Source organism: Xenopus laevis, chromosome 4S, assembly GCF_017654675.1.
Source record: "Xenopus laevis strain J_2021 chromosome 4S, Xenopus_laevis_v10.1, whole genome shotgun sequence".
In the NCBI taxonomy this organism is placed as follows: domain Eukaryota; kingdom Metazoa; phylum Chordata; class Amphibia; order Anura; family Pipidae; genus Xenopus; species Xenopus laevis.
The window spans coordinates 84,734,532-84,806,620 of record NC_054378.1 but is presented as its reverse complement, the minus strand read 5'-3'; positions in this window follow the sequence as shown (position 1 = coordinate 84,806,620).

Below are 72,089 nucleotides of genomic sequence, written 5' to 3'. Positions count from 1 at the left end.
AAAATGCAGTCTTGCCATGGGATTTGCAGAAAATAGAAATGGCAATATTTCAAAAAGGCAGCAAATAAGAAAATCATAGAAGCAGTAAAATACACATTTCGTTATCTGATTATGTTCTATACAGTGAGCAGTGGAAAAACAACTGTTAACTGTTAAATGTATTTATCCAGTACTGTGAAGTACAGTTCTACTTGTTTTGTCAAGAGCATTTTTCAGAAAATACACGTGCATTGAATATTGATTGAACACCTGCATGGAGACTAATTGGACTAATTTTTTTTTCAATCCTATACAAAGCAGTGACTGTGTACCATAGGATAACAAGGGTGATGCAAACATCTGGAGAAACAAATTCCTTTAGAAATGAGACAGAAGAGTATCAGATTGAGTTAAAAAGAAAAGGGGTGTTCTGATGTAGTACAAAGGTGTGATGTCATGTAAGGATGCTTTAGAACTATGAAGCAGAATACAGTGGTTGAGGATTAGATTTTAGAGTTGATGCTTGTCTAACTCATAATCATAAAGTTACTTCTGAGGCTTCTTTTTACTCTGTGAGGTGTCTCCATTCATCCTAGTTCAAAACAATACACTACTTAAGTTAAAACCTTTACTCATGATCCTAGTACTGGTGAGGATTGCAGATCCTCGTCTATTTCTTCTTCCTCATGAGAAACAGGCTGTCACCTTCAGACCTGATGAGATCTACCTGAACTATCTCATATCTTCCTTTTTGATTCTTGAACTAGTTTATAGGCAAATTCTTTGGTCTTTAAAACTGAATGGTCATAGTGCCATGATAACCTTGTTGCAGAGGAAACTGGTTCTTTCCCTAAGCGCTCAATGATCCAGCCATATCACAGAAACGATTGGAGCAAGAGCTGTTAATATTTCCATGTACTCTTTGGACCTCTATGAACTTTTTCCTTTTCTATCTTTTAAAGGATGGAAAAAAAGGTATTCCCATTCAAAGAACAAGAGCAAACCTCCACTTTTTTTTTTTATCAGAGTGCACCTGCCCGGTAGGATAATTAATCCAAGATTAGAGGCAATACAGGTGCTCCTGTCAATGTAAATAGTGGTTCTTGCTTTGGCAGCTCAGCATACAGGAGGAGCACACATGTTCTTACCATGTTCCAGATCCCTCTTAATCCGTGCTAAGGGCATGCATGTCTAAAAGAGCTATGCCTTGCACTGGATACACAATTTAAGGCACAGCCAGCAAAAGGAAAAATAACTGCTCTGGACCAGCACCAGGAGCAAATTCCAAAGTGCATTGTATGGCTGCATAGGGCTTGGATTGGTTACTGAACCCCAATTCTTCAAAATCATTTTACTATTAGTTTTGAATGAAATTAAAATCAGTTGACATATTGGTATTTTTTGTGAAACTTTGAGAAACAGGCAAATTAATTGAAATAATGGTATTAATTTCATTGAAATGCATATTGCATATTCGAATAAGGAAACTATTTAAAACATACTGTAGGTTATTGTTCCTAGAATTCTTTAATTCTTACATTTCTTCACAGATCGTATAGACAACTGCAAACTGGATTCTTGTCCTGCATGTAAGGCTCATTACTAGTTTTCCAACAACCTTCCACTACCTTTAGATATATTTGGAAACCAAATCTTTTTCTGATCATATAAAGTATGATTTAAATGAAAGGAAAAGATGACACATGTCATTGTGGCTCCCTTCTCTGAATTAACAATGTTGTACAGTCTATCATCATCCTATTGCAGCTTGTCTTTGTTAAAAGAAAATATCAATTTCTTTTAAGAGCACTGCAAGTGACAGGGCACCTCATGTTATTACAGGCAAATATTATTTTCCTACTTTTTTTTGAAACATGTATTTATTTTTTTGGCTAAATTATGCTAGGTAAAAACTACAGAAATGTAATAATACATCCAGGTTTAAAACAAACACCATTTTGGGTTTTGTTCCAGTTGAAAGTACATTACTTATTTTACAGGACTGCCTTTCAGACTGATTAGACAATAATCCCCTGTCAGAATGATGTTTTCCAATTCAGTCCAACAGGTTTTGGACTACAACTCCCAGCATCTATTTGGCAAATACAATGGTTTAATGATATATTACTAACCTCTAAAGATGTTTGTGTTGTACATTAAAACTAGTGATGAGTAAAACTGCCCTGTTTCACTTCTCTTAAAAATGCACTAAGCCGTGTAAAAACACAAAATGTTGCTAATATATTGCCTAATGCACTGGAGATTGGAGTCAAAAGTTGTTTTTTTCGCATCAAACTAGTGATGGACGAATCTGTGATGCTTCACTTCGCTGAAAAATTTGTGAATTTACTTAAAATTCTCGAAACGGAGAAAAATTTGCGAAACGCATTGAAGTCAATGGACGTCGAAATTATTTTGACGAGAAACAATTTTGACACGAGTGACAATTTTCATACGCACGACTATTTTGTCCTAATGCATTTAAGTCAATGGGTGTCCGAATAATTTTATGTGCACGACTATTCTGACAAGCAATACATTTTTTTGTTGCAGTGGATTTTTCACCGTCAAATTTTTGCCACAGTTTCGTAGTGAATTAGTGTCTGGCGAAGTTATTCGCCCATCACTACATCGAGCGCTTTGGAGTTTTTTGCTTTTTTTACAGTGCAAAAAATTCAAGTTTACCAGTGGTCATACTTAAACAGTGGCCATAAGGACAAATTTTAATAGAAATGGGTTAAGTGTGTTTGGGGGAGGGGGGAGGTACTAAACATGGTGTACGTCATATTTGGGTCTACTTGAAATCTTAGCAATAAAAGAGAAAAAACCTTCACAAAGCTGCATATAATATAAAAAAACAAAATCAGTAATATCATAAACACATTAGAAACATGCAGTCTCTTTATTAAACATAGGACATAAACTTGCCGCTCTGAAGTGGGACATCCCTGTCATTAATTAAATCAATTCACTTACTTCTTCCAGCCCAAATGCAGCCATTAAATAGTCTAACTCAGAAGTGTTACTCTGCAGTATTGATTGTTTTTCAGTAAAAATATCAATAGCTTTATATAGATCAGAATCTTAAAGTTTCTAAATTATTGACAAGGAAACAGTTGCACAGAGCAGATTATATCAGAGAAAAAACAGTCTCACAAAAATCTAGGGAGCATAGACTGATCACTGCCACACCAGTACAATTAATATTACTATATTGTGTGCCACTGTTTCAGTTGTTATTTGCACAAAATGATTTTTTTTAACTTTAGTATTTGCTTACAAAATAACCCACAAATATATAGTAAAAAGAGAATTAACCATTTCAGGCAGACACTTTTTACACTTCAAATTTTACAAATCATGTGAAACATTTTGTCTTCTTTCACTTTATATACCTAGGAAAATTATATATAATTTTTGTTTTTCTGGAAAAACTAACATTGCTAAGTCAGAATGAATATAAGACTATAAGACTACAAGAATTCAATTTCTTGCCATAATATGACTATGAATATATGAATATGTTTGGTATTTATTAAGCACAAAAAAAACATCAAAACTGAAACTTCAGCATCTAAAAGCTTGCGGGTTCATGTACTTTAGAAGTCAGTGGGAGTTTTCCTAGGCAAAATTCAAGCCATTTTTTTAAAGCTTGAAAACTCACAAATTCAAGGTATTTGAGTTTTTTAATGATAGTATTCAATAGAGTATTTTTATGTTCTGATTTTATAATAATTATTAAGCAAACATAAATTTTTTATTCGACGCAGAATGTTGTAAATACCTAAAAGTTTTAATATACATATATATTTATAATTTATTCATATATATATATATATATATATATATATATATATATATATAGAAGAGTAATTAAAAAATAATGTATATATTATACATGTCAAAATGCAACTGATTTAGAAATCCCCAAAGTGTTCCAAATACGTATAGTTTTATTGAGATTCCTGATTGATTTTAAAAACCCATAACAGTACAATTCCCACATGCCTCTATGAATAAGTTGGCCCCAGAAAATTTTTTTTTTTTTTGGGGGGAAATTAAACTTTCTGACAAATTCAAAATAGGTAAATATGACTTTTTACTGCAAATATTTTCTTTTTTATAACAGAATTACTGAAAATCACCTCAAAGGTTGCACTTTATAGTATCTACAGGCACTTAGTTCCAAAGATAAAACATTATGGATATTAATGCCAGGAATCTTCTGAATAGTTTAATGTCCAATATTCAAATTACTGCTAATTTATGGGGCATACAGAGTCATCAATGTACACTTTACAAGTACATTAGAGGACATTATAGACAAATGGCAGGGGACCTTTTTACCCATAAAGTGGATCACCGTACCAGAGGCCACCCCTTTAGACTAGAAGAAAAGAACTTTCATTTGAAGCAACGTAGGGGGTTCTTCAGTCAGGACAGTGAGGTTGTGGAATGCACTGCCGGGTGATGTTGTGATGGCTGATTCAGTTAATGCCTTTAAGAATGGCTTGGATGGTTTTTTGGACAGACATAATATCAAAGGCTATTCTGATACTAAGCTCTATAGTTAGTATAGGTATGGGTATATAGAATTTAATTAAAAGTAGGGATGGGTGTATGTATGGATGCTGGGTTTTCATTTGGAGGGGTTGAACTTGATGGACTTTGTCTTTTTTCAACCCAATTTAACTATGTAACTATGTAACTATCAGAATTAAAATTCTATGTATGAATTTTTATGGATAACAAGCAACACCTGAATTTTAGGTGTCAATATAATCCATTCTGTCGGCTGACCCCCAAAAAAGCTAACACTTTTTGGCAAAGTAAATATGATGATAAATTCAAAACAGGTAGATATGCCTTTGTAATCCAAACTACCAAACTGCAAATGTTTATTAAGGAAGCCTGAGAGAGAGAGGGTCTTTGGAGCTTGAGAAAAAGTGAGAGTGCATGAGCCTGAGTTTGAGAGAGAGTGCCAAGGGGCCTGTGACCTGTGACCTGTGACCGTGCCCAAAAAAAGGCCTTGGAGCCTTGGGATGGTCAGGAAGACTACATTTTAAGCTGTGAGAGAGACTATTATATTTTGTGCTGTTCTATGAAGACAAGCATCCCGTTGATGTGTTATCATATGAATAAAGTGAAGTCAAAGTTCTATTTATTTTGCATATTTATTTGTGCATATATATGACACACTGACACATATGGGAAGATTTATCAAGGGTTGAAATTCAAAGTAAAATTTTTTTTTGAATTTGTGAGTTTAGGCTGTATTCGAATCATTCGAATCAAAGTTTTAGTGCATTCGATCAAATTTGAATGAAGTATTTGCTCCTAGATGGTGAATGGTCGAAGTTGAAGTTTTAAAGAGACAGTACATGATCAATTTCGATGTTCGAATAGTCAAATTTTTTAATTCAAGTCGAATTTTGGCCTATTCGATAGTCGAAGTACACAAAAATAGCTCGAAATTTGCATTTTTTAACTTCAATTTTCACTTTGAACCTTGATAAATCTGCCCCATAGGTTTCAAAAATTCAAAAAGTAGCAAAATTTGAATTTCAAGCTATTTTTGTGTACTTCGAGTATCGAATAGGCCAAAATTCGATTCGAATTTTAAAAAATTTAACTATTCCAATATTGAAATTTATCATGTACTCTGTACTCTCTTTGAAACTTCAACCATTCGCCATCTAAAACGAGTTGACTTGCTGTTTTAGCCTATGGGGACCTCCTAGAACCTTATTGGAGTCATTTGGTGGCAAACACTTTGATTTGAATTCGATCGAATGCGCTAAAACTTCAATACAAACAATTTGAATACAGCCTATTCACCCGAAGTTAAAAAGTTAAAAACATTTTTTAAATAAATTTCAATTGATATTTTTTTTTCAAATTTCTAAGTTATGGGAATTAAAAAAAAACCTCCCATTACTTCGAACTTCATCCCTTGATAAATCTGCCCCATACACTTCATAAAACAATCTGGTTTCAACAATGTTTAACACAGTGACACAGTCTGGTCTCAACAATATACAGTAGTATAGCACAGTGGTCCTGGAATTCATGATACACAGGCCCCAAGATTCCAAGACAGAGTGGGTTCAACAATGTATGATACAGTGGCATAATATAATCTCCCTAGTATATATATATGGCACAATGACCCCTCTGCATACTCACCTCAGGCTCTAGCAACAGCACACCTTCCAGATATAGGCAGTTATCCCATGCACCCTCTGCCTGATCTCTGTATGTATGCCCTCTCTCAAACTTACTGGACAAAGGAAGTGTGATAAAAAAAAAATCTAAATTTGCTGATCTAATCACACTCCATCCTCTGACCAGTAGCAGAAAAGACACCCACAGCAGCACTTTAGTATTCAAAAATTCAAAACTGTAGCATTTTGGTCAGAGGAATCTATTATTATTATAATTTATTATTCATTAATATATTTATTCATTATATTACTATAGCACACAAAAGAAGGCAGGTAATAATGCACTTGGTGGGACCAACCCCCCATCTCATACTGAAATTATGTGATGATGATGTGATGAAATGATGAAACACTCATGTGTATTTTGTTTTTTGGATATAGAATAAAAAAAGAAAAAAGTGGAGGAATGATATTTAACTGCGCTCCTCACTAATTGTAATATAAAAATGCATATAAATATATATCTAAGTATCATGCATAGTGGCAATATTAAATGTAATTCTGTACAAATATGTTTATTATCAGTGTATGTAAATATTAAGCCATTTACCCAACATAATTTGTGATTTGATTATGTATGCATGCTCAAATCCAATGAAAGAATAATCTCTAACTCTTTGCCCATGGTTTTGAGAAATCAAAGCCCTGTATGCCAAACTGAGTATCTTAGAAGTCTTTAGTTGATAAAAACTATTGCTCAAAACTTAGTTTTCCAATTCCTACACAAAAGCTAAACCCTATTGGCAGAAACATTAAAATCTATTGTTAAACGTCTGCTTTTAACTTTCCTGTGGAGTATGGAATCAATTAATTAGTCTAGGCAGATAATTACTCACTATATTTTTAGGCCATCAAAGGATCGATAAAGACAAATGTCTTATTACATATATCATCTTTTGATCCTTCATGTTTATTGTAGAGCATTTATTGACTATTACATTTTCAGCTGCAACATGTAACCATTCTACAATATTTTTCTAAAGACCAGCTTTTCACCAATAGTTATTGTATTAAAACAAAGAATTGTCATCTTTGCAGCCTATTAAATAAGACTGTAAAATATCCAGTAAATATAAGCTTCAAAGCTTGTGTCCAGTTTGAGTTTAGTTGCACAGTAAATACCTCTTAAAACAAATGTAATGCATTTCCAAAATGTACAGAAGTAGAGTTAATAACTCTAATATAGTAAAAAAATTTAAAAAAATTGCATGTTTGAGAAATGGAATCTATACTCACAATATAAAATTGGCTGTGAGCAATAGCCTAAAACTTTAGAAAGTTTGAAAATGGATACTGTGTGCTAAGTGATTCATGCACAAGAGAATTGAAGAGTCAGTTAGCAATGCCCAGGCTAACGAACTGCATAAAAGGCTTTCCCTCCATTAAATGCCTCTTCGCAATTGTCAATATTCTTAAAAAGTGTAATGATTTCTTATCAGTGCTTGATTGAACCGTAAAACTACCTTTTGAAATATTGACATTTCCACAATTTTGAACACGGTAAGTTTTCTTGTTTATATGCAATCTGACGGGCCATTACTTTTTATAGCTCAATCACAACTGCCAGATAATATGATTGTAAAAGTAAAAACACATTGTAAAACTCCAACAGGTTTCATGCAAAATGCCTTTTTTCGCATACAATTTTCATATTAATGCACTCATTGTACAAACTTGGGTATAGATATTATTTATAGTTCATTCATTAAACCCAATAGGGGAATTTTGCCTTCAATAAGGATTAATTATATATTAGTTGGATCAAGTACAGGTATGGCAGTTGTTATCCAGAATACTTAGGACCTGGGGTGTTCCTGGAAAATTTGGATCACCATACCTTAAACCTACCAAACAATATTTAAACATTAATTAAACCCAGTAGATTTGTTTTGCCTCTGGTATGAACTATATAATCTATCTATCTATCTATTTATATCCAGGTGTGGGACCTGTTATCCAGAATCCTCGGGACATAGGGCTTTCCAGATAACGGAGCTTTTTGTAATTTGGATATTCATATCTATAATTCAGAGCTTTCTGTATAACTGGTTTCCATATAACAGATCTCATATATATAAGTATATAAATACTTGATAATAAAATTTTATACTTGATAATAAAAGTGTGTGTGTATATATAACACGAAACACGAATTTCAAAACTGGCACACTCGTATAAAAATCTTCACCTGTTTATTTTAACACATCATATTAGAGTCCAACATTTTGGTCCTCATAAGGTATTTACTTGCCTCATGCCATACACATTCCACTGCCAAAAATGAGAGTTTAACTCTCACATAAGGCACTATGGGCGAAGACAATCAAATCACTCCTTTATGTCCCTGTGGCAAACTATGCATCCAGAACTGCTTTTCTAGCACAGATACAGCCTAAAAGTTTAAAGTGACATACTGTATCCAAACTTGCAGACAGCCTGTTTCTATCTTGTTGGATTTCATCAGTGGAAAATATTGGAATATGGCTTTTTTAATGGGTAGCGCTTGTGGAGAAGCGAAGCAGAGAACCGAACCTGGTTATTGTGAGATGGGCTAAGAGAAGGGCTAAAAGAAGCCAAAAAGCCCTTCACTTGTAACACATGCAGCATAAAGCCTTCTGAAAACAGAAGGTATTTACTTGCCTCATGCCATATACATAGCACTGCCTTAATAACAAAAATCTCTTTGGCCAACTGTTTTGGTATTAATGCAGTGCTATGTATATGGCAAGTAAATACCTTCTGTTTCCAGAAAGCTTTAAACTACATGTCTTGCATGTGAGGGTTTTTTTGGATTCTTTTAGCCTATCTCACCCTAACCAGATGAGGTTCTCTGCTTTTATATATATATATAAATATATACAATGTGTTTTATCAAAATATTCCTCATACTATATATATATATATGTTAATTCTCGTTCATGCTTTACTTCTTATCCGCAGTCACAATCCAGCCATATTGCAGAACACAGAACAATGATTGTACATTAAAAAAATGGTGACATTATATATTTATGCCTACAGTTATTGCAGAGATTAATTCTTTTACAAGTTAAAAAGCTATACTAAGAAACACAGGCAGTGCCAAATGTTACACTATGGGGGTGATTTATCATTGTTCAAATTTAATTTTCTTTTACCCTTCTCAGTTAAGGAGACTCCCAACACACTAAACCTAATTTTCCAGTTTGCTGCCCAGTTTTCTAGTTTAATCCCAAAATTGGAGTGCTGTCACAGGTCTGTATCACCGAGTTGGTGTCAGATGCCTTCAGGTGTCGGGCTGAATACTGCCCAAAAAGCCCAAAAATGTATATCACAAAGCAAGAGACCTGCGGCACAACTGTTGCAATTGATTAAGTGATTAGTATTTATTCATCTCATAAACAAAACTCATCTCTAGTTTAGTCGAATCACACACAGCAAATCACTCCGCACAGCATAATGAGGACCCAGCTGAGAGAAGTTCCTAATGTAGCCGTAGTCTGCCTAAAGAGTAGTCGATGCATTGGTTTATGTCAAGGTATGGTTAGTGAGTGTATGTGTGCGTATATACAGTATATATATATATATATATATATATATATATATATATATATATATATATATATATATATATATATATACAAACACATCTTAGAGGCTATATACCTCTGCAATAATCAGAATTAATAATTCCTTATTGGAATAGCTGTACAGACCACCTGTTTTCACACAGCAATAATTGAATGATCAGTGGCAGGATGAAAAAAAATGCACAGAAAGAGGAACTTTTCAACATTTTATAATATTACACACTGTACATGTCATAGATATTAGCATAGAATTTCATCGTTTGTATGTTTACTGTAAATAGTTATTTATGAACCATAAAGCATTAGAATATTGAATATTGTGCCACTCTGCATAAAACCTTTATCTTGAACCATATGTTTCTGTTTTAAACACAAGGTTTTTAACTAAATCTGAAATATAATAAGAGCAATTGAAGAAATCAAACTGAAACTACATTTCCTGTATTTGCTATATACAAGACTTCTTTTTATTCTTTTTGCTTGAGGGACTTTACATGAAAAATTAAATGTAATTTATTTTTGAAGTTAAAGTTAATAATTCTCTTTGCATGAAAAATAAATGCTCCCATTAGAATTGCAGATTTCTTGGTGATATATCTGTACAAAATGATTTATTCTAATTTAATAATGACATCGATTTTAAATCTTGCGTGTACACTGCTTCTCGTTAAAGCTGTAAAATATTTGTTGCCAGTCAGGAATTCTCTAGATCATTATTGTTCAAAAAGGAAAACCCATTTTGACAGATGAACTCAATTCATTCTGAACAAATCACTGATACTCTATATAATAAGGCCTCCAAAGAGGATGAGAATAGGCTCATTACTATGGCAACCCAAATCAAAACATTGTTTTAGTAGAGATTTTCTTGTTTTACAATGCAATGATGATTGTTTATGATACCATTGGAACCTTATTCTACAAGGGTTCAGGAAAAGAACTGACAGGAGAACAGCTTTTTATAGTCATTCCTCGATGACATATCTTCAAGCCATTTGTTATTTAACAAACAATGAAATGCAGAAATGCAAAAAGAAGCGTGACTGATAAAAAAGAAAATATACCGTAGACTAGAAAAAAGTTTCCCACTTACATGTGCAGTGCTAATAAAGGTTCCACATACAGCAGGGATATTTTGCAGCAAATTGATTATTACTGTACAATTCATTCATTAACCGGATATCCAGGGGTCAGCATGCAGCTCTTGGCTTATTTTTCTGCAGTTCCTCTGCATTCACTGGTTGTGTTTGTTGTTGTTGGGTGTGGACTATGTTTGACATTGCTACTCAGTAATTAGTCAGTGGAGGTCATTTAAAAAGTTTGTGCAGCGCACACATATAGTTATTTTGTGCACGTTTTCCTCAAGTGCCTGCATTTTGTGCTACTTTGCCAGTCTTTCCCTTTTTTCGATTGTCAGTGAAATGCGCATTGTGCACAAATGGAATGGGAGTTTGTGTGTGCGTTCCTTGTGCGGAAATATATTTATTTTTAATAACATATATATATACAGTATATACATATATATTAAATATAAATAATATTAGGGGGCTGATTCACTAAATTCGAGTGAAGGATTCGAAGTAAAAAAACTTTGAATTTCGAAGGTTTTTTTGGGCTACTTCGACCATCGAATGGGCTACTTCGACCTTCGACTACGACTACGACTTCGAATCGAAGGATTCGAAGTAAAAATCGTTCGACTATTCGACCATTCGATATACTGTCTCTTTAAAAAAAACTTCGACCCCCTAGTTCGGCAGATAAAAGCTACCGAAGTCAATGTTAGCCTATGGGGAAGGTCCCCATAGGCTTGCCTAAGTTTTTTTGATCGAAGGATATTCCTTCGATCGTTGGATTAAAATCCTTCGAATCGTTCGATTCGAAGGATTTAATCGTTCGATCTAAGGAATAATCCTTCAATCGTTCAATCGAATTTTCTGCGCTAAATCCTTCGACTTCGTTATTCGAAGTCGAAGGATTTCAATTCCTAGTCGAATATCGAGGGTTAATTAACCCTCGATATTCGACCCATAGTGAATCAGCCCCTAAATGCTATTTATATTACATATAAATACATTTATATTTAATTTTACAAAAATAAATTGGCAATTTGTTAAATCTCTTTAGCAAATATTTTTTTTTGCCACCAAGTTGTAGCATACAGGCGAAGGCAGAGTGTGCACATAAATGTTTTCGCAATTTTATTTTATGCCATATTTAAAAGGGTCTTAAGAACCATTGTAGCATAAATTAAAATTTAAAATTATACTTGTATGAAATTCCCAATGAAGTGCCAGTGAAGTCCCAGTGCTCTTTCGTGATTAAACCCCCTGGGGTATAATTATCAAAGAGTGAAGTTAAAGATCGCCACAGTCTGCTAGACTAAAATTCCGCCACTCTCTATTCATTCCTATGGGATTTTGAAAGTCTTATTTATCAAAGGATGAACTTTCACTTTCACCCATTGCTAAATACGCCTTTAAAAATCCTTTAGTTATGAATGGAGAGTGGCGGAATTTCACTCAAGGGCTGTGGCGACCTCTAACTTCACTCTTTGATAAATATACCCCCATGTCTTTTCACAGAACCCTTATCCCCTGAATCAGTTTTTGTTCATGGTAGAGTTAATTGTCATCAATTTTCTTTTCAAACATTATAACCCAAAAGGGATATAGGAAATTCCCTTGTACATGTAGTACATGCTGAATAGAACCTCAAAACAACAGGCAGGCAAAAGGAGAATGGCTCTCCCTGACACCTCTACTCTACTGAAGGATTCAACGGCATGTACAGATACTGTTTGAGCTCCATGTTTCTTTGGTGCAACCAGTGCCTGTGGAGAAACCATATTTTAGTAAATGGAGAAATGGTCAAATCTGCCCATGCTGCCTACTTTTGACTTCAACATATGCTGCAGTTTTTACCGCTGCTGCTCTCCAAGTGTTGGCATAGAATACCACCTTTTGCTGCTGCATCACTCAGGGTGCTTTTCGTTTATAATCTTTGTTTACTGTAACATGAGTTCAGTACATAGAGTTGTGCTGAATATACTTTTTGCTTAATGTTTGATGAAAACAATATTTTTTGTTATTTTTTGAGATGAACAGGGCTATTCCATGTTTGGTTCTTGTGATGACGACAGAAAACCCCTCTGTAAAATGGACTTCTATTTCTCTGTACACTGGTAATGTAATTATCTGCCTCACAATGACCAACATGGAGTAGCTTCAGTTTCCCTGTTTTCCCCGTTTAGATCAAGAAATAACATACTATAGATTTTTTGTGATACTGGTACAGCAACATTCCATGAACAACATTCAGATATCCTGAAAACATTATACAGTAAGAGGCAGAAACTACTGACACCACAGATAAATTAGATACAGCGAGAGGCACTTTTTACCAAGTAGTTCAAATATGGAATCTTAGCCTATGGTCTAGTACACGCAACAGAATGATCCTGTACGGAATCCTCCACTGGCTGTTCTTCAAGTAATACTCATGCAGTGAGCGAATTTCAGTCATGCTTGTGAACAATAGTAATAGGTTTCTCTCCTTAAACATGACATACTGGAAATGCAAGACCAGTCAGAGCAACCATAGACCTGCATTCGTATCGTTGAGGACATATGACATTCCTTTTAATAAAGTAAATACAAGAAATAATTTTATTACATGTTAAAAGAAAACTGATGACTTGAAAACTGCCCTAGGCATGACAATAACTTTTTCAATGGTATTCCAGAGAAAGAGGAATGGCAGGACATGGAACTGATTTGTAGAGGTGCAAATAAATAATCTGTACAGTTCACCATTGAAAAAAGTTTACAGGATGGCTCATGTACCAATGAAACATGCAAATTGCATGCTGCTTTGTAAGCAATATGTCTGTCTGCTATTTTGCTTGTCATGACTACGAGACAACAGGTACCATTGAAGCAATTTAGCAGTCGAGTCTCCCACAGTTATGAATTCAATTCTAACAACAGTAGATCTCCAATGTTAATAAACATGCCCCAATGTCCTTCATATTATCTGGATAACAGCCCTGTGGACAAGAGGAATCCCCAAAGTGTGCAGGAAGTACCAGTACTATTAAATCATTTCATGAGGCATGTGTATTACTTCTAAGCTTTTTATTTTGAAGTGTTTTATTAATACTCTTATATACTGTACAGTACACTGATTTTGACTAGTTCACCTTTGTTTTGCCCTTGATTGTGTAACAATGGAATTGGAATTATACATCAAAAACTGGACATCATGTACAGTTTTAAAAGCCTTTTACATGGTGAGAGCAACCTGCAATCAGACACAGGAATTATGGGTAAAAATGTATAAATAATTGTTTACCCATAATTCATGTGAAATCCCACTACAAGTCACAGAATTACTGTATGTATTACGTTATATACTTGGAATATATTCCAGTTTTAGTATAGTTATAATTGGTGCAATCATTATACTGCATGCACTACTGAATAGTAATGGGCGAATTTGCAGCAAATTTGCGCGATTCGCCACCGGCGAATAAATTTGCAAAACGGCCGTGAAAATTCTCTGGCGTAAAAAAAAAATGGTCGCCGGTTTCGCAAATTTTTCGGCAAATCGAAATTGCGCAAATTCGCCCATCACTACTACTGAAGGATTCTTGACCTATAACTAAGGACTTCTGTGCTCTCTAATGGTATCACTTTTATTTCAAAAGAAAAGTTTTGCAATACAGAATAATATGGTTAAATGTAATAAAAGTCAAAAAGGAAAAACATTCTACACTGTGTAAAAAAACCTTTTTCTTTGTAGATATATTCAAATTACAAAACAAATAGAACATATATCTAATGAATATTTGCTAAAAGAACATTTTTACATTTATTGTCTACAATTTTTATTATAGTCCCCAGCAGATTTAAAACATTCTTATATTTTCATCAATGTATGATATAAAAAAAAGATTGTCCAACTGCTTTTGACACATCAGTTGTAGAATTGCAATACTTATTATTGAGAGGGTGGGGTGGAATGATGGAAATTGTGTTTCTGCAGCAGCAGGACTGGATTGACTGTGTAAGGGCATAACAATGTTTACATTATTTGTACAGTTGGGTTAACAGTCATGTGTCAACAGTATGATAATGAAGGCAGGAGCTGTGCAGAAACTATTTGATCAAAGGGTGCACTGGATTAGAAAAAAAACTTGTTCATTTTATTTTTCAGTAGCACTAAAAAAAAGTTTAGGCTATGACTGCTCTCATATAAATTTGTTATTTTCCTAGTATATATTTCTAAGCTGCAGTTTACTGCTTCAGATTCTGACAAGGTCAATTTAGATTTCTATCCACTAGAGAAAATGAGTACCGATTGCAATAGAGTTGTATGAAAAATGTGTAAGTTGTCAGGGAACCACTGAGATCTTTGGATTCAAAGTGTTACAAGTCATTATTAAGTGTGATGCATTCCTATTAGCTAATGTCACCGACCCTGCTTTATGATACTACTGTACTAACTGCTATGTGCAGACCACTGAGATATGACAGATGCAGCAAATAATGGCTTGCCATGAATTCTCAAATATAGCTTATGTAAATATGAGCAGAGTAAAAGGCTTTGCTGTTTTCGCATCTAACGAATCTTGTTTCATTCCCACTCTGTAGAACGGCAAAGCCAATTTTTCCTTCAATTATGGAACTGAATTTGTTTCATTGTTTGTGGAATTTTCTTCTTTCTGTTCATGAAGTTTCACACCTTAAAAGAGAGTGTGAATCGGGTTACAGATGGCATAATTTGTCTGCTAACCAGAAGTTAAACAGTATGGATAAGCAGACATTATACCATAGATAAGGCTGTACAGATGTGATTCATATGATCCAAAGCAAGATATAGTAACTTGCCAAAGAGACAAGCCCATTTAATTTTATACATTAGGGCTTTAGCACACGGGCAGATTTGGGGAGATTTAGTCGCCTGGCGACTAATCGCCTCTTCTTCGGGGCTACAATCTCCCTGAACTGCCTTCCCCCTGCCTTCCGCCTGCTAAAATTAAAAATCGCAACAGATAGTTTATATTAAATTAAGTGTCATATTAAAAATCTTACCAAACTAGAATATATATTTAAGTAAATATTGCCATTTTACATCTCTTGCCTTGAGACCGCATTTTATGATATTCTCTGTGCTGCACAGAGATCACCTAAACAGATATACTGCACCTCCAACTGTAACATGAAGATGTGTGATAGCAAAAGACAAAACTTTGTCTGTGAATTGGCTCATGTGAACCAATGGTTCCTTTGGTTTGTTTGTGTGCGCTGTGAATCCTAGGATCCCAGGGGGAGGCCTCTAATTCCTAAAACTTTTCATTGTCCTAAAAATTTTCTAGTTAGGATTACCCTGTATCACATACTACTAAAATTATATTGTTGTGAAAATAGTTTATTTACATAAAGCTGTGTTTTACATATGAGCTGTTTTATGCAATTTATTTTTATAGACCTACATTGTTCGGGGGTATAGATTTCCTTTAAAACAATTGAAAATGTGTGTATATTGAAATTAATGTATATTGGCTCAGAATTACACTTTGTTTCCATAAAATTTTTATTGTGTAGACATCACATTTAATTGCACAGTAAGCAATCTTTTCTGCAAGGTGTAATTAAAGGGGTAGTCCACCTTTAAATTAACTTTTAGGGGGTTATTTACTAAAACTCTACTTTTTCTCACTTTATTTAAAAAAAATCAAACAAGCGCCTGAATGCCCTTAATTTACCAATAATTATTCTCGATAAGATTGGTGCGACAAAAAGTTGCAACAAAATCAAGCATCAATTCGAATCGTGCAACTTTTTTGAATTGTAGATTAGAAAACTCAAATTTATCAAGTTGTTGCCTAGAAAAATAGAATTTAGCCCTTTAAAACTCAACTATAAAAAATCGAGGCTTGAGAAATAGGCTACTTATGTTATCAAATGTCCTGTTTTTAGTAAATTTCAATCCGGAAACCAGTTATTCAGAAAGCTCAGAATTATGGGAAGGCTGTCTCCCACGGACTTCATTATAATCAGATAATCCAAATGTTTAAAAATGATTTCCACTGTGAAAAGCTACAAGATGGTAGGTGGCAGAGAGTTTATAGCATTCAAGATACAAAACTTCAGCAAATTTCAGTGTCTAACAGAATCACATTAGGAATATGAGTGAAATTCAATTGTGACAGATTAAGTGACCACACTGTCAAGAAATATCCCAGTACAGATAATGCAGCACCTTACAAAATGTTGCTAAGTTGTAAAATATTTGCGAAAACACATTGGATTTAAAAAAAAAATTGGAACTGAATCCTGAACTGTGTGGTAATACAGTCTACTGAATTTGAGTGACCAGTGTTGTCTGCTATGTTTCTTGGCATAACTACATCTACAGTATTATTAACTCATATGCAATTTGCCATATAACTCTGTGTATTCTACGATATTTCTACAATATTGCAAATATCCACGTACTATAGCAGAGAACTGTACTAAAAGATATCCATAATGCTCAAGTGATTGGGATACTTTCTTCATTGAAGAAAAACAATTTAGTATGATGCGCTGCTAAAAAAAATCTTAGGGAGAGATTTATCAAAATGTGAAAATTCTTCTCAATTTTCTTTGCTAAATCTCGCTTGTGAGAAATAGTGTAGAAGATGTCTTCACTTTTTTTGTTCTAGCACATGTTGCTTGAGTTTTCTCAAATGGGAAATACCTGAGAAGATGCCAAGATTCTCATGAACTTTAATGGTTAATCAACCAGAGAATTCTTGATTAAATTGAATGCAAAAAAGATGATGTGCACATTGCTTTTTGTGGATCTAAGCAGGCTTCAGTTCCCTTAATAGTTTAGTCATATATATGCCACAAAGAAGGCATAAGAAAAACGGTAAAATAAAAAAAAAATCTGCAGAAATTATTTTTACGAAGAAGAATATTAGCTCTTTAATTTCAGGGAATTAGTTAGTGAGGCCTCTATTACCACCTGTTAGCAGTGCTGTTTGCATAAGCCACCCTTTACATTTATTTTAGTTATAAAGTTATTTAGTTTACTAACTACTGTGTGTGGATTATGATTATTTTCCGAGTGGGGCCACCCGTAGGTGCATTCCTGGATCCTTCTAGTTGGAGGCACTGTGCTAATAAGTACCAGGTACCCAGTCTCTCCCAATACCACAGCGGAGTGGCTCAGGTTTGTCCCGTGCCATCAGGTAAGTGCCACACGTGGAGTGTAACACCTACAGAAGGAGTGTCAAAAGGGTTACATTTTATTAAAAAGTATTTCCACAAATTGAGAATGATATGGGTTTACAGTTTATATAGTTACATAGTAAGTAAGATTGAAAAAAGGCAACTGTATTTTAACTTGCCTAACTGCTTGTTTGATCCAGAGGAAAGCAAAGAAACTTATTTGAAGCCTCTCCAATTTGCCTCAGAGGGTGAAAAAATTCCTTCCTGACTCCAAGTACTATGAGCTATCTTCCATAACCCTGTATTCCCTCCCTTGGTAAAAAGCCTTCCAACCCCTTCTAATGTATGAGCCTGTACAACTGATTCAGGGAGAGAATTACACATCTTCACAGCTCTCACTGTAAAAAACCACTTCCGAATGTTTAGGTGGAACCTCCTTTCTTCTAAATGGAATGGGTGACCTTGTGTCAGCTGGAAAGACCTACTGGTAAATAAAGCATTAGAGATATTATTATATGATCCCCTTATATATTTAGACATAGTTATCATCACCCCTTAAGTGCCTCTTCTCCAGCATAAACTAGCCAAATTGGCCAGTCTATCCTCATAGCTAAGATTTTCCATACCTTTTACCAGCTCAGTTGCCATTTTCTGGACCCTCTCTAATTCAATAATGTCCTGTTTGAGCGCTAGAGACCAAAACTGTATGGCATATTCTAGATGTCGCCTTACCAGTGCTCTATACAGTGGAAGAATGACCCCCTCCTCCCATGAACCAATGCCCCTTTTAATATAGCTCAAGACCTTATTTGCCGTTGATGCTGCTGACTGGCATTGCTTGCTACAGCCAAAAAAACTGAAATTCTGCTCATAAAGTTACCAGAGGTGGCTTTTTGCTGCCCCTTGTAACTGGCCGCTCCATGCTGCCTGAGGCAAGGTTCTCACCTTGTCTTATGGCAGGAGCGCCTCTGGTGGCAACCCTAAGCACTACAACAATGCATGCTATTTCCTAACTTCCTAACAATTTTCCTAACTCTCGTTCATTCTAAACTGTAAACTAAGGATGCACCGAATCCAGGATTCGGTACTGGATTCGGCCTTTTTCAGCAGGATTCGGATTTGGCAGAATCCTTGTGCCTGGCCGAACCGATTCCGAATACTAATTTGCATATGCAAATTGTGGGGATTTCACGTGACTTTTTGTTACAAAACAAGGAAGCAAACCAATTTTTTTCCACTTTTTCCTTTCCAGCCCCAAATTTGCATCTCCTTTCAACTACAGTTATTGACAAAATAAGAGGAAATTGCAAAAGGGCTCAGGTTCCTCATATTTAATTTTATTCCAGTCTTTAACTAAGAATTCTACAGGAAATGTTAATGCAAAACTGGATATGTGGAATAAAAATTGTGTGATAGTCAAAATAGGATAAATGATATTTAGTTGTGCAATTGTATTTTTGCTAGATTATTATTATTATTACTACTACAGTAACTGGCCACTTCATTCGGCTGAACCGAATCCAAATCCTAATTTGCATATGCAAATTGTGGGGAGGGTGGGATTTCACGTGATTTTTTATTACAAAACAAGGAAGCAAACCAATTTTTGCATATGCAAATTAGGATTAGGATTCAGTTCAGTATTCGGCGAATCTTCCAAGATGGATTCGGGGATTCAGGCGAATCCAAAATAGTGGATTCAGTGCATCCCTACTGTAAACCCATATGATTCTCTTAAAGTAATTTGTGCAAATATTTTTTAATGAATTTATTAAAATAATTTATTTGAACCAAAATAAATATCTCCTAAAATTTAGAAATTTGGAACCACCTATGTTCGTTAATATATTTGTTTCACTTTAATGACTGTGACTTGTGAATGGCACAAAGACCAGCCCTCAAAAACACATAGAAACTGCAAAGCACACTGCAAATGGCCCTAAATGTACATTACAGAGCTCACGTTATTTTCTGAAAAAGGTACAGCATTCACATATATTATATAGTATTAAATTTATATAAAAGGTTCCCACATACAAAATTCTCTTTACATAACAGTCAAGCATTAATGAAAAATCGCACAATAATCTAGCATGCCTGGAGAAGAGTTTGTTGATTTGTAGAAACTGCTTGTTAAGCCTCTTCTACTCTCTTTTTGCACTTTATGTACAGTATATTCCATTGTTTATCAGAAGGTGATAATGCTTGATGGTCCTGTGATGCTGAAATCTTAGCATCTGAATATACTGAAAAATGTTGAGCAGCTTAATTAAACATGCATGTGTGTTTTCAGATGCAATCTTTTCTGCTGGCTAGGTTTCTGACACACTTCCAAACAGGTCCAGGTGGAACAAAACATGTAAACACACTTGTTAATGCAATTTTAAACCACTCAGATTATCACCTCCTGACAGCTAATATGTAAGCTTTGGGATTGTTATTGGAATATTTGTTTAACCCTTTTCTGAATAACAGAATTCTATTATTTTTCTTGGTACCAACAATGCAAGAGGCAATGTCATTGATTTGCAACAAAATATAAATATAACCAATATTCCTATTATGAACTATAGATCTTAAAAATCAAGGAGTTCAGATAACGAAAAACAAGCAAGCAAAATAAATAAATACATAGATAAAGCTATAACAACCTAAACGGGGGAATGTAATAAAAATCGCTAACGGAAAAACTATTCGCAATGCGAAAAGTTATGCCTTTGCGCGAACAAATTTTGCTTTGTGCGAATTTAATATAGCTTTTGCGAGCCCGGAAACTGTTTAGCGACCACTTCCGACAGTGAAAGACCGTTTGCGAATTTTATAGTTTGCGCCAATGCGCAGTCAATGTAATACAACTTCTTACTGAAAAAGTCGTTATGTTTGCTCCAAAAGATTACGACACTTTCAAGCACTTCTTATGAGTGCGCAATTAAAATTCGCAATGCGCAATTAAAATTCGCAATGCGCAATTAAAATTCGCAATGCGCAATTAAAATTCGCAATGCAATAACAGTTTAACGAACAATATTACATTGCGAGATGTGGATTTTTAGTCTTATTGGTGCGAATTGTTTTGCTCTTTGCAACTTTTATTACATTCCCCTGTTAATGTTTACATCTTTGGTGCATAATTCATTATGCACTATCACTAAGAGGGACATGGTGATAGCCTGGAGGGAGCACTGGACTCAGCAATGTTGGTGTATCCTTCAAGAGCACAGTGTTGAGAACTGAGAGATGGCTATGCAGGAGGTTTTTTATTGAAGAGGCCACCTGCATAGGCGTTTGCCCTTGATCCAATCTCCTTCAAGCAATCTTTAATCAATGTGGGGAAAAAACAAAAGAATAGATATCTGTAAACCATCTCTCTTCAACTACAGTTATTGACAAAATTAGAGGAAATTGCAAAAGGGCTCCGATTTTATTCCATTCTTTAGTTAGCCTTTCATTTCTTAATGAACTATGAATTCCCAGGAAATGTTCATGTTGGATAAAAAGCTGCTAAATGATATTTAGGGGCATATTTACACATATTTGTGTAAAACTAATTCTCAGAAAAAATGGTGTAAAAAGCTGTGTAAAATAAATGGTGAATTTATCAAGGTGTGTGTAATTTTATGTAATGCGAACTCCAGATCTGATGCCATTATTTTACATTGTTTCTGGTGGAAGTCATTTTAAGAAGAAACATGTAAAAAATGTACACTTTTTTTTACACAGCGAAGCCTGGAAATGTGTGTTGTATTATCCTGCTGGTTTTTTTTTACAGAGTATAATATATATGCCCCTAAATCATGCAATTGTATTATTGCTAGATTATTATTACTACTATTATAGTACTACAACTACTAAAAATAAACTGTCCCCTTCAAGAGCACAGCGTTGAGAACTAAAAGAGGGCAATTGATTGAAGATGCCACCTGCATAGGTGTTTGCCCTTGATCCAATCTCCTAGAAGCATTCTTTGATCACTGTGGGAAAAAACAAAGAATATATATATTTGTAAACCATCTCCTTTCAACTACAGTTATTGACAAAATTAGAGGAAATTGCAAAAGGGCTCAGGATCCTCATATTTAATTTTATTCCAGTCTTTAGTTAGTCTTTAACTAAGAATTCCCCAGTAAATGTTAATGCAAAACTGGATATGTGGGATAAAAATTGTGTAATAGTCGAAATATGATAAATGATATTTAGTTGTGCAATTGTTTTTTTGCTAGATTATTATTATTATTATTACTACTACAGTACCACATCTACTAATAATAAACTGATTTAAATGCTTTAGATACAAAATGGGACTTTATTTCCTGATGTTTTTTTACCAGAGGACTAAAATAATACGTCTTGGGGAAGCTGCTTTGAACTTAGATGAAGTCTAGCTCTGGAAGTGATCTCTTCCAACATCTTACCAAATAAGATTTGCTCCTGAAAAAGGTGAAGAATACAAGGAAGAAATGCTTCCCATGGTTTTAAGCAGCACACCCTTCTAATCGAGTTTTATAAGGCCATGAACCTAGGGGCCAGTTTTTTTAATATCTACTGCAGCATTGGAAAGGAAAACTGCCAATTAAAGATTAAAGGGGAAATATAATAAAATTCAGATTGTGCATTGTGAACCTTTAAGACGTGCCTAAAGGTGGTGTAAACTTTTGGAGCAAATGTTACAACTTTTTCATTAAGAAGTTATTACATACACTGCACAATATCGTAAACTTTAAAATTTGCAATCGCTATCCTACTGTTGTGTGAGGGGGAAAGTGTTCGCAAAGGCAAAATTGTTCACTTTACCAACAATATTAAATTGAATTGAAATATGAATTGCAAACTATTTTTGTGTTAGTGATCAATATTACATTCCCCCATAATAATCTTAATCCTGGCTATCACTTCCCAAATTATCCTCTCCAGAAGGATCTCCATGGGGTTCTGCTTCTTTGTCATCTGATTTTTTCAATCAACGGAAGTAGGCTACTTAGTGTGCCTTAAGCACTTTCATAACTGTAGATTAATTCAGCCAAGAACATTCTCTTTATGGGAAGTAGCAGGTTGAGCAGCTGCTTTTTATTAAGCAGAGAGGAAGCTCACAAGCCAGTAGAAACCTAGAGATTTAACAGAATTGATAGAATGCAATTGAATTAAAGAAGGCTTTTAACTGCCCTTTTCTTCATGGAGTAAAGTCAACACTGGAGAGAAAGGGTACAGAGAAAACAAAACAGAAAACAAATCAGCTATAACATTTTTTGGAGGTTTTTTTACCTTCTACTGCTGAACGCACTCTTTTTGATGACTGTAGGTGACGATTGATCCAATTCCATCCTAAAAATAAAGGTAATGAATTTGATAAATGGAGAAAATATAAAGCGAAAACTTTCAAAACTACCTGGAGAAAAAAAGCACCTTGCAGAAAAACAGGAAGAATCAAGGATCCTGACATATTGGGACAAGATAGCCAATGTCACTTCTTGTGGTAACCTGCCAAATAAAAATTTAGGTTTAAAACTAGGAATACAGGTGTAACAACAATTACTTCCTCCATCATGGCTGACACATCCAATAATCTTGAGCTATTCACACTCCTCCTGAGTCTACTTTCCTCCTCTAAGATGGCTGCACTATGACTTACCAATATGGCCACCATTCAAAGTGGCATGACCATCAAAAGAACGTTTAAAAACACCCGATCAAAGCACATACCAGTACACTTCTGGATTGCCAGGCAGAATGCCAAGCAAGCTAATAAGGCTTTGTGGTTGGAGGGGCATGTAACTCCTGCTTTCACAGTGACATAGAACAAGTTAAGTATACAAGGGGAAAGGGATAGATTAAACGAAAAAACTCTCGTCCTGTGGCTGCTTTATTTGCAAGGTACTAAAGGCAAGACTTCAGTTTATAAAGTAAACTTTTCTTACTGAGCTAGGAGTCCAAGCATGAGGACAAAAAATAACCCTGGAAGCAGGTTAGAGGACTATTTTACACATAAGGATAGATCCTTCTCATTGGAGCATGAGGAAAGGCTTAACAGTGCATACCTTTCATGGCCAGGACACTGAGACCTTCCCGATTGACTTATGGTATATGGGACCTTGAGAGATTTTAGATCCCTGGATTTCGGATTATGAGTTTTTAGACCATCGGATTTTAATAAATTTTGAAAAATTCGTCATTTTTTTTTCTCAGAAAATAATGAATTATTAGAGGTTCGGATATTTGGACCTTGATAAATAACCACCATAAAGTTTTTGCCCTCTTCTGGATGCAAAAAGGTTAGGGCAAATTTACTTGATAGATTTATGTCTCAGCTTCAACTACTATGTAACTTGGTAATCATGTTACTTTAAATTGTTGTACCATTATGAAGATACCTCTATACTTCTGAAACCTAGTGAATTGTTTATCTTGCCTCTGTCTTTCCGCAGAAACATTTATTTGAAACATAAATAAAAATCTATTTACTACTTAGCAAAGCTGTGCATCACTTTAATTTAGCATTAGCTTTTGATTTCCTTTTTCTTTTATTTCTTGAATATATTATTTGATAATATACAGTTCACATATTAATTAAAGCATGGAGTTTCTAAAAAATCTTGGGAAAAAAGCATGTTTGCCACTTGGCAAGCCTGGGCTTGTAATTTAAATTTTAGCCTATGTCTCTACTTAAATAAATTAGCTATTTAGCATTTCGTTTCAGTGAAGAAAACACATTCTATTAGAATTGTTTATGGGCTTTCTCACAATCAATTCTTCATGCTGGTATTCAGTAGACCACTGTGAGCCAGGAAAAGCATGTTTATTTATATAAAGATATTTTTGTACCCATATCAATATTAAGGACATTGATATTATGTGCCTAAAAAGACAGAAAAATGCTCTATATAAATGTAATATACTCAAGCAGACAAACACCATCAGAGTCATTCCTGGTCTGGCTAGTCCTAGACTCACTTTCATATTAATTATTAGGAACTCTAGTATATTAATATCAATGTTCACATGGATTAAGTTTTACCTGCAGCTTGCTTTCCAAAATTAATGATTGTCCTATTAATTGGACTCCACAGGGATCATCTTATGGAGCTTATAGAAGATTGAAGCTACAACATGGAGATGCCCATTGCAAGATCTGTGCTGCACTTATATTTCCCTGATCAATCAGACCCTAATGAAAATGTCCTTTGTCCTGCAGGTTTTGTGGCAAACTTAACCCTGTCAGGAACCATTCTCAGGGCCATTTTATTCATGCACATGGCTTCACCAGCTGGTTAGGATGCACTGCAACGAGGGCATCAATACTTCTATATAAGATAAAAAGAGAAAAAGTCTTTAAGAACTTAAGAACTCCTTTTTAATAACCACGGTTATTCTATGCATGCAGTAAGGTAACTGTACAGTTATGCTTGGCATGTGTTAAGCAGCATCAATAGAATAGTCTATCAATCAATTTGAAAAGGGGCTTTTTAGACATGGAGATGCTTGAACCTTGGATGTAATCTCTGCTACCTAAATGCACACCATGATGCATTCCACTATAAGCCCAAAGGTTTTGTGCCATTGAAATATTGAAAGCATATTTGTGATTTGGAGAATTTTTTTTTTTTCCAGTTAACATAACACTAAAAATATGGCTGCCAGTTAGTAGTAAATGACCCCCTCGGTTAGAAATAAACCTACCTTCCTTGATATTTTCCTATTAAAACCACAGTCATTGTACATGCTGGGGAACACTCCTCGTGCACAGTAATCACACCAGATTTTTTTCTGTTTTATTAATCACAAATTATCACACTTAATTCACAGTATTAAATGATTAAAATAAACATGACCAAACTGCCTGTTCTGCAATTAAGAGAAGATACAACCCACTTTTGCAATGATATGTAATATTTCCTTCCTTATTAGAAGATAAAATGATCTGTTAGTAAAACAAGCATTAATTACAGGGCAGCTGAGCAGCTGTTTAGGTAATGTTTACTCCAAATATAGGTTGCACACCTGCTAGTGCTGCACCAACTGCGTATTATAACAAAGCTAGCATAAATCTATGTGGATGACAAAAGAAACCTATAGGGTATGTTTAATGCTTAGGGCTAGTCCTCACGGGGAGATAGCGACGCGTTTGCGGTCGCGGCGACAAAGCGCCGCGACAGTCGCCGCGACCGGCGCAGGCGACAGTTTTGTATGGGCGCCTATGTAAAAACGCCTGTGCTAACCACACGAGGCGATGCGCTTTTCAACAGTCGCCTGAAAAAGCCTGGCGAGGCATTTTCAGGCGACTGTTGAAAAGCGCATCGCCTCGTGTGGTTAGCACAGGCGTTTTTACATAGGCGCCCATACAAAACTGTCGCCTGCGCCGGTCGCGCGACCGCAAACGCGTCGCTATCTCCCCGTGTGGAATAGCCCTTATGGTTTTTAAATAGCCTTATGGCATGCTGCCCACCTTAATAAGCAGCCCATACCTTAAAACCTCTGGTCTGAAGATCTGCAGATAATAGATCAGATCCCTGTATATAATTACAGTCTATTGATTTAAAATATAACATGCCAGTTTTAATGTTTTATGACAAATTTACTGCATGCAACAAAATATAAAGTATTTAATTTCGGGCATTTTGGGTATTCATCACAATTAAGACTGATACATTATTAAACTCTCAAGTGCAAATTTAATCTCTAGTTTTCTGCCCCGTTCTCCAGCCAAGAGATTGCAGGAATAATTCTTAAATCAACGGAAAAAAGAGAGAATGTGCCCTATTTTTATAAGATGCCGTTTCTAACGTGTCCCTAAAGAGAGCCAGTGCTGTGGGAAGACTTGGAATTAAATAAAATATTTTCTTACAGGTCAGAAGATCCCACTTAAGTCACGACACATCATATAAAGCTGCTAAATCAACCCTAATACACTCTGCTATGTTAAGGTGCACAAACACTTTGAAATCAAACCTTGTAGAAGCTGTCTCACTGATTTTTAATGGATTTTTAAAGATGACAAGGAAGGAAATGGGAAACTAAAGCACAGAAAGACAAAAAATCCCTGAAGGAGTAAATCAAGAGCAACTGAAAAGTGAACTGTTTGAGCCCAGGGATAGCTTTGGTTTTCAGCTGGACACTTTCTACATATTTAGTCCCTGGACTGCACTCCTTTGGGCATGCAATGACATAGCGAGACATAAAAAGATGAACTACATCACCTGAAGTGCTGTTGGAGGGAAAGAAAATTGCTCCCATTGCAGATAGTGTGGCATTTGCTTCTAAACTCATGCCTTATTACCACTTTTCCTAACTCTACCCGACATAGTAGCTATGGCATTTCATTCATGCGAAATTCCACAAGAAAGGAAAAACATCTTTAAGGAATTGCTGGATTTGTCTCTCAAACAAGGACAAGGATTTATCTAAAATAAATCACTGATAGCAGGCACTGCCATCATGTATTAAAAAGATGTTATTATATAATGAAAGAAAACAATTCTTATAATAATGAGAAATGTGAATGTCTTTCCATGTGTTTTTCATGTTCAACTACCATGTATATGGAAATACCACACTGGTATAGGTGCTTAATTTAGAAGGTAGCATCCATATATGCTTGGGTAAATGTTAAAATTTAATGTAAGGGAAACAGTATCAAGTAGAGGAATCAGTGAGGTCTTATCAGACATTTGTTTTGGTATGTACAGGAAATCAGACATGAAAATCTAAATCAGTTGGATTCACTTGTCAAGCTATGGTGGGAATAATATGCCTTAGGGGCAAATTTATTAAAATGTGAGTTTAGAGCTCAGCACTAAAAAAACTCACTTTTGTGGAAAAGGGAAAACTCCCAGTACAGGAAATGGAACTTACTTAAGTCATATGTTGATTGGGATATTATATTACAGTAACAGTAACAGCAAAAATGTAAAATGTTTAAAGTAATAAAAATATACGGTAATGTACTGTTACTATGCACTTGTAAACGTTCTGTACTATCGTTTATTGAAATAAACTGCTGCATAGCCATGTGGGCAGCCTTTTTAAGGGAAAAAAGGCTTAGGTTACATAGCAGATAGCAAATAAACTTTATAGAATGTAATGGTGTTCTACAGAGCTTATCTGTTAATTGCTATTTAACTGGTGCCATTTAGTTATTTTTCAATTGCCTCAGTTGCTACAGAGCAGCTTGTTTGTATACACAATAGTAGTGTTTCTGAAGTAATAAGGTCAGTTTTACCAGTGCAGGGCAACAGTGTTTTTGGTGTTGCTGATTCTTTAAATGTTTGGCAATATTGAAAGTCAATTATTAATTGAAATGATAGAACTTAACATTTCTTACAGGAGGGTCTGGCCACATGAGCACCACAAATCTCTTCTTCGGGGCGACAATATCCCCGATCTGCCTTCCCCCTGCCCTCTGCCGGCTAAAATGAAAATCGCCTGGGGGAAGGCACATGCGGCACTTAGTTTTGCAAAGTCGCCCGAAGTTTCCTCCTGTGGCCATACACTGGTAGATTAAAGCTCCCAATATTTTGGATCTTATCTGCCAGTGAGTGGGGGCATCTGATGGGTCTCCCTGATGAATATCTGGCCAAGATTTTTTTGGCGTTCGAGGATCGCATTGGCTTGTTGAGGCTTGTTGAGTGCAGAGGACTCTTGTATTTGTCTGTATGAATTTTGTGGTAACAGCTTCATCTTACCTCCGCTTAATGTTTTTAAAAATTAGTGATGAACACAACTTTCCCAATTTTGTTATAATTTATAAAGGAGCCGTGGCCGGCTCCATGATGTAGCTCCCACCCTTTCCAGCTATACTCAGGTGATCCCACTGGTGGCCAATAAAAGGGCAACCAAGTTTGGAAGTTTCAACCTTGAAAGCAGCAAGTAAATTGCAGGTAAAACGAAGTCCCTGTGGAAAATGTATAACGAAGCAATAGAATTCTTAATGAATCAGATTCAAGTTGAGTGTAGGACTGACCATACCAGGGATGACTTAAATATATTGCAATATATGGACAAACAATTCCTGTTTTGTTTAAAGGGTAAGGCATTTTTTAGTAGCTTCAGGCATAAAATGTCTCAATGTATTAAATATATTAATAATGAGTGCAGCGGACTTCTAGTATTTGTCTCTACAAGAATATCTACATGCATATTTCACTTTATATACTGCAACTCAACAGTATTGTGGGAGGGAACAAAACAATTCCTGTTTGCTTCATATGAAAGTCTCTGACCAAAATATTACCATTTCTACCTTTTTAAGTCTCACGACATAAGACACAAGACATAGTAAGATTAATGTAAAAATGCTAATTTGACAAACACATATAGTATGAAATTCTATTCATAGAAGCACATGTTGCCCAGTAGGGCATGTGATATTGCATGCTGCACAAAGTAGTGTTTCATTGCACATCTTATTTTGTTATCTTGTGTCAAAAAAACATTGATGAGAACAGTAAAATCTGAAATATTTGAAAACTGTAAAATCACATGGTTTAAGTGTTATAAATTACAACACATAATTTTTATTATGCATCTGTAAATATATTTCTTAATTAAAAACAAATTACTGGGTTTCTAGCATGAATATACCTTAGGCTGATGCTGCTCACACCTTTGTGTTTCCAAAAGTTCTGCAATACCAAGGTCATCCTTCATTAGCTGCTAATAAAGATCAATGTGCTAAATTTACAACCACATAAAAAAACTTGATAAAGGTATCCTTTGTCTTTTACTTCACACTTAAATACCTTCCAGCTGTGCACAGTTATGGTGTTTCTATACAATTCTATACATTTTTATTGCTATAAGGATATATTTATATATATATAATGTGTACAAGTTACATGATATGTAGAAGGTCCCCAGCCTATGCTAATCAGAGGCACTGTGTAGTTGTATTGTAAGTTTACTGCAGCAAGTCTCATACTGTAGGTAGCAAGATGTAGGATCGGAGAAAGCACTGCCTCCTTACTCCACTTTCTCTTTCCTTTACAAGGAAAACAGGATGACTTGAAGGAAATGTCTCAGGAACACACAATCATGTACAAACACGTGAAAACAGTTTGAACGGATGAAAAAAATGAGAGTACATCAATGATATTCACCAATGTACTTATGTCCATAAATTCCCCAAGCAATAAGAGCACCAATGCTCCAGTTCAGATGAATTGGGCACAACTTTATGCATGGCCACCATGGAACCCTGAACCTGACCTGGCCTGGACATTACACTTATTTTGTAATTGAGCCTCACTTTGTGCTGAAAGTATATAGGGAATGTTGTAAGGGGCAGATTTATCAAGGATCACATGTGTGAGTTGTGTGAGGGTTTTTTTCTATCTTGGATAAACTTGAATCTTGAATGTTTGGGTATTTATGAAAAAATCCGAATGTCAAAAACTCGAATGAAAAACGATGGGGGAAAAACTCTGTGGATCGAGTTTGTGTTCTGAAAAAACTCGACTCGATCGAATTTATGTCCCAAAAACTTAAATTGATCAAGTTTTCAGATAAAAACCCTCAAATCAACCTAAAAACTTGAGCTTTGCCTAGGACTTCTACATGACTTTGCTGGCTTTTAGATGGCAAATTTTTACATTTGAATTTTCTAGTTTTTTTGCTATAAATACCAGACATTCAAGTTTTTGAAAAATTTGGGTGCAAAAAAACTGAATCATGGAAACAAAATCACATTTGATTTTTGATCAATCTGGCCCTAAGTGTTATATCATTTATTTATTAATGATATGGCATGTTAAGGCTGCTCTCTATTTCTTACTATGCGATATATAAAGGCATATTTATCAAAGGGTGATCTTTCACTTTGACCCTTTGATAAATGTATCCATAGAAATTCCATAGCAATGGACTCCATGCTGTATTATGTAGTGGAATGGCAGACAGAGCTCAGTAGAGATAAATGCAAAGTAATGTAAAAATCAAGTGAATAAGATTCAAATGTAGATAAAATGTAAAGGAAAACGTGATTCTAACAAGTATGAAATAACAAGCTTGGCATAAGAGACAGTTTTAACAGGCATGTGGTTTATGAAAACAACGATGGGTTTTCCATTCAGTTACAAGTAGAAGCGACGCATTTCCTTCTGAGGCATACCATATATTTGGTTATAGAAAACAACTAGTACAGGGAAAGCTTCAGATCTTGCCGAAACAGGCCAAAGTAATGCACTTTAATGTTTTGTTAGATTTTCTAGTGTCTCTTTAGTCTCCTTGTTCTGAATATGGAACAAAAAGAACATCAGACAAGCAGGGGAAAAAGTGATTTCTGTCAGTTCTTATGCACTCTACAAAATGAGGTGCATTCCTTTCTTGCAAGAAAATGGCATGTCATGGCATATCATTTTTAAACTGGCCACAGGGAGGCAGGGGTGTTGTGTTTGCTTCTGTTTGAGTTTTTGCGAATGAGCTTGAAAAAAGTTGTTGGTATGCCAGTATCTTTTATGGAGAAAATACCATAAAAGAAACAATATTAACTGTATTTCTACCTAAAGAACATTAATAAACCTTTATTTCAATACTCATACAGACAAGTAAGTCGGTTTTATTGTAAAACATGTTTGGGTGTCCCAATAGCTTTTTTTGACTTTTTATACAAGTCTGAGTGTGCAATCCATATATTTATTTATTCCCATAGCTGACTGAATCACTTGATCTAGATACCTTATTGCAGAAACTATAGGCTCGTGGTTGTCTTATTGGGCCTTTGTGGAATTTAGGTAGGAGATAAATCAGGTTGCGGGAATTACCTTTTGTCAACGTTACAACCCTTCAGATGATTCCTTCAGTACTAGCATTATTTTCTGCTGAACCTCAAAAGTTGGACCAGTATCTACCAGCAACTATGGCTGTCAATGTCTCAGGCCTTTGTTTGAGTCATTCTGGATGTCCCAGACCATACCACTGGATCATCAAAATTAGTAAAAAAAAAAGAGTTGACAAATAGAATTAATGATTAATTAATAATCAAAGAATTCCATTATCCAGAGTCCATATTCTCATACTCTTGCTTATCTATACTAGATGCTATTCTTTTGTGCTTAGTTTGTTGCATTTGGCGCAAAACACACTCAACTGCAGCACAAGGCATCCTTATGCCTAACATACAACTTAGCACTGTCCTCTTTGCTGTGCCCTTAGGTGCTGCAGCCACCAAATCACTTGTAACTGAAAGTTCTACAAGGGCAAGACTATGTCCTGCCCACATGCTGCCCCCTCACTTGCATAATTACAATTAACATTTTAAAAGCTTTCTTTTCTGGTGGCAAAACAATCCATTGGGGTTTTAAATGTTTAAATGTATTTTAGCATCTTTAATATTGTACTACATACTGTATCTATTTATATTTATACACATGGAAAGATAGAGAGAGAGATTTGGGCAGAGACACAACCATCTCAATTGTTGAGGCTGTCTTGTAGTAATTAAAGATATATATATATATATATATATATATATATATATATATATATATATATATATATATATATATATATATATATATATATATATATACGATTCAGGTTGCTACAAGCTTTTATTTCCACTTGGTAATTCCCAGGTCATCTTAGAATATTCTCTATTACTGCAAACTCAAAAACTGTTTTAGGTTCAGTTACACAGAACTTGGCAGAAACGCAAGGTTTTGATATTTGCAATTTCTTTCTATGAGCAGAAATGACCAGTTTACTTAGGTATATTGACAGCTCTACTGTAAAATGTGCAGGCATTAAAGGTCAAAAAGAGGCAGTTTTTCCTCTATCTCCTTGCACCCAGAAGAGAATAAATCTCAGAACAGAATCACTTCTCTGACAATAATTTATGAATTATGCACCAGCCCTGTTTGAATTGAGAAAGGCTTTCATATACTTTCCATTAGCTCAGATTAAGTTTTCATATAGATGCTGGGAAACATACTAGCAATATCCTTAACTCATTTTTATGAAATTTTTATCAGCCTTTTTTTCTGTTCTACACTCCAATTGGGATGTCTCAGAATCTAAAGCTCAGCTCTGGACATGAACTTCTCTCAACCTAGCTGGCTGCTGCTCTAAAGGTTTCAATATTTTATGGGCTCTGGCTAACTCAGCCGTGAGATTCGAGCTGCAGAGATTTAACTCTAATGTAAAATCATGAACGGATGAAATCTGGAATGTCATAAGCAATATATCTGCAAGGACAGGATGCAGTTACCAATTTAAAAGGGTCTTAAAATGAAAAAAAGAAGAAATCTCTGCAACCTCTTTGTATACTAAAATGAAAAGCCTCCAAGCTATTGAACTAAAGCAAACCAGCTTTCCAGTGCCTGTTTCTTTCCCAGCTGCTACATAATTGTTATATTTTCCCTTTATCTATTGACATGTCAAAGCAACTAATGCTTCCTCTCTAGAAGAATGGGTGTCACATGACAATTTTTATTAGGCAGGTCGTTATATAGTATCTTCATTTTTCCCTATAAAAGGGCTTTAAAACATTTGGAAAATCTGTCTATTGTGCTGGACTTTTGTGCGCCTTTATTTCCAACAAACAATGGGGTCATACATGACGGGGCTGATGGACTTTTTAGCTGCAATCTATCGCCATTTCCCTTGAGTCATATGGAGACTACCAAAGCAGAACATCTTTATAATGGCCCAGATAACAATGTGTTTTTTGTGTAAAAGAATCCAGGGGGAAGTGCTGGAAGGTGTAGTGGTCAGTAAAGAAATAGTTTTAGTGCTTGGCTTTTTTATTTCATCATGGATGTTGCTTCCACTAGAGGTATTTTCTTGACAGAAAATAAGCGTTTCCATAAAACATTTACTGGGTATGAATAGAACAAAAAATGTGCCTGTGCGATAGTAATGCAAGTTATTAGCACATTTAGAATGGAGGAGGGGTGACAGATCAGGAGGATTGTAATTCAGGAGTGATTAAAATCAATGTTTCATGTGGCATCATTTTTAGCTGGTTATTGCATGTGATAATGAAAACACAGAAATGTTAAAAAAAAAAACATACGTGCTGCCTGACAAACAGTATACCAGACGGTTCTAATATTTATGGTTTGCACTGAATATCTTAACTTCCTTTGTGGTTAGGCTTAGCAGAAAAGGCAACATAAATGGCAATTTTATTTCTACTCTTGAATTTTGAGTACAGCTCAAAATACAGACTATAGCAATTCTATGGCTTAGATGTATGTATATATGTCAGCCAAAAGCATTCAGGGTCCCGGGACATGCCCCAAAATGGGTTAAAGAACTCACAGAATATGTCAGTATTGATTTACCTATGTTTTTCTTATTTTGCTTACTAATTTAAAAAATAAGGAAATCTGGGCACTCTTACATCATACGCAGGCAAAAATTAGCATTTTGCAATGTAATACTCTTTTTTAAACTGTTATTACATTGCGAATTTTAATCGCGCATTACAAATTTTAATTGCTCATTGGGAATTTTAATTGCCCACTTTTAAGAAGTGCTTGAAGGTGTCATAATCTTTTGGAGCAAATATAACAACTTTTTCAGTAAGAAGTTGTATTACATTCATTGCACACTGCTGCAAACTATAAAATTCGCAAACCTTCTTCCACTGTTGGAAGTGGTCGTTAACAAAAAAAAGCTATAAATTAAATTAAATAAAATGCGCAAAGGCAAATTTGTTTGCACAAAAGCAAAACTTTTTGCATTGTGAATATTTTTTCCGTTTACCCATTTACCCAAATGTTTTTAGGTGAGGTTTACGTTCTGTAGAACATGGAAGTTTCTGTAGAAATTGAAAAACTAGAAGATAATTGTGGAACCTTTGATCAAGGGTGTGTCCTCCTACTATTTTAAGTATTGTATCATAGGGCCAGTTCAGCTCATGACTGGAAGGAAAGCATTGGCATCTTACATGACTGCATCGGCATTTTATACTAAACCATGTTTTCACTATTGAAATATTTCTTATTTTTCCGTATATCTCAGCTCTCAAAATAACTTGAGTACTAAACAGGATCTTGGTGGATAAGATTTGTACAACCAGTTTGGCCTTGAATAACATCTGCCAAAGTTAGTGATAAGAAAACAGATACATTTCAAATTTATGTAGCAAATGGGATTTCATTAAAATCACATATACAATAATTTTGAGGCCTTGGTGAACCAGGGCTAGTGGGTTTCCTTAAACTTCACCTGTAAAACAGCATAATTATTTTTATTATACATGACTTTTACTCAACAGAAAATGGAAATCACTCCTCTGGGACCCCTGACAAGGCAGACTGAATGGATCGTGCTGTCAGAACAAGGATTAGTTAGTCAAATGATCGATGCTTTGACTGACCTCTCATTGAGGTCAATTCAATAAAATCAAAAACATGCATTTGAAAAGTGCTACTGCCTTCTCACTGCACTTTAAAACAATAACAATGCTGTACAGGGCTATATGATGTTTGTTTACATAATACTTGGCTGCCAACAAGGATTCAACTAGATACGAGAGGATTCAAATGGGGATCTCAACATTTTAAAGTGAATATGCCAGTAAACTATTTGGCCTATTGGTATTTCATAGGCATCTGAATGGAAATAGTCTTAGTTACTGTGTATTTCGTCTTCTATTGAGAGGTGTAGGCTAAAAAAAACTGTGGTGCTAATGTTGGTAATTCTCTCCAATATTTAGGTAGTGGGGTGAAAATGACAGGGGGAACCCTCACCCTCAAACATTGCTGTAATAGTCCATAAAATGAATTAAAGAAACAAACAAAGCATTGCTTAATATATAGCCACCACAATACTTAATGGATAAAGATCCCTCTCTTTTATGAGCCTGTGAACTAAAAGCAGCAGCTGTAAGTGGTTTATTATATTTCTGAAATATCTCAGGGCTAGGAAGAAGGGCTATTATGCCTTCCTTGCACACTGTAAGCTAATGGGGCCTTTAAAGACCTTTTCTTTTATACATTTTCACCATATTAGCTCCACCACACCGTACATGAGGCAGAGACCATCATAATATGATTGTAAGGGGACTACTACTTGTGTCTATTGGCATTTATGAATTATGAAGCTTTCTGGATAGCACGTTACCAGATATGAGATCCCATACCTGTACTGTATATAAAAAGTAACTTAAAAACGATGTTACCTGCAGTTACTTTCCATAAAATACCATAAAAACAAAACCCAATGATTGTTGTTGGTAGTAAATGTAGCCAGTGCTAGGACATTATTCACTTGGGGGGTTATTTACTAAGCTCCGAATACCCGAAATTCCCAGAAATTCGAAAAATTCGCGATTTTTTTTTATAAAATCTGACTTTTAAAAAAATCACGAATCTTTCGGAATTTATTAAACACCGAGGGCTAAAAAGCCTGAATATAAAAACATGGCATCTCAAACCTGTCGAGGTTGCATAAAAGTCAATGGGAACAGTCCCATTGATTTTTGGTTGTGTCGGGGGTTTAGGGCAATTTCACAATGTTTTCGGAGCTTTCGGGTGAAAACTCAGAGATTTCAGGGAAAATTCACGAAAAAAACGTGAAAATCTGTGCTTTTCCCGCAAAGCAAATTTTCGGGAAAATTAAATAATAAATAAGCGTTAAAAAACCGAGAGGGTTAGATCGGAGTTTGTAGCAGCCGATATTGAGATAAATTCGGACCTTGATAAATAACCCCCTAGGTGTTGCTTGAAACCCTATCTTAATTTGTGCTGAGAGCATATTAAATGTTATCATGACTCTCTGAATCTTTTTTCCAAACTTCTAGGCTTTAATGCAGAGGTATAAACCAGTTTCAGAAGAATGTATGCATGTATAGTTTTTATTTGTAAGGGCAAAGCGCTATATAGCAGAACAATAAATTAGGAGAAGAAACAGAGGTTATTGCAATAATAAGTACAAATAGGTACAAAAATACAATACACATAAAAATAAAGTATAGTTACAATACATATTAAGTTCTTATTGTCAATGAGCCAAAATGATGGAGGTACAGACGAAGATCAGAGTGATATTCAGTGCTGTAGGTTACAGTGGGTGACATTGCAATATAAGTGCCAGTTCTTAGTTCAGGTGTTATGCCAGTGCAGTGCAGACCAGAAACCAGATTGCACAGGGTCCATCAGATTATGGGTGTGTAGAAAGTTAGTAATACGGGAGAACAGAATACGTTCTCGGTGTTTAGTGGCAAGAGGTAGAAGTGAGACAGGATGGTAATTCAACAGACAGGGTGGGTCGTGTGGCCTTTTCAAGAATTGGCTTTACACAGGCCTGTTTGAAAGGAGAGGGAAAGGTTCCAGAAGCTAGAGAAGAATTGAAGATGTGAGTAAGTGCTGGTGTAAGGTCAGCTACACGGCATTTAAGCAATAGAGCAAGTTGTAAGTGGGGAGGGCAAGAGAAGTTTGGAGATTTCAGATGTTGTTACCAGAGGGAAGGAATTAAGACATGCATAAGGTTCTTAGTAAGGGGGAGCTGGTTTGCATTAGTAGAGGTAGGAAGCTGATTGTGGATGAACTCTACTTCCTCTTTAAGAAATCAGCAATGTCTTCAGGAGAGTGTGTCAGGTTGACCAATGCTGTTGATAAGGGATGGAGAAGAGTACTGAATATAAAAAACAGGCGTCATGGGTTGGATTTGTGATTGCTTCTAAGGGTACTATAATGTTTTTGCTTGGCCTTCAACAAAGCAGAATTGAGACAGTAGAAATGTATAATTAATAAAAATCTGCCTGTAATTTCTTCCACATGCATTCAGCAGAATTCAGCCAGGGGTGTGGGGTTTGTGCACGAGTACGCTAAGCCTGTCAGAGGGCAAATGAGCCAATGGTGGAGGATAGCATGTGATTATATTCAGGAGAGCCTGGACCTGAAATACTGAGTTAAGACATTGGGGCAGGTGGAGAAGGAGAATGAGAGATGGAGTGAGAGATGGAAAATGTAACCAAATGATGATCAGGAAGGGGTCACTGTTAAAACCAGCGAGAGAGAGTTTTTTTTAGTAAAGACTAGATCCAGAAAGTGGACATCCTTATTAGTAGGTGTGTTTGTCCACTGCTAGAACTCAAAGGAATAGGTTAGTTGGAGAAGACAAAAGGGCCAGAGTTGTGAAGCATCATCGATATGGAAGTTAAAATCCCCAAAGATGATTGCAGGACAATCAGTACAGAGGAAGAAAGAGAGGCAGGTGTTGAAGTCAGAAAGGAAGGTAGCAGAGGAGGAGGCTGATGGGGGTCTGTAAATGACAGCTACTCATACAAAAAGAGGGTGGAAGATCTGAAAGGCATGCACCTCATAAGAGTTTAATGAAAAGGCTGGAGGAGTAGGAATAGGTTTGAACCAACAGCAAGAGGAGAATTCCAACACCCCCTACCCCCATGCCCCACCGTGTCCAATGGCTCAGGGGTGTGAGAAAACACTGATATCATTTTGTATAAAGCCAAGTTTTGTGCAGTGCAAAAAGATTCAGAGCAAAAAATATCATGGATAAATGTGGATTTGTTAAAGAGTTGATGTTGAGAAGTGTGAAAGCAAAAGACAGAACATTGTCCATTAATTGGCTCATGTGACCTAACATGTATAGTTTGTTTGGTTTGTTTGTGTGCACAGGGAATCCTAGGATCCCAGGGGGCAGCCTTTATTTCTTAAAATAGCAATTTCCTATTTAGGATTACCCAAAGGCACATACTACTAAAAAAGTATATTGTTGAATGGTTTATTTACATGAAGCAGGGTTTTACACATAAGCTGTTTTATGCAATTTATTTTATAGAGACCTACATTGTTTGGGGGGAGTAACAATTAAGTAACAATTTAAAGACATTGCATTTTCTCATAGTGTTAACTGTGTGTGTTTACTTAAGTTTGAACAAAAATTGCTTCTCAAGACAATATGTATGAATAAGTGATGCATGGAAATATGTTGGGCAATAACACTTCTGGATATACAGTATTTACACATATTATATTAATGTTCTATATCCCCTCCTTTAAACACCCCTCATTTTTGTGTGTTATTGTGTCTGTACTTGAATTGCATGTATAAGGGTAGCTTTGCATTTGCAGCAGTCAATGCTTATTTCTCAACAAACTATGCTCTACCTAAATAAAAGGAGAAGAAAATCTAACCACAGATATCCCACACAGATACAACATCGTTTGTGTTTTTCAACAAAGTATGTGTGAAAAAGCAAATAGCAGCAATCATTTCTAATGTATAGCGTATAGTCTACTACAGAATTTTATTTTCCTCAGAGAAAAACTGCCCGTATTAATGTGGCAGATTATATTTCCAGCTTTTATAGCACATGGTGTTATATATTTCTGAACATGGCCAGTGTGTTTAACAACCCCAAACATAAGAGCTTTTTATATCGTTGTTTCTCTCCCCATCAAACATCAAACACAGATTGAATATTTAGGCTTTGAGCAAAGGGATAAACAGGGGGTGTGTACAATGAAGTCCAGAGGCTGTCTGAACGACTGTCAACAATAATAAAAATATACATTGGCCAAAGCTTGAATTTCAAACGGCATCAATAGATATATAAAAGAAGGTATATAAGATTAAAAGAAAACCTTATAGTTAAAGTAATGCTGTGTCTGATTAATAATATGCAGTGTGTAGGAATAAATATTTACACTTTCTATTCAACTTTTGGAAGTGCGTTTCCAAGTGATAAATCAAATGTATATTTTATTCTTATGTGAAAAATGTAAATAAAGTGAGATAGGTTCTTCATTTCTTCAGCTAAACCATCATAGAAAAATAACCGACATTTTACCACAGTAGAATAAAATATCCAGTGTAACCTGGAAGGTGTTATCCTTTAAAAAAAATTATTTTCTAAACTGATGATTTAATGATTTTTTTTTTATATATAGCTCCTTGCAGGCTCTCTCTCCTGTAAATGTATGTAATTTAGTGCTAGATGTTTAGATGGCACTTCATTTTGTTTTGGAATTAGTGTAATACCTTCATTATTTCCACTTTGTTTTCTTTACTTAGGGGCATATTTATCAAGGGTCGTATTTCAAATTTGAAAAACTTTGAAATTCAAAAAGACCAACCGAAATTAAGTTGAAGGTTTTTTTGGCTGAATAGGTCCGTTTTCGATTGAATAGGTCCATATTCGGCCAAATTGAATTGTACGAATCGAAGTGATAGAACAATTGATCGAATTCAAATTGAAGTTTCCAAATAGGTTCTAGGAGGTCCCCCATAGGCTAAAACAGCAATTCGGCACGTTTTAGATGGCAAATGGTTGAGGTCGAATTTTTAAAGAGACAGTACATGATAAATTTAGATATTCGAATTTTTTAATTTGGACTATTCCCTAGTCAAAGCACACAAAAAATAGCTTGAAATTTAAATTTCTTGACTTTGAAAATTCACCTCAACCTTTGATAAATCTGCCCCTTAGAGTCTCACCCTATAACATAACAGAGCTATCAGAAGTTTCCTTTAAATAAACTTTAATAGAGGAATGTAAAAAAAAGTTGCAAAGAGAAAAACTATTTGCACAAATAAGAATGAAAATTAGAATTTTGCGATGTAATATTTTTCCTTAAACTGTTATTGCATTACAAATTTTGATTGCACAGTTTTAATAAGTGATTGAAAGTGTCCTTACCTTTTGGAGCAAACATAACTTTTGCAGTAAGAAATTTTATTTACATAGCCTATGCACTGGCACAAACTATAACATTTGTAAACTTTCTTTCACTGTTCGGAAGTGGTTACTAAACAGTTTCTGGGTTCGCACAAAGGAAAATTTGTTTGCGAAAAGCTATAACTTTTTGCATTAGGAATATTTTTCCATGAGCAACTTTAATTACATTGCAAGGAATTAAAATGTACTGCTGCATACCACTTACTTGCATATAGGGTGCATTCAATTCCCAGACAGCCCCCAAGTCCAATAGTATCCAAGCGATGTAAGGGGAAGAAGCACACCAATTCACATAGGCTTAAGCCTTGGTAGACATTGTGGCACAAGCTTACGGGCACCAACCCCTTTATCAGGTGCAAATACACAACATTGAATACAAATAAATTTTAAATTAGGGATGCACCGAATCCGCTATTTTGGATTCGGCCGAACCCCCGAATCCTTCATGAAAGATTCAGCTGAATACCGAAGCGAATTGGAATCCTAATTTGCATATGCAAAGGGAGAAAAAAAAATTATTTCCTTGTTTTCTGACAAAAGTCACTCAATTCCAAAGTCCTTACAAACTTGAATAAGTCCACTTCTAAATCAAATAAATTTTCACTGTTAAATTGAATAAACCCCAGTCCTTTACTTAGCACCCCTCTTTCAGTCTCAGTAAGGCATCTTTGGGATAAATTAACAACCGTTTTTACCTCTGGTTGGCTTTCCGTTGGGAACTCCAGACTCTCTGATGGATGATTTTTTTTCTCTGCCTTTTGCCCCGCTGATCCTCCGATACTTTAGTTGGATATTGGAGTGTTGGATAAAAAATGTCCCTCCGATTGTGAATGTGAATCTCTTGGGATGCTGGCAGTCGATGAAGCGTCTGACAATGTTCTCCCTAAACCCACCCTGGTGTCTCTCTTTTCCTATCGTTGTTTGCGTCGCTGTATCATCCAAGTGTACATTTGTTCGGTGGCATAATCCTGTGTGTCACGTTTAAACTAATGTAACTTGTTTTGCATCAGTTCTCGTTCATATTGTGTGATCTCTGCACGGATCCCAGATACTATTGAACTTGGAGGCAGTCTGGGAATGAAGAGGGGTGTTAAGTAATAAAAAATAAGTTACGTGTGAAATCATCATTCATACCAAATATTAACAACAAATATATTGACTCAGGGGATTAAAGATTTAACAGAAAGGGAAAACCTTATAGTGTCGCATATATTTAACAATGTTGTAGTTCCACAACTCTATATACTCCCAAAATCCAACTTGGGATAGTGTATTTTTTAAACCAATTCACTCTTTCCCAATCAGCACATGTGAGTGTTGGAAAGAGTTTAACTTTAAATCACACCCTTAATACTGAGCTATTTGGAACAGCATGGGCAAACAAGGAAAAGGGGATATGATATGCCTAATTTTAACAACACAAGTGTGAGTGTAATCTTTGAAGATTCTATATATGTAATAAAGTTTTTTACACTATATCCTGCACTAATTTAATATCAGGAAATTGTTAGGAAGCCTATGGGGACCTTCCCCATAGGCTAACATTGGCCTCGGTAGGTTTTAGGTGGCGAACTAGGGGGTCGAAGAAATTTTTAAAGAGACAGTACTTCGACTATCGAATGATCGAATAGTCGAATGATTTTTAGTTTGAATTTTTCGATTCGAAGTCGAAGGTCGTAGTTGAAGGTCGAAGTAGCCCATTCGATGGTCGAAGCAGCCATATTCGACCATTCGAAATTTTAACTATTTTTCCTCTATTCCTTCACTCGAACTAAGTAAATGGGCCCCTATAAGGTGGACTTTGGGAGTATATGAAGTTGTGGAACTACAATGTTGTTGAATATACTACAATACATTTAGTCGCCTGATGACAAATCGCCTCTTCTTCGGCAACTAATCTCCCCGAAAAGCCTTCCCACTGGCTAGAATCTCAATTGCTGGCGGGATGACACTCAGAGAGCTTTGTTTTCCAAAGTAGTCCGCAGTTTCCTTGCGAGACTGATTCATACGGATTTGAACATTGAAGCCACATTAGTCACCTGGAAATTCATTTTCCAGATTCAGAATATATATAACATTTCCAATTTAGATATGCTGATGAGACATAAATACTATAAATGTATTTATTATACTGCCTCTACACCTAATAACCAGAGTTTGAGTAAATGTTCCATTGATGTGATTTTGTGAAAAAGCTACAAGCTTTTTTGTTTAAACAAACGAAGATTCAAAGAGAGTGCCGATAGCTTGCCTTTAAAAACCCTCAAAATAATAAAATATCCATGTGACTGAAGCCATTAGCATTGCTGTTGCTTTGGCGTTTCATGCGGAAGTGGTTTGGACTAACAGTTTACTATACACACAGACTTTAATTAATCCTGATGATCTGCTGATGCATTGAAACTGTTTGTTTCAATAATGTGCCTTAAATTGGAGCAGGCACTCACTCCGACAGCTGTCAAATTATATAATCATTAGGGAACACTTGAGATAATGGCAGCAAAACAGACATTGCTGCAATTAGTCATAAAATCCCTATGACTGGATCATGCACATGATTTTTTTTTTAAAGCTTGATAAAACATCACTAGTGTGCAGAATGGTGAATGGGAGAAACGTTTAGTAGCAGAAATGCTACGTCTAATCATTATACAAAAGCCAAATACGAACCACGAAGTGTGCTAATACTGTCGTATGTGATGCAACAGACCACTGAACAATGTAGGTCAGCTCCTTGCAATGTTTAATTAGAGTTAGACTAATATATATGTTTGTAATTAACAGCAGATGTGACAAGCTAATGTGTCCGTGTACATATAAATTAACCTTTGCCCATCAGCTGCTTGAGTCTGTGAGAAAACTGCCATGTTTGCTTGTGTTCCACTGAACCAAAATCAAATTAAAAGGTAATTACAAAAATAAATGCTAATGGAATTTGCCTTTCATTTGAAGCATGATCCTCAGGACACTCTCTCAGCCACATATCGAGACTTTCCACAATTAATACAAACAGATATTTTCACTCTTTTGGAAAATTTGCATGATGTTAATTCATTGGGGAAAATTAATTTGTAAATTATATTCCCCCTTGGAAGACTGAATCGTCTGTAACTCAGTTAGCAACTGTATTTAGGATTTACATATTTTGCACAGTGTGCTTAAATTATGCAGAAAAGAAAATTGGAATTTTGCCCTATAGTATTTACAGTGAGAAGATTGTGTTGCTCTGGGAGTGTGAGCTTCAGTGTATTTGGTTGGAAAACTCAATATAATTAGTTGGTAAATTCAATTAATTAGAATAATTAATATTAAGGGGAACACAGTAAACTAAAGTCTACAGTTATTAAATTAGTGAGGCATACACTTCTAAACAAGCAGCTTAGTAAGGTGTAATGAGATTTCTGCAGTGTCATGTCGGGTGCATAGCATTTATTTTAAGGGAAACTATACACCGGTTTATTGCAGGTGTCTACAAAAATATATCACATAAAACACTTTCATATAAATAAAGTCATGAAAAGTATTGTTTTCTACTAGTACTGTATGTGCCAATGGATAATCTCATATAGGAATATTGCTATATTGAGTACTTATGTCTGCCCTCACACACAAACCTTGGGCACACATTCATGCTAAGTTACATCAGCCAATAAATGGACAGAGCTTTGTTTTTCACTTCTTCCTGTTACAACTAGAACCTGTAGTATTTTCTGTTTACAAAAAAATGGTGCCTCAAGGTGACCGATATAGCAATATTCACTAAAATGTGATGCGATTTTGGGCTATTTTAAGTAGGGATGCACCGAATCCAGGATTCGGTTCGGGATTCGGCCAGGATTCGGCCTTTTTCAGCAGGATTCGGATTCGGCCGAATCCTTCTGCCTGGCCGAACCGAATCCGAATCCTAATTTGCATATGCAAATTAGGGGCGGGAGGGAAATTGCGTGACTTTTTGTCAGAAAACAAGGAAGTAAAAAATGTTTCCCCCTTCCCACCCCTAATTTGCATATGCAAATTAGGGTTCGGATTCGGTTCGGTATTCGGCCGAATCTTTCATGAAGGATTCGGGGGTTCGGCCGAATCCAAAAAAGTGGATTCGGTGCATCCCTAATTTTAAGCTATAATAGGGTATGGCCAGCTGAATACAGGAGTAGAGCATGGGTTAAACTGGACCACTTTCTTGAAAGATACCTCATTTTCAGCAGAACCAGCTATTTAATTACACCACCTTTTCTTATAACTCTCACCTACTAGGATTGTCACCTTTTTAATTTGGTTAATCTGGGCAGGTGGCATGGCAGATGACTTCAGGGGGCGTCTGGGAGTGTTGGGATAGGGGCTGATGATGTCAGTGGGAGGGGCCGATGACATCAGAGCAGGACTGATGATGTGGCGATCAGTGATTGGCTGATTGCCATGTCATTAACATAAATATCCTGTCCAAATTTCCTAATTTTGGAAATCCGGACAGCCCTTCCAAAAACCAGGCTGTCCTGGTGAAAACTGGACAGGTGGCAACCCTATAGCCACCATAACCTACTCAAAGCTAACTCCCCTTAAGTTGGTCATCTGGGTAGTTTCAGTAGAAGTGTTGCTACATCAAACTTATTACTACTCATATCAGCCAAATACCTTGAAAAGTGCTCACACTGCCTTTGTCCTTTAGTGTAGGGACCCATAGGGTTAATGTGCTCCTATGGCTTTAAATACCTACACTTCCCAATCCTAGATCTCCTTAGTTGCTTGGCAGATGCCCATGTAGCTAGTTGTAATTTGCATAGTTGTGCTATTGGCCAAGAGGTGCTGTGACCACTTTCTGTCGCACTTTTAGTATAGTGAGTGAGAAGGGGTGGATTTTTCTCTTTGACTTCTGGTTGAGGACTCATCCGGATGTCTTCATTGAGCCTGGGTACAACAAGGCCCAGTAAAGCCAGTTTGCCCTAGAGGGACCTGAACCTCTAGTGTAGAAGTCGGGGTGCAGGGACCCCTTGAATGTGGCTAGTGAGTGGCAGGAATATAATTAGCATAGACTCTCTAGGAGAGTAAGACAGTGAGCAGCTTTGTGCTCCATCAAGTAGGTGTAGCAGGGAGTAGTTTCCCAGGCTGTAAGATTTGCCTACAGTGAAAGGACACAGTGGATAGGGTGTCAGGCTTCAGGATATCTTCCCTGACCACTCCACTGGGTGAGATCCAGACCACGTGTGAAGTACACTATTTCTGCATGCGGGAAGTTGTACTGCCTTGACTACAGCCTCAAGGAATGCACCTGCATCTACCTCTGATATACTGTCTGAGCTGTGTGCCTATATATTCTGCAAATGCCTCTTTACTGATGTAAGTAACCTGTGGATCAAATAAAGTTATTTTGTTCTGTTTGATTTGCAAGAACCTCCTGGCGCTCTTTTCTTTGTTGGTTAAAGCACAGTAGCCTATGGGAGTTGTAGTTAAACAACGAGGCCCTGCCTTAAGTGATACAGTCCAGTGTTACCCATGCTCTAGTATACTAGCTGGTTGTTAACCCCGTTGGCCTGGATAGTCCAAAAATGTGTTACATTAGCTTCCGGGGTGCAGCACTCAAATGGCATTAGTAAGGGATCCTTTAACTGTCTGTTGATGGTGGTAATTTCAGGGTACCAAGCATCAGGTTCACTTGCAAATGATGTTCAGAACATATCAGAACTGGCTATTGTGTCTATAGTGAACCAAGATGCAAAGCCTTCATGCTGCAAGCACATTGTTTATTAATAGTTGTAAACTAACCTATGGTTGTAAACAGTGGGAAAAAAACATTTCTAAACAACCTCTTTTATTGTGTTTAAAAAAAAAGTCACCAATTTTGTTTATTTGAAATTGCAATTTAGTACATTTTCTATCTTTATTTTTCATCCAATTGTATTTCATTTGTGAAGTGTGTATTATTTCCTTTTCTTGAGAATAATAAAATCAAAGCAAAACAATTCTACAGCGTGCTTTCTAATTTTATTTGACCTCATTATAGCCCATTAGTATGGGATTGTATGATTTGCATTGGATAGATTAGAGCTTTCAGAAAAGAAGTAGATGAAAGGTTAGGGCTGTTTGTTGTACTTCCACTTGTCTAAATAACCTGTAATAACATATACTGTATTCTAATCATGTTTAGTTTGCCTTTAGTGACTTAAAATCTGCTTTTAAACCTCATTCTGTTTTCACATAAATCTATAGGACAGCACCCGATATATAGATAGAACTGCTGCACTACACTCTTTGCAATCAGATTGCCTTTCAAAGATGCCATTTTTAACACCACTAAATCAGGATACTGTCATGACATATGTCCACCTCATTTTGTTATCATGAATGATGAAAAACATACAAGTAAAATAACATTGTTTGATCTTCATTGTTCTTCAATAACACAAATCTAAAACTTTAGTTTGAGTAAACTTGCAGGGCTGTCTGAAGTGTACCAACAATGACATTAGGGCTACTTAAAATGAGACAAAATAAAAGCAAATCCTGCAAGAAGTGGTTCTGAAAATTACCTTTCCCTTGTAAACCACTCTCAAAAAATTACCTTTTTTTCTGTTGAATCTCTCTCAAAAATTACCTTTGCCAACTGGAGCTATCTCAGAGTGCCTTGATGTTAAGCAATATAGTTTTAAGTTGAAAATGTCAGGAGGCCATGAAAAGAAATTGATGGAAAATGTTAGGGTTCCTTGTTTATATTTGAAGCAGCCTGTGGATTTTTCTTCTTTAACATAGATAGTCTTTGCTGTGCTGACACTTTGATTTCTGCATTGCCAAAAACAGCATGTTTCTGGGCTTAATGGCTTCACAGAGAAAGAGTATGAAAGTGATTTAGTTATTGCTCCAGAAGAACTGTTACCAGTGGGATACTCTAAACAGATGTTTTCAGAATTCTTTTCTGGCTTTGTGAAGGTTAAAGTACCTTAAAAAATCAATAAAAATACCCCTTAAACTACACCGTATCTACCCTGCAGTAAATAATCTATGTTGGAGATGTAAGGCTAACACAGGTTCCCTTCTGCACATTTTTTGGGAATGTCCTATTCTGGCGGAATATTGGGCGACGATTCTACGACTCTGCTCTAAAGTTCTAGGGAGGAAACTATCTGACTCACCCGCTCATGTCTTATTGTTTTGGGAGGTTGGGATCGAAGAGGGAATCCCAGATACCGCCCTGGAGAGGCACCTACTGAATGCTGCTAAGATACTCATTCCACGGCTCTGGAAATCTTCCAGTCCACCGTCCGCTAAGGAATGGGCAGGTAAAGTGAATGAGATAGCTAAATTTGAGGAGTTATCTACCTTTTCAAGTAAGCAATAGAGACACCTGGTTGAGATGGCTACTGTTTAGAGATACAGACAAATACAAACAATTACTAGAGTCTTGATAGGGAAGGAAAGGGAATATAATAACTGAGGGCTGGTTCCCTCATTATGAGTCACGCAACTTCTGATACTAAGATATTACGGGCATGATATCACGCAAGCTATGTTTAAGTGCTCAGTTTCATGTTATTCTTTCTTGACGATATCATCTCTCCGTAAACGAATTTGCATTGTGTTGATATGTAATGACATCGTAAAAATGACTGTTCATTATTTTGGATGCAGACTTGCCTCCCCCTTTCTTCTTTCTGTATCCCCCCCCCTTTTTTTTTCCTTTCTTTTTCACTTATGTATTTGTTATTTATTCATTTTATTTCTTTCCTCGTGTACATTTCCTTTTTCTTCAAAATCAATAAAAATTATATTGCAAAAAAAAAAAAAATCAATAAAAATTAGCTTCTTGGATAACTACCAGGATTATAACTATAGCTGTTTTGCTTTTACTTACATGATATGAGTGTTTATGAAGATTAAAGAATGGGAAGATGTGTCCAAGCATGTGGCTGCCAAATGATGCATTTTAACTTACTGTCATGGCATGCAAGCATTCTTGGAGAACATTGTAGCTAAAGAAACTGGCACTCAATGAGGTAGGTAAGCAGAAACAGAATTTATATTATACTGTATATACTATAATACAACATAGATTTTCTTGGGTTGGTTGATGACACTACATTGGCTGTGGCCTATTGGCATATCACTATACAAAACGTCAAGTGAACTTTCCTGCAATCGAGGGCCGCATCAGCTAGCTGATGCAGTCCTACAACCCATCGGTGCCCATTCTCTTCATTGTAATCTGATTGTTCGGCCCTAGGGCCAAACGTTCTGATTAACCCAGTATCGCCCTCCTATTAGAGGGAATATCAGTTTAAGATCCATTCGTTTGGTGACCTCACCAAATGAGCACATCTTATTGTGTATGGCCACCTTAAAAGTGGATGCTGGAAGAGGTAGTGCTTGAGTTGGTTTCAATATGTAAGAAGTATGGGTAGCATAAAGACTCTGGTTAGGAGCAATTTGCTTAGGTCAAGTACATATAATTTCCCATTATCTGCAAACAATGGGTAGGTACTACAATTTCATACACCGGGTGCTCACTTCATAAAATTTGCATTGGAATATTTATTTTCACACTGAATTTCACAGTGTTTCATTTTAGTGCTGCATGCAGGTTTTGCTTCAGCTAAAAGTCTATTAGTGCATACACATTTGGAATGTGCATGGTTTGAGAGCCTACCTTCATTGATGCATACAAATATGTATCAATGGAGACTGCATGCTTTAGTGAAAACTAGTCTTCTTGGAAGGTATATTTTGTATCACATTGATGACACCTAAATATACTAAGAACAAAAAAGGAGATATACATACTGTACATATTAGCAAATGTAGTACCATGCAATCCAAATATGATAATATTTAAAGAGATAGGACAAATAGGAAAAATATCCACTGCAGGCTTTCACTCTATAAACCTTTCTAAACATTTGAATTTACTTTCAGGTTGAAATGGTATAAGATGAAAATACGGTGGCTTTTCTCTGTGTCCAAAATTATCAGATAAGCACAAGCACTGGAGTGCTAAGGGATGCAAAACTGTGCCTCTTAGGATGCCATTCAAGTAACATGGTGCAATCTGCCTGGATGGAAATGGAAACCACAACAGAAACAATAATATGGAACGACTGATTAAAAAAATAAGAAAAATCAGAAAGAAGTGTGGATAATGTGGCTACTTAAACGTAAATGCCAGGAGCAGATTCCCCTAAATAATGTTGGGGTTCAGCCATGCTAAGCCTCTATGGTTTCCACACAGAGGGGAATGTATGGTAGTTAGGTGGAACATTTTTATGTAACTGCAAAGAAATAAGATGTTGAACTTGTAGTTAATTAGCAGCTACCATCAGACACTTCTCTTTCAAACTTTCCCTTCTTAGGAACGTGAATTGATTATTCTGAACACATTGGGATGCATTACAGCGACAATGCCTGCTTTTAGTTGTCTTAAGGACATAGTTCTCCATCAGGACAGTTAACATGGTGGCATTTATAAGTAACACGAGTATTATATTTAGGTCTCCCTTCACCATAAAAACACTTTGCAGAAAAGGCTGTCTATGAGCTCTGTAGATGTCCAAACTTCTCCTGCTGACCCTGTTCTTCCCTTTTCTGTCTTGTTGGTGCAAGCCATTACTGTCTTATCTTTCTGCAAATGATTCATATGGAATACACTACTTACCATGTCTGTGATTGTGAAATCAACTGGAACAGCTGTGTGAGGAAACAAAAAGACCCTAGGGTTTATTAATAATTATAGGTGCCCCACTGCTCAGGTACAGTTGCCAATTGGAAACAATTAGCCTGTCACTTTCAAATGTGTAGAATGTTTAAAATGAATTGCTGATTGTTTTTTATTTGCAACTATTATTGAGAACCTAACTGGAGGAAATAGTCCCTGAAATAGATATCTGATTTGGGGAGCAACTATGCTTGCGGGTCTCTCATATTCGCCCATCACTACCCACAATCATGAAATTCATACAGGCCAAAAGATTAATAGCAATGAGATGGAAATCAAGTCTAGCACCCACAGTCCGTCAATGGCTTGATTTGGTCAATCAATATCTTCCTTTATATAAGATCACATATTACAAAAGAGGCTGTCCGGAAAAATTTGACAAAATTCGGTCTATCTGGGTGGATGAACACCTTTCGTTGACGCAAGATTAAGAACAGTGAATGTCTATGTCATTACAAGTCTATATTCCTATATGCGATACAATTGATATTTTCATTAAAGAGCGACAACAGTTTATTGTTTAAATGTATGATAGTTTAATGAGGGCTTTAACCTTTAACAATTCATGCTGTGTAACAGATAGCAATAACTGTATAATAGATGTCTGTTTTGAAGAATACTGTTTCATTATTCCTTGTATAAGACAAAAGCAAAAGTGAGAAACATATCTGTACTTACTGCAAAATTTTTGTTTAAGTATACAAAATCAATAAAAAAAAAAAAAGAAGAGATATAGATACTCTATAGATACTAGGTGCTAGCAACCCACCAGAATGTGGAAAACGTAGGACTACATAATGTCAAAGGAGACACCCTGGAAAATGAGTGCAATAAACACAGAACTGCCATCAGAAATCATGGGGCCCAATACAGCAACATTTTCTGGGCCCCCTGGTCCCAGCCCACCCCAGCCCGGCCCCCAAGCCCCACCCCAATATCTCCCCATCAGATAGCTCCTCCTATAAATTAAAAAAAAAACATTGGAGCAAGGGCCCCATAAAAGTTTAAAAAAAAACATTGGTGGTCAGGGGCCCCCTACAATTAAAAAAAAATCATTGATGTCAGGGCCCCCCTATAAATAAAAAAAACATTGGCTCCAGCCAGGGCCCCGCATAAAAGTAAAAGAAAAAATGGTGGTCAGGGCCCTCATACAAGTGAAAAAAAAAAAGAAACACTTAGCAGAAGTGAGAATCAAAAAACAGCCTGTTCGCAGGTATGACCATTTTCAAATCTTGCAAAAAGCGCAGGCACTATGAACAGGGTCGGACTGGGCCAGCAGGGCACCGTAAAAAAAACCTGTGTACACAGTGTAAAATTATGTATGTGGGGTAACCCAACTAACAATGGAGAACACCAGTACCATATTCCTATGAGCCCGGTGAGCCCAACATGAGCCAAGTGAAAGTGTACTTGAAACCAGAGTATCCCCAAAAAAGGAGTGGCTGAGCTTCATAAGGAAACAACTAAATACAGAATAACATAATGTCAAATCCAGAACACAAAGGGATGCAACAGGAGTGGCATATCAAGAAAGTTACCTAGACAGATAGCTTTGTGATGGTATCATGGACATAACATGCTCAGGAAGGCTAAATGGGCTAAACCCACAGTATAGGGAACAACCTGTCAGTCTTAGATGGACAGGCAAAGCCTTTCAACATCCTGTTTGGAGCTTGAGAAAATTGCAGTACAGATGATTAATAATCTCCATTTATCCACAAGATGAAAAACCCACAAGGCAAAAAAAAATCCTGGCATAGCAGAACATTGCAATAACCATTAAACCCCCAAGTAAGTGAGGACTATGATCTTCCAAAAGATTCAAAAGATAGGATACCCATAGGAAATATAACAGGTAGAAACAGGATGTAACCGAAAAAGAAGCAGATTCCACTGCTGCTGGTGGCTCGGGAGGGCACTGAATCAAAGAGGAGGCAAGAGACACCACTCACCAGATGCCTACATCATCTGGAGTCTAAACCAGTCTATCTGGTATCCAAGAACAGCAAACTCTGTAACCAGAACCCAGACAAAGCAGCATTCAGCGCTCATATCTGGTAAATTTAACTGCCAGAAATGCTTACATAGGCCAGGCCAAGTAATAAGTAATAATCAATGGCAATACCATAATGTTTCCAATGTATAACAGATACTCCAAGGTCCCTGTCGCAGATCACTCTTCTGCCTATAACAACCACCTTTGGCTTCAGGGGGAGCCCTCCGCTACTCGGGTGCCGCCAGGTTTTAGCTTGAGAGAACCAGGGAGAAAGTTCTAGGGAACTGAACATAGTAACAACAACAGCTCTACATGACACTCACCTATGAGTGAAAATTGAAATCTTTTTGGAAAAGAATTGCCTCAAACACCCTAAACAGATTACCATATCCCCTAACACAGCAGGTCTCCAGAACTCAAACCAGATAAAGTGGCTTTCATGTACAATGTTATAAGATACCCAATGTTTACTGGTAGAATGTGTCAACAGATAGCCCATGTAAGAAATGATGCCCCTCTGGCTGTAGGAGGGACAGTAAATTCCCACAAAATAAGGGCACATGTAATGTATAGTTATCTGAACCAAGAAATGTCCTCAATGACGTAGCATACAAAACATCACAATAGGTGTATCATGAAAAGAAGAGAAGCACAATAGCTTTTAAATGTATATATATACATATAAATACATACACATGTGTATAAAAACATACATATAAGCCAGTTTGGTAAAGTTCCTTGATAGGACACATACACATTTAACCGTTGATTACTAGTTAAGCATTCCATTCTGAAGGTATAGAGCTTCTTAGGATAAGCATATGTTGTATATTCATTGGTGGCTGTAGAAACCATTACCATCCTATATAATAAAGTTGAAGTGTCTCTGCGTCCAGTCCCTGTGTCCGTGGGATTGCGCTACTGCGCATGTGCCCCACGGACCGTCTCTGGCGAATTCGTCCAGTCCCTGTGTCCGTGGGATTGCGCTACTGCGCATGTGCCCCACGGACCGTCTGACTACATATGTTCTAGTGCCCGTTAATTTAACGGGCTTAATGTCTAGTATTAGAATAAAAAGAAAAAGGACCCTTTGGGCCACACATTAAGGCAGTGGAGCCATGGTGCTAGAACCAAGAAGGCTCAACGGGAAGCCTGCACCACCAGTGCAGTCCAAGTAAATCAATGTGTGTGCAGTAGATCAATTGCATTCAAATAGCCACAGAATCCCAGCAATACATATAGCTCAAAAAAAAAAAAAAACCCACAAGGCAAGAAAAAGGTCCCATAGACCAAAAAACCCTGGCACCAGGATGCCTTATGGGCAGGCCTAATACTTACCCAATGTGAAAATGAAAAATGTGCTTCCAATGCGAGCAATGGCAGAAGCAGAAGGACAAAAAGATGCCAGTAGGTGGGTGTGGTTGGTCTTTTAAAGTTTTTGGGATGGAAGGGACTATCCTGCTAAGTACTGACATGGAATTCATCAAGGGAAAGTATATTTCCTTTGGATATATACAGTCGATCTATGAATGATTTATACTTTACTAAGATAAATTGTACTACAATTCTAGCAGTGGTCATTGTTTCCGTGTTTTGTTTTCTAACACCAAATGTATTGTGTCAAGGGTAATTTCTTCCTGTATTTTTTTCTTACGTCAAATATATTGCAATCAATGGGCATTTTTCTCTATCTTTTCTTACACCAAATACATTGGAGTTAATGGGTATTTTTTCTCATCCCAAATGCATTGAAATCAATGGGAATTTATTTGTAGTGAAACAAAATGCACTGCAAAATTCTAGGGCAGATTCTGTTTTTTTTACAATGTTAGGATTGCCAGAATTGTAGTACTATTCATCTTAGTAAAGTACTGTATATTTCCTATTGAAATGTACAGTCTATCCATGATTCACTTAAATGGACAGGTGTTTTAAAAGCATTCTGGTTCTAACTTGTTCAGGGATACAAAGCTTTGCTTTTGTGTTTCCAATGAGTAATAATAAAAAAATAATAATATTAATGAAGTCAGCTGCATGGTAACTCCACTGTGCAAACTAAGAGTGACTGCCATCGTAACCCTATTACTATGGGCTGTGTATAAACCAGAACAAACTAGTCTACTTATCTCTCTTAACCCCGCTAAAGTGAACTGTCATCATCTGGGAGCTGGATACTTACATGTTCTGCTCCGCTGTTAATGTAATTAACATTCATAAAAAGGGCCTCATGTCTTAGGTTTTATAAATGGATCCATTTGCAATTGTATTTTACATTGCAAAGTGGAAAAATAAAGCAAAATGTAACTTTTAATGGATTATTAATGAGACGTTCTACATTTGTGCTTCTAGATCTTCAGGTTTTTTTGTCTGGTGTTCTTTAATATTTAATAAATCATTCCCAGGGTTGTGACAGATTTTAACCATAACATAAACAGCAGGAGGTATAAACTCAACTCATTTCATATAGGCATATAATATCAGTGTCAACATCATCATGCCCTCCAGGTATATTGGCAAAACAACCAATGGAAGCAAAGCTTTTTCCGACAAAGCTTCGAAAATAAAGTTCTCTCCTTTTATCCTACTAGAAATCAATTGGAGCCCTTACAGCGAAATCCTATAAAATAACTTCAAACACCAATTCTTACTCTAAAAATTTGTATTATGGCTATACCTCTTTGAAGCTTTATGACTGAAGTTTGGAGAAAAATGATTTAAGTGCTATCTGCTAGACATCAGAGTGTCAAAATCTTCTCTCAGTTTTTCTTGACACATAAATTGCTGGTCTTGGTTTCTTTTTATTTTTATAGATTTTGATTTCTTTAGCGCCCCATGTGGATTGAGTTTCTGAAAGTCATTTAACTGCTGTTCTCCCCTCTGTCTTATTAACTTTGGAAACTCTAAGAGAGAAGGCTAATCATATTTGCCATGACTACAAACAACTTATCCACTTTTGCTTCTGGATATTTGACCTGATAATTATTATGGGTGACCTAGAACAATTTGCAACCATGCAGGAATAATTAAACAAATCACGCCAAGATTTCATTGTGTTCGTGGGATTATGTGCACAAGGAATCTGCAATACACTTGGTTGTAGGCCAAAGTGAGAAATCTTCAGTGTCGGACTGGCCCACCGGGATACCAGGAAAACTCCCGGTGGGCCAAGATGTCAGTGGGCCTCTTGCTTCTGAAAATGTTGCCTATTTCATGGTAATGCCCTATTTATTTATGGGGAAAAAATGTGTAATAATGGAAGAATATAGTAAGTAGATATAAAAGACTAGTTACATGAATAAAGAAGTTGAGTGAAGAGAGGAGGAATAAAAGTTTGGAAAGTGGGCCCATGGTCTAAGGTTTTCTGGTGGGCCCCTGACATACCAGTCTGACACTGGAAATCTTTCTCTACAGTTGTTAAAAGCTGTTCAAGCAACTAGTATAGCAGGTACAGAAATATTTAAGGAAAATATTGTAATTATTTTTTGTATAAACAATTACCTATTTTGTGATTTTTAGATTTTTCATAAATCTATTTTACAGATGACTGCCTAAATAATCAAGGAAATGCTGTAAAGCATTTAAGGTACTTGGACCTTGAATATTTTCTTTATTGGGCCTAGTTTAGGGGAAAGGAGAATGTATATACTAGACATAAAGCTTACGTTTTCAGCATTAAAGGGACACCTAAAAACACCTTTTGCTAAAAATAAACACAATAAATAGGACTGTTAAAATGCCTATTTTTTCAATTAAAAAAAACATATTTTCCTGTTTGTTTGTCATTAAAACACATAAATCTGAAAGTTGGGCTATTTTTACTGAATTTAACTTCTCCCTTTCCTTTCCAGCAGTATGTTCAGAGCTCCCTATCTACCTTGAACAAACAAACTCCTTTCCTCTCTCAGCAGCAGTTTTTGAGTAGCTCAGTATCAGAGGCTTTTCAGTTGACTGGTAACTAGTTTTATCAGATCCTTTGAAGCTCTTCAAGATCAGGAAAGGACAGGAAGTGCTAATCTGGCTAAACTGCCTTCATATTCTTCTTAAGTGCCAGAAATAACATAATCCATTGATATTTCTTAATTAAAACAATAGGCAAAAGGTATGGTCAGCACATGCCCTGTTCATTTACTTCATGTTCAAAATTGGTGTAAACTTTCTTATATCTACCTTTCCCACTTTTTGAAAACTAGTTCAAACAACTTTTATTTTTTTTTTATACTTATTTTCTGTTAACATTGTCCCTCAAAGAGATACTGACATAATAATGTTTTAGTGTCAGTATGACTTTAAGGGAATGTGTGGATGTAAACCAAGTAAGTGTATTAGTACCTTAATAAAACAATCATTCAAAAATGTGTAGATGTGGTCTTCCTTGGTTGTTTGTCACTAGTATACTTTTCCACTTTTTAAAAGCAAAGTAATGAATGACATTGCAGAGTGGATAATGTATTGTGCACACTCCACACCATAAATTCCAAGGTTTAGATTTAAGTGAAATTAAAGGTTCATTTTCTCTGACGTGATTTCATGATTATTCTTTTACATGTTAACATTCTACATAGTAATAGTCAACTGAGCCAGGGTTGCTAATGTGCACTGCTTTGTATGTCCAGCAAACAGACATTAGGACATAAGGACACAATGGTTTTTTTAGCAACTGTTGCCCCATGTTAAAGATTTCTTCCAGCTGGACATCTTTGATACCTTCATTTATTACACAAAACTTTCGCAGTTTAGATGCCGCCGTTACACCAATTTATGTTAAATATGTCACACAAGCTTTAAAACGATTAGGTGATTAAATGCTTAATGGAACAGTAACACCAAAAAATGAAAGTGTTTTAAAGTAATGCAAATATCATGTAGTGTTGCTCTGTACTGGTAAAACTGATCTGTTTGCTTCAGAAACACTACTATAGTTCATAATGGAGCAATGGCGGAAATTGAAAAATGACTATATGGCACAGGTTAAATAGTGGATATCAGATAACACCATTATGTTCTACAGAGTTTATCTGCTATCTGCTGTGTACCCTGAGTCTTTTCTCCTTTGAATGGCTGCCCCCATAGCTACACAGCAGCTTATTTATATAAACAATAATAATAAGTGTTTCTAAAGCAAACACAGCAGTTTTACCAGTTCAGGGCAACACTACATTATATTTTTGTTACTTTAAAATACTTTAATTTTTTAATTGTTATTAAAGCCAATACAGTATAATCTTTGAATTTGGAGGATATCATAAGTGAATGCTACTTCCCAGAGGCTTGAGACATGATTTCCTGAAACAAGTGTGAGTTTCTGAACTGATGTGTGGTTTCTGCTCTGATCTCCGAGTGTTTATTTTTTTCACTGAGCAAACTTTTGAAAAAAATAAAAAGTTTGGTGCCTAAAAAGTTTAGAGCACATTGGAAATCATCATGAAAACATTAGCAGAAAGGGAGGTCATATATACCATGGAAGCTGGTGCTTACGTTGCTGATTTTTCATCAATTTTGATGCAGACTTCACTGGTTTCTATGCTTTCATGTAATGTGAATCTGAATCAATGACTTATCACCTTGTGCAAATATCCCTTAGATCAGCAGCCTGGAGCAAATGCTGTGAATCAGGAAAAGAAGGGCATAACTAGTGATGGGCGAATTCGCGGCAAACTCCCATGATTCTCCAGCGGCTAATAAATTCACGAAACCGCATCGAAAATGCAAAGCGAAATGCCCCTAATTCGCCCATCACTAGGCATAACCAGACATATAGATAGATCTTCACTGATAAAGGACTTTACTGACCTTATGCTGGTACACAAGCCTAAAACATAAGGGGGGGGGTTATTTACTAAACTCTGAAATTTTCTGGTTGAAATTTTTAAGGGAAAAACACAATTTTTTGTCGAAAAAACACTATAATTTTTAAATAAGTGAATATAAAATTGACGAGAGTTCCATTCTAAGAACTTTTGCACTGTACATTCATTATTTATTTTCTTTTAATTCCAAGATATTAAGGAATGCATTTACTGTTAATATGAATGCATTTTTTTTACAACAGCACCACCTGCTGGTCATTTTCTGACCATTCTGACCATTCTGACCACCAAGTAGTCAAGGAAGTTGTCTGGAGAAGAAAGAGGCAGGGTCTGATGTTCTTCTGGTTAGGAAAAAAATTAGAAACCTTTGTCAAATCATTTCTTACCAGAAGAACATCAGACCAGGCCTCTTTATTTCTCCTGGCAACCTCCTTGACTACTTGGTGGTTGTAAAATGACCATCAGGTGGCGCTGTTGTAACAAAATTCACATGTATCCTTTAATAATTAAAAATAAATAAATAATTCATGTAAATTACAAAAGTGTTTAGAATAGTACTCTCGCCAATTTTACATTCACTTATTTTAAAGGTTTAGTTATCCTTAAAAAGTTTGAATAAAAAAGTAATCCATCTTAAACCTGCTGAGTAGGGATGTAGCGAACTGTTCGCCGGCGAACTTGTTCGCGCGAACTTCGACCGTTCGCGTCCGCCGAATGTTCGCGAACGTCGCGCGACGTTCGCATTTTGAGTTCGCGTTCGATTCGAATACAAATCATTCGACCATTCGACCATTCGAATTCCTTCGACCGCTAAAAATCGAACGATTTCCATTCGTTCGAACGATTGTAAGCATTCGATCGAATGAAAAGCATTGAGAAAATGCTTCGATCGTTCGATTCGAATGAAAATCGTTCGATCGAACGATTAAAATCCTTCGATCGTTCGAATCGAACGATTTTAGCGGGTGTTCGAAGTTCGCGAACTGTTCGCGAACGTTCGCATTTTTTGCCGGTGTTCGCGAACGGCGTTCGCGAACACCAAATCGGCAGTTCGCTACATCCCTACTGCTGAGTTCATGTAGAAGTCAATGGCAGATCTCCCTTTTACAATTGGAAGAATATGATGGGTTTACAATAGAATTAGTTGTTTTTCGGGGGATAATCTGAAAAAATCGGGCGTCAAATACGAAAAAATCTTACAATTCTGATTTTTCTGAATTCTGAGTCTTTTCCCGTACCAGATTTTTTCGAGTAAATTTATTTATAAATTCAGTAAAAATGCGCACAAGATTTTGGTCAAGGTGGTTTTAAGAAAATAATGAGAGATTTAGTAAATAACCCCCAAGGTGTAGCATTGTGGAGCTTTAGTTCTCCCTTAACAGTCAGTTTAATTCACAAACAATATAAATTAGACCTATTTGCTGTTACTAAGCCCTTTGTTCTCTAAAATCATAGTAAAAAAAAGACAGTCATAGTCCTTTTTTCAATAGATAGGCTGCACTCTAGAGTGTTGTGAAACACGAGTATTATTTACATACATTGTAGACTAGAAGAAAAGAACTTTCATTTGAAGCAACGTAGGGGGTTCTTCACAGTCAGGACAGTGAGGTTGTGGAATGCACTGCCGGGAGATGTTGTGATGCTGATTCAGTTAATGCCTTTAAGAATGGCTTGGATGATTTTTGGACAGACATAATATCAAAGGCTATTGTGATACTAAGTTCTATAGTTAGTATAGGTATGGGTATATAGAATTTAATTAAAAGTAGGTAGGGGTGTGTGTATGGATGCTGGGTTTTCATTTGGAGAGGTTCAACTTGATGGACTTTGTCTTTTTTCAACCCAATTTAACAATATAACTATGTAACTATATTGTATGTCTACAATTATCCAGAAACAGTTCATGGTGAAAAGTATTCAGACAAGCCTTTTAAAACCAACCCCATGTCCCCCTGCTGGAACACAAACTGCTGAGTTATAACTTGCCTTTGGAATTAACTGCCAGTACACAACAATGATTCATCGGGGTCGTATTTTTCTCTGCTTTTCAGAAAGTGGCTGGACAGCCACGAAACGCGATAAGCCTATGGTTCTTTAATGTTTCTACAATGATGTGCCGCTTTTAATGGACTAATAAATTTTGGAATTTCTATCATAACACTCCACTTCATTTCTGTGGTGCTCCATGTCTCTGCTTTCAGTTTGGACTGTCAGGTTCATATATTCTCTCTCATCTTGCCATATGATTTTCCACTAGCCATATATGATTCTTGCCCGCAATGAGTACGTCTATGTTGGATTTGAATAAATACTTACTCAAATTGAGCCTGGCTTTGAAGTTCCTCCTTGGCCTGACTTGAACCATCCGAATCCTGCTGAAAAAGGCCGAATCCCGAACCGAATCCTGGATTCGGTGCATCCCTAGTTCTTAAGTTGACTTTGTATGTAAGTTGAAACATATACATTTACTTATTACTAGTGATGGGCGAATTTATTAGCCAGGCGCGAATTTGCGGCGAATTTGCACGATTCACCACCAGCGAATAAATTCGCAAAACGCCCGTGAAAATTCGCGGCAAAAATTCACCGGCGTCAAATTTTTTTTTCGAAAAAACGGACGCCGGCGTCAAAAACGTTTAGTGAATTTCACGCGAAATTCGCGGATTTTTCAGTGAAGCGAAACGGCGCAAATTCGCCCATCACTACTTATTACATGCAACAAAACAGATGTTTGTCTTAAGATAATATTTATTTTGAAACATTAGGATTGGAGCCGTGCCCCCAGCTAGCCAAGAGCATCAGGCCCCGCCCCTCTGCAACCCAGTTCAGAACCCCTGCTCCAGTAGGGACCGGATCCAGCACTGTGTGCCTACATGCAGTGAATTTGTCAGTGTGGTTGTGGGGTGTCACGTGGTTCACGCGTTACGAGTTCATATATTTTTAAATGGCATTATTAAAAGTTAAATTTTAGAAAGCCTTATTGGTGCACAAGACTGGAGCAGGGGTTCTGAACTGGGTTGCAGAGGGGCGGGGCCTGATGCTCTTGGCTAGCTGGGGGCACGGCTCCAATCCTAATGTTTCTATTTAATATTGGTATTTTGCATACAACCTTGTGGAACAACCTAGCTCACACTATTTTGTTACATTGTGGATGCAGTTCTTTCTACTAAATATTTATTTTGACCTTTCTGTGCATATGCATTTTTACCTTTCTGTGCTCTGCAGTAGACAACACATGCCTGAGGGGATTGGGGCAGGTGGTTTATTAAAGCTAAATTCAAATAAAGGCCAAGCAAACCACAGTACATTATTGGAGTAGCCTCTGTATGTAAGTAGGAGTTGTATGTAAGTAGGTGTATGTAATTCAAGGACTCCCTGAAGTGATGAGCAAATTTATTCACCAGGCATAGATTTGTGATGATTCCGCACTTCACCACCTGTGAATTTTTTTTTTTTTGCGAAACTGCTGCAAAAATTTGCAAGAAAATTTTGCCACAACAAAATCGACAAATTTAACAATTGACAAAAAAAGTCGTCACAAGAAAAAATAACCTTTGACGTTAATGCATTTGGACAAAAAAGTCACAAAGACAAAACAGTTGCCAAGACAAAATTGTCGCTGAAAAAAAAAACCGCCAATTGACAAATGCATTTGGAGTGAGAAAAAATTTTGCATGTGAAAGTTGTTGAAAGTGCAATAAAAAAAAAAGTGTTGGGCTGGCTTAGGCTGGGGACCTTGGTTACAAACTTATAGGCTGTTATAGGAGCAAAAGGTGGTTCCACTTCGTATACTACCCTTGGTTTGGGAAAGGGATGTCGGACAGGCTGGTACTGTAGCTGGATACTGTTGGTGTCAGTGTGTATATAGTATCCTGTAAAATTGAACTTTGGCATGGAACACAGTTATAATACAAGTTTTGATGTTTCTCCTGCTCGAACTAGAACCTCAAGTGGAAGGCAAGGCATGATATCATTTTGTATAGAAAATATGTATCAATTTTAAAAGAAGGACATATAAATGTATAAATGGGAGAATAACAGATATGGATACCTGAAACACACAGCAAACTACAGCAAGCGAAGAAAGGCTATATGGAGAATATAAACGACAAAGGGACTGGAACAAGCAAGACAACTGAATGTGTTTGCATTAATTGTGGTTTTTGATTCCTTGTTCTTTTCCTGCATGTGGTGCTGCGGTCATGATCCTGAGTGCAGCAAACCTACATTAGGGATCTCTAGAGGAAAGCAGACAAGAAATCTACTGCCCTGCTTCATGTGAAGCACCTCAGAAACACTTGTAAACATTCATTATCACTCCAGTAGAACACCAGGGACAATCAGTATTGTATGGTCAGGTTCTCTGACAGTGATGTGAATGTGTGAGTGACAGAAGAGAAGGATTTAATGTGTAGCAAATATTAACACTGCAATTGTCCTGTATAATCAGTTTGCTGATACCTAGTCATCATGAACCCAAAGCAATAATGTCGGTGTATTTATATGCTGGTATATTGTTTTACACTGACTCTAATGTTTTTGAATGAAGAAGCAATATATGATTTGTAAATTGGAAGTAATTGTAATAATTGAAAAACACAGGCCCTTGACCTGTTCTCTCATTATACTGAATAACACATTCTACATTTAAATTGTATTGTCTTTGATCTGGGCCTCACTTCTTAATGTGTGGAACTGGAAAGTGCAAAAAATTTTAACATTGTTGTGTTTTTTATCCATAATGCAGATTTTTTTTCCCATTAAAATTTCACTTTAATTGTATTTCCTTAATATCAGCACAACATTTTGTAGCCTGGCACAATATGTTCTGCAATTACACAAAGGTTGCATAAGTCAAGATTGGCATCATGCAGGAGGGCCAAGGGTGAGTATTTTTCACGCCCCTCATATGTATGAGATTCAGAAGGAAGAATAAATGTGTATGTGTAGATGGAACACACAAAGAGAGCCGTTATTTACTTTTGGTCAGCGGCCGGTGTAAAATTCAAGTTTCCCTTGCCTTGTTCACAGGAATGGTAGTTCATATTATGACTATATGACATGTACATTTTAAACAGTTGTAAATTTTAACCCAGCCTTTGGTTTCTGTAAACACATGGGCACTATTTATGAACAATTTATAAGGACTCTTTTGTGATATTGACAATGGCGGACTAAATTTTAGAGGGTTTATATTTCATGTTGTGATTTCATCTTGTGGATATAGTCACGATCGGCACCCTAAATCCAGAACAAATGCTAGGCTCCCTGGTCTCGTCTACGCTTCTGCCTGTAGCAGGCTCCTTTCACTTCGGGAGGAGCCCTCCGATAATTGGTTGCCGCTAGGTCTTAATAGGAGAGAACACAGCTAAAGGTTCTGGACGAGCAAAGGGGCACAATCGTTTTACCAAGGAAATATGATGGAAGGCAACACAGCTCAGAAGACAGGCCAGAAGGTAAAGAGTGGTCAGGCAGACTGGGCCAGCACAAGCAGAGTTTGAAGAATGGTCTGACAGGCTAGGATCAGGATTGGAGAGTGTAGAATAGTCAGTAGGTAGGCAAGGGTTAGATTGGAGAGTTCAGAATAGTCAGCAGGCAGGCAAGGGTCAATATCAGTATAATCAAACAGGGTTCACAAAGTATACACTGGCCAGGAACCATCTAAGTAGAACCTTCAACGGGCCATGAAATTACATTTAAAGCCCCTTTCAATACTTTGAATTTCGCGCCATTGCGCAATGACGTCATCACGCCGGCTTGTAAAACCAGGAAGAGCATGCCATACGCGCCATAGGAGAACCAGAGCTGGAAGAAGAGCGAACGTCCCCTGCCAGAGGTGCGGTAGGCGTCTCCGTCGGCCACTAGACCATCATGGTAAGCGGACCTTATAGGTGTTGACTGAAAATCCCAACTCCTCATATTATTTATCACTTGATCAAATCTCTTGGCTTGTCAAAGGCCTGTTTGCGTTTCCGCTTTGTAAAGCACTGTGTACTTTTGTGGTGCTATATAAATAAATAAACGAATACAATACAGTACAATACATTTGCAACATAATTGTGCCACTGCATTATTTTAGTTGTTCACAATAATAGATGCAATAGGTGCATATAGATATTTGCTACATTGCTAATGAACTATAAAGTGTGCAGTAAGTAAATTCTGCACAGATTGTAGATAACATAAGGATCCACAATGCAGACTACACCAACTGAATGCTGGCAATTTTCAATAATTAGTTTGTGGGGTTATAGTTCTACAATAGCACACTGCTGGAAGAGCATAGATGATCCTATTAATATCAGTGGGCACGACTATGAAAGCAAACACATAATGTAGTAAAACTGATAAGATTTATGCTTAATATATACATATTTTATTTTATCCATATAGCACATTTCACATGTTCTTAGATACACTACATTGTGATGATCTTTTTTGATCGTGTGACATGACACTTGTGTATAGATAGAAAAGCCCTGTTGTCACCAGGGGCAGTAGCTGAATGCATACAGATCTTTGTATACCAATTTATTAAGCATCCCTGATATTTATTTTGCTATGGTTTGACTACAGATATAGACATAGAGATATAGGTATATAGGAATACATACATATATACACACATATGTGCAAAGCTGCATAATCAATTGATCTGTTTTGCATTAGCAGTTTACTAAAAAAATATCACTGATCCAAGAGAATTATTTTCAAAAGTTTTATATCTATTGCAAATGCAAGGATTTTACTTAGGTACAGTCAAAATACGTTTATTCATGCACAAAATGTTCCTTATGCTGCAATGCCGGGATTTGACACTCTCCCTCCTGAGTTTAGAGATGCCATTCAAGCAGTTTAGATGAGTTAAACCACTACAGCAGCTGTTACTTAGGACAGGCCCAAGATGGTGCATGAGGACTGATGTTCTTTTTACTTCAAAACAGGCATTGATAAGAACATACAAAGGCACAGCATTGTGAGAACAGGCCAAAATAATTTTCACTACAGCCAGCCTATTTTAGAAGCATTAATGAACAATTAACCAACACTGGCACTCTTTCCATCCCTAATCCTATGGTAGAATCACTAATCTTCACCACTAGCTGCTAATGATGAAGGTCTCTGAAGCTTTACGTCTTATCTCAGCCTGTTCTTAATGCTTTCATAAGTATTCTTTCTGCATACGGACCCCCTACTGCTCCTCAACCTGAATACAATAGAGTAGTGCATTTTTTCAGAGCTTTCTGTTCAAAAACATTTCCAGACTTATGTTTGCCTTCCTACTGCAACAAGCAAAAGTGATCAGCAGAAGACTATTGAGACCACAAAGGACTCTGTTTGTCCAAACTTGCTATAATGCTAAAAGGAATGTATTCATAGTAAAGTTAGTGTTTTTTTCTCTCCCATTCAGGTGCATCAAACAACATTTAGAAATGGTGCAAAACGACTGTATTAGTGAAAGAAACATGACTGAAATCAAAGGCAAACTTTTGTAAACTAATGGGAAAGGGGGCTTCCATACTGATCTGATAGATGCACAGTATTTGGCTTTGTTATGCTGTAAGATATATATTTATGATAAGATATGTGGAATATGCACTTGTATTTTTGTTTTCAGAAGCTGTTGGATTTTAGGATTTTAGACATATAGTCCAATACAACACTACACAGTATGAAGTAAGTACCATTACTTCTCCACCAGAATTTTGTGATTGGGACCAAAGTTTATGGGGCTTGTTAGTGACATTGTTAGTTATTCTAAAAACCAGTGCCACTAAAATCATAATCAATAAGCCACTATACATGGGCTATGATGCCATTTAGGTTACACTACACACTGCAATTGTCAGACTGGGGTGTCAGGGGTCCATTGGAGGCTGCTATCTCAAGGGCCCAACATCCCAGTCACATTGGCCCCCCCATCATGAATCCCCCACCACACCCTCACCCAAGTGCATGCCTCCTACCCCCCCACCATGTGCCTCTTCTTCTGCTAAAACCTGTGGCTGCCAGACAGAGGGTCTGGGGTCATGGGGCCCACTCAGTTTTCTTCCAGTGACCCACCAAGTTCAATGCTGTATTTGTACATTCTCAATGTGTAAGTTAATAGTTTTACAATGGGCTTTACAAGGATGAAGTGTTTAGCACATCACCCTCCTTTCCACTTACTCATTTTAACCCCCCATAAATTAGTAAACCATAACTTTTCCCAACACAACATTTTCTGTTATAACTCCATGTATATATTAAATTATGGAAAAAAAAAATATAGGGCAGATTCACTAAAGGGCAAAGTGGCCATTGCTAGAGAAAATTCGCCAGAAATCTCATCTGCAGGGACATCACAAATTCACTAACAGGGGTAGAGGACAATTCATTAGCGAACAAGACCGTTGCTAGCATTCATTCGCACCCTATCGCCAGGCGACTTTTTGCTCTTGTGAACGGTAGTTACTCCACAAATTCACAAAGATGCGAATTTCACAGAACGTTACCTCTTTCGCAAGATTTTACTTTGCCACCTCAGACCAGGCGAACTGACAAAATGAAGCTACATCTTCCTCAATCAGTTACATAATTTCCTGTTTGCCGGAAATGCATTAAAATTGAAAAAAACACTGGCATTTTTTTCTTTTTTTAAAGCGGGATTGCCTTCAAATGTCCAAACTATTAAAGATTTATGTGTGAGGAATTTTCAAACTAATTTGAGGGGTATGTCCCATTTTTTAAGGATGGGCTCATGTCTAGGGCATTAGAGGATCTCCTCTGTCTTTATTATGGCTCATTGGACATGTGTTTGAAAAAGTGGCCACTTCAAGCATTGACACCAACATTACTATTAAAGACGTCCATATGACTTTTAGGTACCCGCCCTATTCAAATTGACCTAAGTGCAAAAGTGCTAGCGAAGTTAATGTTAGAGGGAGAAAGGAGGTTCTCTCCTGTGACTGCACAATGGGTTGATACAAACACTACTACTGCTTGTGCTAGGTACATTTCACATTTCTGGCTCCTGGTGTTTCATTGGGGCAAATTCACTAAGATGCGAAGTTGCGCCAGGCGCAACTTCGCCGCACTTCGCCGCACTTCGCCAGGCGTAGTTTCGCCAGCGCTTCGCAAATTCACTAAAATCCGAAGTTGCGCACAGGGGTAGCGTAAGGCTGCGGAGTTGCGCTAGCGTTGTTTCGCTATATAAAGCGAAGTTGCGCTAGCGAAGGCTAATTTGCATACGGCGCGAAATTCAAATTTCAATGGAGGAACACGTATCTGCACTACAAATGCCTAGAAAACCTTCAAATCTGCAAATAAAAATTTTATTTTGCCCTACACATGTGCCCACTGTCTAGGTAAGTTGCCATGAGTCAGGAAATGTAGGGGGGAGGAAGGGGAGCCCCCAAAAATTTTCGATCTTTTTCAGCCTATCAGCCATCATGTAGAAAACACGCTAGCGTTTTTTGGGACTTAGAAAAAATTTTGACTTTTTTTTAAACAATCCCTATCTACTCTATTGCGCTTCGCCAGGTCTGAGGTGGCGAAGGAAGTCTAGCGTAAAAGGTAGCGTTCAGCACACTGCGCAAGTTAGTGAATTTGCGTAGTTTCGTCGCTAGCGAAGATTCGCCTGGCGTAAGGTTGCGAAGTAACACTAGCGAAACTACGCCAGCGTTCGTTAGTGAATTTGCGCAGTAGCGAAAATGCCAAACGCTAGCGAATTAACGCTAGCGTTCGGCGCTTCGCGCCTTAGTGAATTTGCCCCATTAAGTCTTAGATTTTAGTCATTCTGTCCATTATTTATGGTATATTAAGTCATATTTTTTTGTGTATGAATCACCCTTTTGTTTCAAAGGTATAATGGTGAATAATAACCATTTCTTGGCCAGTAAAGCTGTTGCATGAAGGCAGATATGACCATTTAGGACAGTGGGAGAGGGAGAGTTTTTCCAGCCACAGTTATAATGCATGAAAATGCATCTCCATTGGAAATTAATGGAAATTGCTGGTTGTACAACTAGTGCATCACTTTGTTCATTTGAAGCAGCCCAACAACTTTGCGATATATTGATGTTATTTCCAGCAATTTAATTATATCCAATGGAGACGCATTTTCTGGAGATCTGTAGTGCATAAATAATTACGGCGACAAATCTCCCTGTCGGCCACTGAGCTTAGAGTCATTGGCAAAGAAGTAGATCACTGACCAATTTGGAAACACGCAGCTGTCAAAATAAACAAGTTACTCAGAACTAAAAATAATTTACCTAGTAACCAAGTCATCAATAAAATAGACTTACCAACAGGTTCAAAAATAGATGATCCAGAACATTTGCAGATTTCAAGAAAGATTGCTTCCAATTTGCCAGATTAGCTAAATTCCTCTTCCCTTTTGTAGCTGGAATAAACCTAAACCTTATCTATACTAATCGATATGCATTTAGTGAATAGGATATAGGCTGGATCATATATTTAGCTATTGTAGATGTTATACCTACATACTGACAGGCCTGCTGAGCTAGGCAATTGCACTAAAAAGTGAGAACTAGTTAGATAGGCAGATAGAAAAGCATTCAGCATAATGCTTTAAATAATGATCTATCTGATTTAATGCTAGTAATATAATTTAAACACAACATAACTGTAAGAATTCAAACATGTTAATTGTAACTTGTTGGGTGTTAATTCATGAATACAGTATATAGCACTTTACTGTGCAAAATATAAGCAATATATGCAAATATTATGTGTTCACTTTAGACCCATTTGCCTGTTTACAAACTGAGCAGTGTGACTTGCCTATTAAAAACATTTTTCTAATGGCCACTTCATTTGAATGTTTACTTTTCAGGTGTCCTTACACATTTTCCCTTGTTCATTTGACTGGGTTTTGTAGCACAACGCTTTGAAAGCTGAGCTTATACAGATGCAAGCATGCACCAGGCTTATTGTACAGGCATGAAATTCCTTTAGAATGCTTTGTTTGTACTAACTTTTTGTTGCTATCTATAGCACTTTGAAATGTTTAATTTACATGAAAAAAAAGTTTACTTACTGTGTCACATATCACTGAAAATTGAAAACAAAGCAGGCTTAATTAAGTAACTGGCGCTTAACTTGTATTTACAACAATGTGTATTTAGTTACCTAAGCACACTGAGAAATTCGGTAAGTATTTGAAGTGCCTCCTCTATGTTAACAGGGTGTTCATAACTGCAAATTGTCAATCATTTTTAAATTTACTGTTCAACCATTATGCTATGGTAGCATGTGAATCCTCTGCAATACTACGGGAGTTATTTATCAAAAGTTGAATTTCGAAGTTAGGTTAATTTTTTTTTACCTCTAATAAATCCGAATGTACTCACAACTTGAATGGGAGGTTATTTATAAAAAAAACCTGAACGTCTAACATTCGATTGAAAAGGAACAACCCAAAAATGTGAATCAAGTTCGAATCAAATTTGAGTTGAGTTTTTCTGCAAAAATAAAACCTCACATGCCAGGAAGGCTATTGACATCTTCAAATGGTTCAACGGACCTCTGCCATTGACTTCTGCATGAACTCGGCCGGTAGTATCAAATTAGAACTGTTTCCATGGATGAGTTGTGATAAATCTCACATTTGAATTCCAATTGGTGTTTCTATCTTAGTCTTTTGCCTACCCCTAGTCTGAGTTTCCATGCTCCCTGTTCCACTCTCACTTTCCTCCTCTTTGTCACTCTCCCCTTCCTTTCCTCTGCTGTTCTCTTCTCTGTTAAGGTGTATGTGCTCACACATTCACATGCATGCAGGGGGATGGGGGTAGCATGGTGGCCAGATCAGGGCAACAGATCAGCTTGGCTCGGCCATGGTAACATATATCTTACACTGATGTGCTGGTAAAATCCTACTACAAAAGCGTCATGACCTGTATAAATAATATATGCAATGAGAACGACTTTTTCAATACTCCATGTTGCTTCTTTTGTGGAACTACAACAATATTTCCCTGCTGCAGATGACCCACTAAATTCAAGGGGGGGGGGTGATATACAGTAGAATATACATTTCCTGCTATTTCTGGCTCCTGGTGTTTCATTAAGGAATTGTCGAATCTTAATTAGTCTGAGGCCTATATAACCTCTAAACTCTGGTTCATTTCGATACCATTTTCTATTTCTAAAGCATATAAGTCAGGTCAAGCTGAAAATATTTTTTTCCTTTTTTCCTTGCAGCTTGGATATTTTGCTTATGTATGCAGAAAGAAACATGATTGTACAGGAACATAACAAGTTTCAAGGCTAGCTGTTAGATAAGGTGGAAGATGGTTCTATAAACAATATGTTATGCCACAGTCTTGGGCTTCGAGGTTACTTAGAATAAGAGCTAAAATAATTTTGAAAAAAAGGTCATCACGCCTTTATGCTGAATGTAACCAATCATGTTTGACTAATATTTTCTATGCTGATGTGATATTATAAAAAAATATGTAACAGTCAGTTTGGTAGAGAATTCTACCGAGCATTTGTATTCTGTGCTTGAATAAATTTCCATCTCTGATAGAAACTTTGAACGGCAATGGCTGTATCATTGGAAAAGACACTCACACGAGGTCCAGACCCAACAGTATGTAACAATGGTGTTCAGTGGGTTTGGCTGAAAGCAAAGGGTCAATTGAGGAGTCCCCTTGTCATAAATTTACACGTTTGAATTGAAGTTTCAACTGGAATATTTTTGGGTATTTCTAAAGAGGAACAGTTTACATAGAACCTTTTCCTTTTTTTGTTCATTTTCCTGCAAAGTTAATTGTTGAAGTGTTTTGCATGAGGCATATGAAGGTTCATTGAGTGCAATTTATATGATTTTTAACCTCCTTTTACAATAACGAACTGCATCAGATCCATTAGAGATAAACAGGAGGGGGTTATTTACTAAACAATTTTTTTTATTTTAAATATTGTTTTAAAGGGTAAAAACACAAATTTTCCCCTGATTTATTAAACCATGATGCTATTATTCTATATACAAAAGAGGACTTATCCCCCTATCCCGTTGCACTGTAGAAAATTAGACACAATGTATTACAGTAAAAAGCAATATTTATTAATAACCATGCTAGTGAAACAAATTAAAAATATTTAAAAAACCAACAGCGCTGCTGGAAACAAAAAACGGGGAATACCCTGATGTTAATTAGTGATCACTATTTTTTATACTGGTTGAAAAACCTTGCATAGGTAAAAAAATGTGATTGGAGCAGTATAGATAGTTTGGTAAAACGTATTAGATGTGAACTCCCGGCAGAAACCACATTAAGGGCATATATGCCAAAATGTCCCTTCTTCTCTGTATAAGAACTATATCCCAAGCAGGGTAGGGGCTGGCTCCCCTTGCAAGTCCCTCAGCGGAAGCCCCTTGAGCCGAGGTTAGATGCAGGGTAAGTAAGGAGTTAGCTGTAGCAAACGCTGGATCCAATGTAGTAGCCTAAAGGCTATATATGCAGAACCCCAGTTCAGTATGCCAGCAAAAGGTTTCCTATACTTGCCCTTGTGTGGATATCGTCCGTGGTGTGGAAGGCTCACAAATATCCGTCAGATCATCCCCGGGATAAAAACTGCATCCAATCCGCAAGGGTAAAACACCGCTTTGAGCCCAGCAGCGCCGAACTACTCGACAGCTGTTTCGCCACGAAAGTGGCTTTGTCAAGGTTTTTATGCAAGGTTTTTCAACCAGTATAAAAAATAGTGATCACTAATTAACATCAGGGTATTCCCCGTTTTTTGTTTCCAGCAGCGCTGTTGGTTTTTTAAATATGTTTTAATTTGTTTCACTAGCATGGTTATTAATAAATATTGCTTTTTACTGTAATACATTGTGTCTAATTTTCTACAGTGCAACGGGATAGGGGGATAAGTCCTCTTTTGTATATAGAATAATTGCCTTAAACGTGGCGGACACCCCTCCCCCCTTGCACTGATATATAATTG